We start from the raw sequence: 65,646 nt of genomic DNA, 5'->3' as shown, positions 1-65,646 counted from the left end.
CGTATTTGGCTAAGAGAAATTAAAGGGAGGCGAGTCCCTCTTCTTTAATTAATTATATTAATTTAATAAAATTTAAATTCATTAATAATTTTATACATATTAATAACAACCTTATTATATGTATATAAATATATAGTTATATCCCAATAACATATAATATATAGTTAATTATTGTATCAAAATACCAATATATTAACCATATTAAATGTTTTTTTTTACTCAACCACTACATTGCGCATTTTTAAATATAAATCACATTTATGCTAAACTCACTTATATGAATCTCATTCATATAATTGATATTTTGGTTCATTCAAATATTTAATTTCAATATTATGGTACTTTTAATATAAATTAATATTTTATATTAAATTTAATTATTAAGGATCCTCATTCATATAATAGTATGAATCATATTTCAAATTCATCTCATTTTAACTGTTATATTATAATTATCAAATACCATTATATTTAATTATATCACATATATAATTAATTCTCTATTAATTAGCCCTTAAGGGAGCAATTTATCTACTTGCCCCTGCATTGGAGAAGGAGTGAATTCTGTCTCGTGTAACTGTGTTCTCAGCTCCCTAGTTAGACAAATCCTCGAAATGGTAGGCTTATTGAGTTGGCAATCTGGCCACTTTCACTCATACTAATCAAAGGACCGCCTTTATGAGTAGGAGTTCACAACTCACTCAAGATTCAAGTCATATTACCTATGATCATTCTAGTGAAATGTAAGTCTCTATTATTAACGGCGTTATATAAAGAGACTAGTCATTTCGTGGTCCGGTCTTAAACAAACTCTTTGTATAGGATATCCACGCTCACATGTCTATACATGAATGATTAAGATCAGATCATTTATAGTACTTTACAACACTTGTAATACCTACAAAGCAGGCCATATCCATAGTGTCACAAGGATAAGGTATCCAGCCTTGTCCATATACTACAGACCGTTTAGGTTATTTTTAAACAAGATCCAGTTGTATGTCTCTACTTACTTGTTTAAATAACATAAAATAACGTAAGATCTTAGTTTATTGGATTGAATATATGCTTATAATATAACACTTAATTTATTAACAACAATATGTTTATACAAAGTCATTTCAAGCGCATATGAGGAAAATAACACACATTTCAAACACATTTCACTAATAAAAAAGTCAGGTGAAAAAAAAAAAAGAATGTTTAATTGAAAAAAAAAATGGGTACAAAAATTGTTTACTTTTAGAAAAATATTAGAAGTGCAGTTGTTCCATATCGGAAAAGTTCAAGGAAGTCATGAGTTTCAACCACTATAAAGGAGCCTTTGTCTTTGATTTCAAGTTGTCCCAATTAGAAATAGACATTTTAAGTTTGAGTGTGCAAACTCTAGTAAATTCCCTTTTGTATTTTCTAGCTTGAGAGTGAGACTAAAAGGTGTAAATAGTAAAACAAATTTTCACATCGAAGTTTTTCTTATTTGATTTGGACTTTTTTCAGAATTTTTTTTTGAAATAATGTTTTTTTTAATAAATAATGACAAAAATAGGGTTGGGGAGAAAGTATTCCAAAAATAGGTATTTTGGGAAAGTATTGACAAAACTAGTGTAGTGGAATTGTGTACTCGGATACAACTATTACCATGTTCGGCTATGATTCTCGCTCGTCCCGGTATCACGTAAAAGGAGTTTACAATATAATACCAGTCTATAGACGTTACATCACGCAGCATAAATCGTTGACCGGTCAAGCGAACTCGTGTACCCGGTACACGATTCGCTTTTAATTTTTTTTCTTTTTGTTTTAAAGTTAATTGTTAAACTTAATTATATAAACTTAATCTCTTCATTATTGCTTATAATTGTTTTTATAAATTATTAAAGACTATTATTAAACTTATATTCTTTCATTATTTAACTTAAATATATTTATTTAATATACAATAAAAACATCTTGCATCTCAATATAAAAAAAAATACCATGATATTTAAGAATATTATAATTAGTTCTTTAATTTACAATTTGAAAATGATACATGTGGTATTTTAAAAACGATCCCCCTGCCCTTACTCCTCATGGGGTTGTCTTCGTGTCCCTCTAAATTAGGCTTCACCACTCTGTTGCTGTCATCTACGACGAATACGTCTTTGATCGGGGTGTCAGCAAAACATTGAGTCGTCGTTTTTTTGAAAATAAATACCTTCTACGTTGAACCATATTTGCTGAACATTGAACGCCAATTTGGTAATTTTGTTACACTGGAATGATGTTAACATCGCTATATAAAATTATTCTTGTACAATTAAAAAAAAATTTATCAACAATATTCATATTATATATATGGAAAATGATCTATTTTATATTTTACCATGCAGTAATAGTAAGCGCCGTCAAGGTGAGATAAATCGCCTCCGTGATCATATTGTACCACGGGAAAAGTAGTTCCGTCTGAAACAACCCTGGCCCCAAAATTTGGTTAATTTACTGTTGGTGAATAAGAAATCATTCTACGATTTCAGTGCAATGAAAGTGAAGAGTGAATAATTTACGATGGAAATAGCCAGATGCGCTCTCCTTGGGTCGGTGGACCTTACAATTCATCTTTATTACAATTTGATAATCCTTTGAAAGTTTAATGAAGAGTAGTCTGGAGAGTTGTTGCAAAGGTTAACTCAGCGAGAGAAGAAGACGAAGGTATCCGTTGCTTGTCGCATATAGACCTGAATTATAATATCCTTAAACTACAACTTCCATAATGATTTGATAATCAGCTTGAACTCGTCGATAGCTGCAGAACTTTGCCGAATAAAGTCCAGGGAAGAATACAACCCCTAAATTTGCATTGTTTGCCCGATTGTTTTGTTGCCCGCATCCTGCTTTTGCGGAGATACCTCCTTCTGGATAGTTCGGTGACGGCAATAAAAGGTAGTTTGCCGTCTTTCAATAGTGTTGAAGCAGAGCCCTCTTTAAGAGGGTTTAACAGTCAACCACATGTCTTCACTCATTCAAGACAATAATCAGGTAATCAGACCAGAATCTGTGCTGTATGACGTCCAAATAACCTGACAAAAAAGAAACAAAAGTATACATATAAAAATGTCTTTAAATATTCCATTGCTATATACATATTTACTACTGATTGTGCGTCAGCATGCTCTGAAATATTTTTATCTGTACACGAGCAACATATTCTGCTTGACTATTCAAGAGATAGCCTAAATACACCACTCCATTAAATTATATAAATACGATTATTTATATTCTTACATAAAATGAATAGCGAAATAAATATATAAAATAAAATAACCTACCTGGCACTAAGTGGAACGATGATCTGGGACCTATAGTTGGACTTGTGGTGCTATAATTGGAAATCGATTATAAACCCATACTTGTAATAGTATCAGTGACCCTGCTATTTCCAACGCTTGTGTATTGGAAGCCCGACAAAGTTCTCTGTACAACTATGCAAGACATGCACCACTCCACGAGTACGTACCAGCATGCTCGAAATTAGACAATAATGGGAGGAACATGAGATGCACCAGAGTATTTGACTTATTGGCAAATAAAAATCCTCGAATAAGCTGCAAGATGTATGCTCGTGCGTACCTATGTACGCTGATGTCGTCGACATCAGGAGGTAATTCGGGAAACTGGGACGCCAACCAAGGGATACTCAATCTTGATCCCTTCAGATCCTCTGGTAGAACGCCTAAGAGCTCTTCACAAATGTTCTTCTAGTCATACTGTAGTGAGCCTGTCAGTGGCTGTCCGTCCACTCATAACCCAAATTATACGGCAACATCTTACAGTGTAATCGTACATTCCCCACAGGGCAGGTGAAATGTGTGGGTCTCTGGTCCAGCGCTCAACTAGAGCAGTAATCAGGTGCCAATCAAGCTGGATGAAACCAATCTGTGCAACCCAGAGAAAACCTGCCTCCTGAACATATGGAATAATGCGGTGATCAAATGGGATAGTATGTTGTGTAGTCGCCTCCCTCCTCCGACAACTCAACACTATAGTGGAAGAACTATCCCATACTGTCTGTGAACGATGTGTGTTTTTTTGGTACAATTGTACAGGATTAGAAGGACCAGACTCCATTACCTAAAAAGTTCAAATTATATTACATAATAGAATCCATGACATAAAAGATATATAAAAAGTACATAAAAAAAATACAATTACGTAAAATAAATTTATTACATAAATTCATTGCATAAATTCATTATAAATACATAAAGAATACAAATACATGAAATATACAAGTAAAAAAAAATACACCTAATGACCCGAAGACGACAAAGCACCCAGTGTACGGTGTGGACAAGTGCGTCTGTTATGTCCTTCTCTTTTACAAATTGTACATCGCACTTTTTGGCTTGCTTCTCTCCAATCCATTTCATTATGAATGCGCGTACTTTTTGGCCGACCTTGTTCTCTGAGTAAGTCCACATTTGGACGAACTTCTGTAAATGATAATTCTGGTCAATAATTTGGGTATTGAATTGGATGGAAGCGACCTTCATAACAACGCTTGACATTGGACAATTTGTAGCATTCATCAATAAGTGGTAGCATGGAATCTTGAATGATTGTTACTTATTGCAAGAACATGTCCCTTCTTTCAAGCTTAAAACTTGGGTGTGTTGTAATTTGTAGGGAGAAATCATACTTATGCCAGTTTGTACTTCGAAAGTTTGACTTTCCCTGTCAATAGATGTCACCGTATGTGCCAATGCACGTTTTTCCAACCTCTTCAATTTCTTTAGGGCATATTCTGTATATATGTCCCCACGATCGAGTGCTTCACTGATTTCTTGTCTCTGGCATTCAAAATACAATATTGTGCGATAGAATGGTAGCCTAACCAAAGAAGTAATTGGTAACATTCTAACACCTTTGAAAACGTTGTTCATGCATTCAACTGTATTGCTAGTCATCCACCCATAGCGGTACCCACCGTCATGTGACTGTGTCCATTTTTCTAAGTCAATGTCTGAAAAAATTTGTTTCAATTCTTTCATGCACCGAATGAACTTACACCTTTGGTGTTGATTTTCGGCCATAAACACCAAATTTTTTAGTTGCTTCGATTTGTATTTTGTATTGAAATTACTGGCAACATGGCGAAGACAATATCAGTGGTACGCTCTGGGTTCACTCGAACCAATTTCTTCATTATTAATTGCAGCAAGAATGCCCTTATGTCTGTCAGAAATCAAGCAAATACCCTCTCTTTGGGTAACATATTCACGCAATGCCCACAAGAACCATGACCAACTGGACGAATTCTCACCTTCTACGATAGCAAAAGCAAAGGGAAATATATGTCCGTTTGCATCAATAGATAAGGTTGTTAATAATTTCACCTTATACTTAAGATGACTTCCATCAATCTGGATTTATGGCCTACAATGGTTGAACCCTTCTCTTGCAGGACCAAAAGACAAAAAAAAATCGTCCAAAAATAGTCGTACCTGACACATTAGAGGGAAGGAAAAACCAATCTGTTCATGTTCCTAGATTGTAATGAACAACAACACTCAGTCAATATGGAAGCTCTGAATATGATTTCTCTCAATCGCCAAACACAGCAATTAATGCTTTTCTCTTGGCTTGCCACACCCGTTTATAATTAACATTATAGCCATATTGTTTTTTAATGGCTTCTTGAAGTAGGGTCACAAGTACTCCACGATCAGCTCTAACCAAATTTTGAATTTCGATACTCATGAAATTTGAATCCAAATGTGAATATCCTGTGTCAATTTTGAAAATAAACACGAGTGTTCTCCTTGAAGTTTTGTGATTTCGAACATCCCATGAGTTTTGCGCCGACATGCCCGTAGCCTCCAAGCACAACCTTCAATCCATGATTTACATTTAACATACCAAAGATCCTGATTTGATTCCACTACGACAATTTCGTAGTGTTCTGTCACACAATATTTTTTTACAGCAAGCTGTAAATCTTCTTTGGTATTAAACAATATTCTTTTTTGTATTAAACTACAGTTATCTAATCCTACATTTCTTTCTTCCAAAGTAGACCCTAGTTCACACATTGAATTTGTCATTTCCCAATCTATTTGGGTGAACATTTCCGACGGCACCAACTCAAGATCATGCTCACCACTACTGTCGTTTCCAAATAATTCATCAACTTCAACGTCAATGTCACTATCTCCATCATTTTCAGGTTCAAGAATTACTAAATCTTCAGGACGCATCGACATATTTATTATGTTTTTTCAACTGTTATAGTTAACAAAAGATATGTTAATATATCAACACAACAAACTATATTTTCTAAATTTAACATATAAGATCTAAATATATATATTTAAATCAGACCAAATCTAAGATTTATAAATTACATATTTAAATCAGCCCAAACAAATAAACAAATATAAGATCTAAGATTAAGATCTATAAACATATACATATAAGATCGGCCCAACAAATAGATTTCTAAGTTTAAATCAATCCAAACAAATAAAAAAAATATAAGATCAGCCCAAAAACATACATAAACTAAATCATACATAAACTATACATAAACTAAATCATATATAAACTATACATAAACTAAATCATACATAAACTATACATAAACTAAGTTTAAAATAAACTCAGCCCAAAAACATGCAAAAACATACATATAAATATAGATCGGCCCAACTAGAGAAAGAAATATACCATAGAAACGAGCAAAAATCGGCAACCAAAAAGGTATGAAAATCGAGCAACACGACCACTACAATGGAGAATTCGGTGAGGATCAAATGGAGGACTGAAAATCGAGCAAAATCAAAATTTTAGAAGATTTCGGTGAAATTGAGGCCTCGGTGAGGAAAATCAACGAGATTTTGGAAAGTAGAAAGCATAATAGAGGAAGAAATCGTTGGTCTCGGTGAGGAAGAAGAAGTGGCAGTCTCGGTGAGGAAGAAGAAGGGGCATTTCGGTAAGGAAGAAGAACGGGCGGGCGGAGTTTTTAATGCGAGGAAGTCGTGTACCCGTGTACACGATTAAGGTGTAATCGTGTACCCGGTATACGATTTAAACACCTATTTTTAGGAATACTTTCTCCCCAACCCTATTTTTGTCATTATTTATTAAAAAAACATTATTTTAAAAAAAATCTTTTTCCATATTAATTCTTATGTTTCTAGTTTTATTATTTTTTTTAAAAAAGTTCTATATTATTTTTTTTTCTACTTTTTCCATTAATAGTAGTGAAAGATTTTTTTCCAATAAAAAAAAAAAAAACTAAGAGGACCACTATTAGATTAAGATTGTGAACTATTTAAGAACTCAGTTGATTAAAAAAAAAACTTAATTAACAAAAAACTCAGTCAAATAAAATCCGCATTAAAGAAAAATGACTTACGAAAAATTAAAGTAATAAAAAACGGTTGAAGAACACTGTTTTTAATACACCGTTGAACTTATTTAAATGAGCAAAAAATGAAACTACGAAAATTAACATTAGGAATAAACTACTACGAAGGAAAAGAAAAACATGCAAATAGTTGCAAAAAATGATTTGGGATGAAATTGTGCATTTAGTGATTTGGGATGAAATTGTATCTTAGTGAGGTTGAGGAGTTTTTAGATCTTTCGCTTAAAATTTACTATATTTTCAAGTCGTTTTAAATGTATGTGTAGAATATATTTTCAACTATTTAATTTTAAAAAATAAGTTATTGACAACCACTCAACATAGTTTTTTCACATGTATTTCAATTAGTTTTTATAAAAAAGTATTTAAATAAAAATGGATTTTTAAAAAAATATATATTTTTTTTTTCAAACCAATCCAAATGGACCTTGCTATTAATTTTAGTCTATTTTGCCATATATGTGGCCAACCTTTTTTGTTTGAGAATTATGGGTTTAAATATTTGATATTTTATCTCTTGAACAATCTCCGACCAATTTACATGACACTTAAAATGACCAATGGTATCCTTTTAAAACAATTAAAATAAAATAGTCAAATGTTACTCCTTTTGAAAATGACCAAACAATCCCATGCATAGCAAGAAACTTTTGATATCCGTTCTTTCATTTTCATCAAACTTGAACATCTCTCACAATAAAATCGACAATCCTTAACTCAATTTTTATGACCACATACTTTTCAATTGACCATTGTGAAGTTTCTTATTTTTTTTTTTGGGTACTACAAATTTTGTATTCTTATCATATTCCGTCGTGTTTTCCTATTACATATATTAAAAGATGTTGATTCAACTCTCATGTGCAATACCAAGTCCATTAACATATGAAATTGTCCATGGAAATAAAATTTAAAACTTACTAAGAGGAATAGATCAAACTTGGCACAAATTTAAAATCATTTTTCAGAAGTTTAAAATCATTTAAGTATCACAAAATAGGTAATCTAACTTTTTTCCCCCTATAAATCCATATGGGACATGGACCATGGTTTGATTATTTCCACCTATACCTATTTAATTTCTCTAATAATTACCATCCACCCAAAAGTAGGCCTTTTTTCAATTATATTTCTTTTTTCTCATTTCACAAAAAAATGTTAATTTGGAAAAAAAAAAAAGGTTTTTTTTTTTTTTGAAGATTGGTAAGTTTCAGAGTGTAGAGTTGTTTTGACGTATCAAAAAACCCTCTACAACACACAATCGAAAGGAATAAATTCCATTTCACTGAGAACCAAAAACATTATGTTTTGTTTTTGTTTGTTTGTTTCTCTAAAAACAAGTAAAAGAAAAATTGGTTCTTGGAAGTGATTCTTGGAATGACAATTGCTACTCTTACACTGTGTATTGTCAGTTAAACTTTTACATGTTTCTTTTTGTTTTGTTGTTAAGTTGAAACATGTCTAGAGTAGAAGGTAGCCATGTTACCCCATGCATGGCCAAGAAATTGGCAACAGGGAGAGAGGCCCCAAAATTAGGGCTTCTACTAGTCTAAGATTTTACGACGGTGAATTATACAGAATACTTCTAAATTTTTAGAGGTAGATTTCGTTGAAAGGTCTATTGAGAGGTTTTTTTTAGTTGAAATAAGAAGAAAATTAATGAAAAATGGCTATAAGAATTAGAAGACATACGTGATACTATCTACAACATCAATGAAGTAAATTTACGTGATGGTTGACATATTTAAAAATTTATTATGAAAACGAATTATAAGAGTAATATTTTTAGATGAAGTAAAAGGATAAAAATGATCTTAATTTTTAATATATAAAATTATAAACAATATCATACAATTATCAAAGTTTAGGGACATCAATCATATCATCTAAAAGGTATCGATTGTTCGATCTTCACCTCTTTAAAAATAAAAATAATATCACGTGGGTCTTCTAATTCTTACATATTAATTATCATGTCAAATTACGGTCTTTACTTCAATGGAAAAGATATTTTTGGAACAATTCAAAGTCCAAAGATATTTTTAGAGCAAGTTTAAAGTTCAATAATAAAAATGAAACCTTTTCCAAGTACATGAGTATATATGATTAAAATCTACCCTAAATTTCAGATGTATTTTATATAATTTAACCTCACTTTCCTTCAAAGACATCATTTTGAGAAAAAAATAAAAGGATTTCATAATTTTTATAAGATCATACATAGACTACTCAGTGAATTGTTTTTTTTTTTTTTTTTTTGAAACTAAGATACATAAACCGAAAAAGGCACCATGCTAAATTACAACACCTCACTCCCCTTAAATAATAAGGGAGAGGATAAAAGTTCAAAGACATCTTTCTAGACTAAAGAAGATCAACTAGTAGAGGAAGTTAAAGATGTACGATTATGAATAATTTTGTTCTCCTCTTTAAGGACCTTACAAAAAATACGAATATCTACGAACGTAGTAAGATTAGGAGCCTCTTTCGTGCGTACCTAATACAACTCTGAAATCAAAACCACATGTTCTCTCATTAATTTATATATTACCCTTTAAAAATTTATGTGATCAAGAAAGAGAAAAAGGGAGGGGGAGAGAGAGAGAGATTTTGATCCCTTCTACTGTGGAAGAAAGAAAAGTGGGCATTGTAGGATCACAAAACAGCTTAATATACTGTATGTCTGGGGAAAATTAGACAAAATTTTCTTGGTCTTTTGCTTGTTTTGGGTGTTTTGGGGGAAAAAAAACATTTGCTGCCAACTGGGGTAGATGTGTGGTTAACCTTTTTTTTTTTTTTCTCCTTTCTCTCTCTCCAAGAAATAGTTTTTTATAAGCAACATTTATATATTTGGTCTACATAAGAACATATATATTACTCAAATTTCTTACCTTTTATTACTTGTTAAATTAATAAATTATCAATATTTGAATGAGAAAAAATGGTCACACCTAAAAGTTTTACCTGAAGAACTAAAAGGAGTTGCCAACTCATTTAAGATCTTTTCTTGGAATATGACTGTTGCGGGTGAATTTGAACCTCACACGATAGGCCAAAAATTAGGAATAGATAAAAGAAAATAAATGCTAGATAAAGTTGATTTATCTAGTCGCAACTTATTAAGATTAGGAAAGATTCATCTCATCTTTATCATAAAAGGAAAAGGTAGATTCTATCTCATTCTCCCTATAAATAGATTATTATAACTCAATATGAGGCATATTGAACTTGATCTGGGATCTAGATCCTAAATTAAAACTTCTAACTTCTTCTCTATTCTTCAATTCTCTTACCGACTTAGGTATCAGAGCCATTTTCCTTTGTTTTGCAAGTCCTCTCTTCCCCAAATTATAAATTTACTGTCTGTTGCATACGAAAGTCAGGTAAATTGCTTGGCCAAATTTTGCCATAAATAATAACAATATGTTTGGTGGATGATTTAAATATCTAATCTTATAGTCGATGATATAATAATGATGTCTTAACAATTGAATTATGTTCAAGTTGGCAGTTGATAAGAGAAGAAACAATGTATCAATCACGGTATATATTACACAAATTGAATAAAAAAAACTTAAATCATTAGGTTAATGTAAATTATCTTTTTTTAAAAGCCAATTTAATCATGGTTAATGAAACTCGGGGTCTTAATTAGCTTATGAATATAATGATGTGTTGTGATAACTAAGAGGATAATATTAAGGATTTTTTAGTTAATTAATCTAGAGGTTGATAATCGAACTATCAATCTTATGCAATTGTTCATTCAACTATGTTTGGATTGGTTAATACTAAGAAATTAATTAAGTGTATACCGACTTTGTTATCATGTATCGATTTTAACCCTAAAGATTGGGTTAGACATAGATTGCCTTAAAATCAAATATCATGAGACAAAGAGGAATTCCTAACCCAAAATTCACACTCCACGAGATAGGATGATCAATCTCACTTGAATATTCTTGACATGCAAATCAACACGTGATTTGCAAAATTCAATAAGCTCTCCTAGCTAATCTTGAAGGAAGCACAAAGACCAATTTTAATTTATCATAAAGACTATCTAACACGGCCTAAGGGCAAAGCTTAATATAGTATCCCAGTGAAATCCTAATCCCACATTATTAATCATAGTAGAAATAACAAAATTACCTCTACTTAATATGTCATAAAATAGATAAAATTGGAAAATACTAAAATTACATCAAAACTATTAAATGAAGTATAAGTAATAAGTTGATGCCTAGGACGATTCATTTCATTATCACTATAGACAAAATAGTTATGCAAGGAATTTGAACTTACAAAACTCTAAGTTCTTTTACCATCTTCACCCACTATATGGATCTTATTAATTTTTGTTCTCAAAATAGTTTACATATTCAAACTAAACATTTTATAGTCCATCTATTTTCTTTTTTAACAAACATCCAACTTATGAGTTTAGTTGTGGAATGAAGTATATTTCAACTCTAAATGGAGAAAAATAAACATAATTAAACAACAAGATGTAGGTTTTTTAACCCCCATATATTTAACCAATTAAACTTATTGTGGTATATGACCCTAATGATAAAAAAATTTGACTAGCCAATATTTCCACAAGAAGCTATCTTTTTCAAAATAATAATAAACAATAATAGTAACCATATCAAACATTTTCTTTTAGAACATTGAATACTAACTTTTCTTTTTTAGATTCATCATTTTTTGAAAAAAAAAAATGTAGAGTTACCATATAGGTGTTTGAATATAGCCACCAAAGAGTGAGAAACATTTATAATACTACTATAGTAAGTATATCTTCCACTCGTTTTTCACATGTAAGGTTACTTAATATATTAATTTATTTCATAAATCTCGGATTATTCTTAAATGTCAAATTTATGACAAGTAATGAATAGAAATAGTATGAAAAAAAATCATACGATGATACTACTAAAACTTTTCTAAAGTCTACAAAGTAAGACCATGAAAATAATTCTTAAAAAACAAAATGTTAATAATTAAATTTATCATAACTCATTAGCATTCGGATTAGTAACACAAAGAAGTGAGAAAAAAAAGTATTACAACAATTTTATTTGTTGAAGATCCAAACAGATAAGAAACTCCACAAACTTTATAAGATAAATGAAAAAAAGAAATAAATTTATATTAAAAAATGTGCTTCCAAGGTATTAAGAAGACCCATTCTTTTATTTGGGAAGATATCATCACATAGACTGCCACGTGGTGTAAAAAAATCCAATCTGTTTAGTAATTATGATGCATCTTCTATAGTTCTTGACTCGAAGACTTTTCTCTAGTCATTGTACTTCTTTACTCTTTTGTATCTGAGCTTTTCTCTAATTCATCTTGTGTTAAGCTATCCTTTTTTTTTTTTAATGAATGCATCACTTTTGAATCGGGATATTATTAATATGCTATGAATGTGTCAATTTAATTGAAATATCCTGGTGTGTGATCCCTTATTTTTTTTTGTATATTGTTAAAAAAAAAAAAAGTATAAAACTATTAACCCATTTGAGAGCCTTCATTATTCAAATGATTTGATTACTTTATTAATTGAATGCATCAATTTGGTGATGAAAAAAAAAAAAAAAAAAGCTTAGGATGCTCATGGCATTTATTCTACTAAGATCCAACAAAGTTGCCATTAAAATTTGTCGAATTATAGGTGATATGACTAAGACCAAATTGGCATCCTAAGCACTCCCAAGATTACGCAAAGCTAAATTAATTATATCCCTTTCTCCAAAATACAATTTACACTTAGATAAACCGTCTGATCTTACGAATATGATATCAAAATTGTTGCATTTTGGTTTAATTTGGATTTGATTTATTAATCAAAAGATACCTATATATATTCCTATTATATAAAATATATATAGGGTTTGAAGGACCTTAACAAAGAAAAAAGCAAGCTGTTAAAATATGCCAAATTAGAGTTAGAGGTGAGAAGGGGTCAACTTATATATATGGTTCATAACATGTATATTCATGAGGCAGTTACAAATATAGTAATTAGATCTAAAATATTAGTAGATATCACAATGTAAAAAAATTTACAAATATAACAAAATTTAGATACAACTCTCAGATTCAAATCAGTAATTAACTATATCGTTGGCAAGAGTCTATTGCTAAAAGAAGTCTATTAGCGATAGAATATGCCATTGACAGATTTTTCTATATTTTTAAATTTTTAAAAATGTTATACAGATAATTATTAGTACTAAAACTGCTACCCATTGTAATTATCTTATATTCGTTCTAGTTAAATCTTTGTGTAAATAATAAATTTGCATTTTATTTTAGAAGTACCCTATATTTTACAATATTATCCATCAAATTTCATAGATATTTCAAAATTATCTTTTCACTAGAAATTCGATAGAGTTTTAGATGAAAATTGAGATCTATATTATGTGACAATCTAAATATTTGTTCTAGGTCACCATCACATTATTCCAAATCTCAATTTCTATTTGAAATTCTAACTATTCCTATGTAGTTTGCAAGTATTTTTGTGAAAGGTCACTGGTAAATAATATTGCAATTGACTGAAAGTATCGAGGTAATTTAACCAAATAAATTTATGTTCTTAAAATTTGGGATTGTATCATTTAAAACCTCAAACAAATCATTGTTACAACTAAAACTAAACTTTCATAAATGAATTAATTTAGACCCTCCATTTTAAGATTACATTTAAAACCATTAATGTCTCTATTTTTTAAAATCAAAATAAGTGGTTATTCATCTTCTCTCTTTTCTCTCAACTTATTTTAGAACTCTTCATACTCATTGTTGGATCTTTTGTCCCAATATATTATTAAAAGAAACTAAGTACAATACTCAATTATAAACTACCAATAAATGATCTAAATTGGCTCACCCTAAAAATTTAGGGGTTAAATTAATACGATCATTCATATGAGATTTTAATTGATATCACCTCCCAATATAGATTAATTTTTTCCTCTAATTTTTGTTAATGTACTAGTTTTAAGAACATCAAGTGCAATATGGTCATTTTGGGAGATTTGGATTGGATGATGGGGTCTTGAAACATATCATGTTATTCCCTTGAATTTTACATTTCAAGCTTTTTGGCTGTCTCCATCTTAACCTACTGTCCACCTCCTTTCAGCAAAAGAAAGTACCATTATCAAAATTTCTCTCTCTTAACAATTTCAATTGAAGAATAATAACTCTAAGAAAGAGAAAACAAAATTCAATTAATTGTCCTCTTCAAACTTATTTTTGGGGTTAAAACCAAACAACAGAACTTATTCACAAACCAAAACTACCCAAAAAGAAAATGAAGCAAAGATTTTTAAAATAAAATCAGCTGTTTCACACAGTCCTTTCTGGGATTTCTTGTTTATAGCTTAAAAACAATGTAGGGAAACCCCAAAAGAGGTGAAGTCTTCTCATTTCCCATCATCAATCTCATCAAAATAATAATAATAATAATAAATAAATAAAAATTAATCCCTTTTCTCTCTCCCTTCCCTTAGGCTCTTTCTTACACACACTTCAAGAATACAAATTTAATAATTCCAATCAAATAAATCAAATCTTGTGTCTTAGATTTTCTTCTTTTTGTCCACTGTCCTTCTTTTCATGACAGACAATAACCATCAAAAGTAATAATCTCAATTCTCAAACCATTTTAATATAACCAAAATCTATCCCATCCATCTCCCCTCTCCCCCTCTCAATATTTATTTCCCCACCCCCACCTTCCATGGAAGAAGAAGAAAATAAGAAAAAACCCTAGCTACCCCCGAAAGAAAAAAAATCCAAACTTTCCTTTCCCTTCTACAAATTTAAGTACTCTTCCATTTCCAAGATCCAAAATGGATTCAATACTCCCTGAATTTGAAGGTTTCAACAACAACAACAATCAACAACAATTTGGATTAGTAGTTTCCAATACTACTCTTCAAAATTTAGTTGTTGGTTCTTCGTCGTCGTCGACTTCGAGTCGTTACGAGAATCAAAAACGACGAGATTGGAACACATTTTGTCAATACCTTAAAAATCATAGACCCCCACTTGCTCTTTCAAGATGTAGTGGAGCTCATGTTCTTGAATTCCTTCGTTATTTAGATCAATTTGGTAAAACCAAAGTTCATACACCAATCTGCCCTTTTTACGGTCACCCTAATCCTCCTGCCCCTTGCCCTTGTCCTTTACGTCAAGCTTGGGGCAGCCTTGATGCTCTTATTGGTAGACTTCGGGCAGCCTTTGAAGAGAATGGTGGGATGCCCGAAGCTAACCCTTTTGGTGCCCGAGCTGTACGGCTTTATCTTAGAGAAGTTCGTGATTTACAATCTAAAGCAAGAGGAATTAGCTATGAGAAGAAGAAAAGAAAGCGTCCTCAACAGCAACAACAACAAATTTCTCAATCAATTAATGGAGCTAATTGAAAAATTAAGGAAAAAAATTTCCACTTTATGATCAAGGAAGGCAATTAGAGGGTACCCTTTTCTTCTTTAATTTTATTTTGATCTTCTATGTTTTTTCTTTTTAAAATCAATTCTAGGGTTTTAGTTCAAATTTAACTAAATTTTTTCCCTCATAAAGAGGGAAATTATGATGGTTTAATTTGAGGGTTTTTTTTTTTTTTTTTTTTTTTTTTTTTTTTTTTTTTTTTAATTGTTTTTAGGTGTAGACCCAACTTTCTGATTACAATATTTTAGATCATCAAATATGATATCATTTTCTTGGAGTTTTTCATGTGGGTTATTTTTATTTTTATTTTTTTTTTTTGGGTATTGTACTTATAATATGACTAATAATATATCAAGTTTAGAGATTTGTGTATTTTTAAGTCAAATCCATATAATATATCACTGTGTTAATGTTTGATTCTTTTTCTTTTTTTGGAATTGTGCACTTATGACTAATATAATGCAAGCTTAATCATCTCTGATTCGTTTCATTGGGATTTTCATAATGGGGTATTTTTTTTTTTGTTTGTTTTTGGAATTGTGTACTTATGATCTGATGACTAATATTCAAATTTAGAGATTTTCTGTATTTTTTAGTCCAATCCTCTATAGAATATGATCATTTGAGTGTTTTGTGTACTTATTACTATGCAAATTTAATCATCAATCTCATCTCTTTCTTGGGATTTTCATGTGGGTTTTCTTTTTTGGAATTGTGTACTTATGATCTGACTAATATATGCAAATTTAGAGAGTTTCTGTATTTTTAAGTCAAATCGATAGCATATGATCATGTGTGTATATTTGAGTTTTTTTTTTGGAATTGTGTACTTATGATATGACTAATATATGCAAATTTAGAGAATTTGTGTATTTTTAAGTCAAATATTCCATAGAATATGATCATGTGTGTATATTATTTCAGTTTTTTTTTTATATACATATATATAGTTTAGTTTTGTATATTGGTTGATCAATTGTCTTTTCTATATGTCTGTGTTTTTCTGTTTGGAACTTCAAAAGGGCAAAAACAGCCATTGGGATTATATCATAAATTGTTATGCTTTTGATGCAAAACAGTGTTGGTGAGACCAGCAGTGAACTGTTAGTGGGTACTGCAATTTTTACTTTCCCAAAAACAAATTAATTTTTTTTTAAAAAAAAAAAAACTTGATGGAACATATACAATGTACTTGGGTTTCAACTTTGCAATGCTCATATAAAATTTTACAGATTATTTGCAGATTTTGTTTCCTTTCTTACCCCCACTTTTCTCAACATTATTATTTCCCCCCTCCATTTCTTTAATTTTTTTTTCTTGATGGCCATTTCTTTAATTTTTTTTTCTTGATGGTTCTTCAGCTTCCAAACTGTTAAAATTGAAATAACTCTATAAAAACATTTATGTATAATTTTTTTAAAAGGGTCTTTTTTTTTAATTTCTTATTGGTTAGATAAATTCCTATGATATAAAATATTTGAAGCTTTCATTCTTTTTATCAATGATTGAAGAAGATTAATCTAACCAGTAGTTAGGTAGATTTATATGTCAATTTTAGGGTTAGGGTTGAGTAAAAGACATGTTTGGTAAGAGTTTGTATTTCTTTCTCTCTCATAGTTAAGTGATAAATTGTTTTAAATGACAAAACTACAATATTTTCAAAGATAGCAAAATAGAGGGATGTTTGGGACAAAAAGTTGATTATTATGTTTGGGATAAATCGTTGAGTTATAATAGTTTGTGTTTGAAATGTAGATTATTTTAGTTTTGGTCATAATAGTATGTATTTGAGGTATAAATTATTTTAATTTGAGAAGAAAATAGTAAACACTGTAGGAAAAAAAAATGATGAATGTAAAATAGTAAAAATTGTAGTAAATAGTAAATACCGTAGCAAATTGAGGTTTTGAAATAGTGTTGTCTGTAGTTAATTAGGAACTACAAAATGCTATTTATTGTAGTAAGATGTGATTATTATAGTTTTAGGATAATTCTTGTCACAAACACACCCTGAGAGACTATTGATAGACTGACATTTTGCTATGTTTACAAAAAAAAAATTTGTTCTTTTTTCTATATTTGATAAAACAGTCTTAGTTAATTGAGATATATTTAGAGTTTTTTTTTTTTTTTTTTTCTTTTTGGCTGCTGTCATGTCATTTGGTAATTGAAGAGCTAACCATGGAAAAGATAAGTGGTAAAATTGTAATTTTTCCATATTGATTTGGCTACTATAATTAGTAGAGTGTGATGTCATTGTTGAAAAACTTTCACTGTTTTCACTTATTTACTTGTAAAGTTGCAGCTGCAAGTTTCCTTCTTTGTCATGTCAGTGTCTCCCATGTCCAGGAAGATGAGTGAAGTATGCTGCAACTTAGAACATTGAAAGAAAAAGTAAAGAAGTGGAAGATGGGGGAAAGGGGGGAAGGGGAAAAAAAGAAGAGCAAAAGTATGTATGAGAGAAAACCCTTTGGCATTCAATACTGATCATGTGACAAGATCGTCTGTATGATCAGACATGTTGAAGTATGATTATAATTAAATTTACTATAATCCATAAACTTTGGTCATGTTTACTTGTTCCGTAATTAGAATTATTATAATCGTAATAAATTATTTTTATTATTGTTCATAATTCATAAAATATTATTCATTAGTTTTCTGTGAGATCCACTTTTCATCTCAGATTGATTTATTACTTGGAAAGTGAACGTGGTCTTAAGTTTTTGGATTGATTAATGATTTAACATTAATATCAGGGTAGAAGATTAAATACCTACAACGTCATTTTTTCTTTTATTTAATACATAAATTTCAAAACTCAAAAGGTAAAGGGTCGTTGTTCAAGTATTAATATAATCAAATTTACCATAAGCTACTATCCTGATAGATGATTGTAACTTGTATCTTGTGCAGTTAACTATGACTAGATTAGTAAACTTCTAGATCAAACTTTTGCCAACTTAAACATTGTTCATTTGGTTAAGACATTCTTCATTTGTTTTAAGAGTTAGATGTGTTTTGTCCTTACCTTCCATTTGTTGAACTTTAAGAAAGTTATATTTTTGTGTTTGTGAGATTCTAGTGTCTTGTGTAATGTATATTCTCTTTCTATAGGGAAAAAAAGTCAATTGTGTTGAGCTTGGGGATTCAAGCTAATAGTACTCAAGTAGAATAATATGAGGGGATTGTATAAAATGTATCAAATGATTGTGATTAAATTCATTCTATGACCAAATAACTTAAACTTTTTATTAAAGATTTTATATTGGAAAAATTAAGAGACTTCACACTCTATAATACAGATGAACTACTCATTCTCAATTAGTTTTTAGGTGAGATTTTATGTTATCTAATACTTTTGTGTCAAATATTGATATTGATGATTTAATAAATAATTAGGATTTTTCTTGTTCAATTATCTTGTGATAAACGGACAAGGTCAAAATTAACCTCTGATGGGATTCTTAGAATTGAACTTTAACCTAAAAATTTGAATTTTGAGGCGTCGACAAAATAAATCAATATGAATATGAATGAGTGAGTGAATAAAAAAATTAAGTTCAATCATAAATTTAGGCGAATTTAGTCCCTATAGTTTTGAAAGTTAGAGTTTAATCTCATTTGAAAAACGTAACCCTATTGTTTTTTCTTGTTCCTATTGTTTACTAAAACCCTCTCTATGAATATTTTATTAAATCATAGGGACTAGACTTTTCCAAAAGAAATTTGCGTACAAATAACTCAAAATTAAGTAAAAGAGAAGGCCCAAAATCAACCATAAAAAGGGAAAAAAATATATTTTTTATAAAATCGAACATATAATCATATCGCTCAAAAGTTTTTTTTTTTTTTTTTTTTTTTAATGCAAGTAATAATAAGTAGAAATTTTACCTCGATCACAATTCACAAATTCTTTATAGGTTAAATTATAATCTTAGTTCTTGAACCGGCAATTTCATGTCAAATAGGTGAGATCTATGAATTTTAAAAATCCTCAAATTTTCAATTTTTTGATTCAAGTCGTGACATATTCAAAGTTAAAATGAAACAAAATTAAAAATTTTAAAAGTGTTTAAATATTTTACTTTTTATAATTAGTTAAAATGTTTATCAATTATATTATATTTACATAATAACATTTTGTCGCTTATCTTTTTATACTTCGTTGATTTTTTTGTGATTAAATAAAAATATCGATTCATTGTTGTATATCGATTATAATGTATCACTGAAAATTTAGTACAAATATAAAATCAACTTATTGATTGAATATATGGCTAAATGAAAATTTTTCTTCCAATCACTTCCATCACTTCAAACTCTCTCCCATTTCACTTCTAAAAGAATGAATTTAATGAAAATAAATAATAAATATGAGAAGATGTGCATTAAGAGGGTTGAGGACCACTCCATTTGAAGAAGTTTGAGGGAAAAAGGTCCTCCATTTAGGATCTCTGCACCCTCTATTAATGGATGGATATCAATACATTCACTATTATTTTCCCACAAAAAAACAAGCCTTTAGAGGGACAAGAGGGGATGGTGGATGATATAAATTTTTGGTGCTATTCTTTGATTAGAGACATAACAAATCAAAATGGACTTTTAAAATTTTGTAAGTTTAAAAAGTCTTACCTCAATGTAAATTTATTTATCTAAATGAGTATAGTTTTACCGGCGTAAAATTTGTATTATTAACCTTAAAGTGAAAGATTTGATTCTCTTTATAATGCTCGAATTTATAGAAGCACGTGAATGAACGGAGATCACATCTAAATAAGAGAGATCTTGAGGATATGGAAGTATGGTTAGCAAAGACTTAAAATAAAATTGAAAGTTACTACATACACCAACGAAGTGCACCTTCCTTTTCGTTGGCTCAATCATCGAAACTCCAAAATTAAGTGTGCTTAACTTGGAGCATTCTATGTTGGGTGACCTTCTTGGAAAACATGTTGAAAGTACTCATGTTAGTCTATTGGGACAGTCGGTTTAAAACAAGTAAGGATGATGTTAAGATTGCAGGAAATGCAGGGAATGTTGGAGCCATTGAGTGTCAAATTCGAACTTTGAATCTTGGTTTCAATTTATTTCGACAGTAATTATTTTTTTAAGTTCATGTTCATCGAGTTTTTTCTCTCTCGTAATATGAGAAATTTATTTTAGTACTATTCTTTTTAAATTAAAAAAAAAACTATGAGTTTACATATTAAGTAATATACTATCAATAATGTATGTCCGATCCATTTACTAACCATTTCATTTTATATTTTATTTTTGCAGATTAAGTTTGTTGGCCTTTTTTTTCTTTTGCTATGTTCGTTTAGTTTTGCTATCTATTTTTTAAATTAATGTTTTCAAAATTTAAATCAAATTTTGAAAAATTTAATGCAGTTGTTTTTTAAATTTGGTTAAATTTTGAATGAAAAGGTAAAAAAAAAAAAACAAAACCCAATCTGGTAAAAAAAAATCATCTTTAATGAAGAAGTTATTATATGGGCTCAAACAATATATCAATAATGTGCACTAAAATTGCCCACATAAAAGAAAAAAAATTGGGTGCTCCCCTAGATGCACCCATTTTAGTACATCCAAAGTATTGTCTAATAAAATATTGTCATGTGTTATTATTTTTTTTTTTAAAAGAAATTTTTTTTCTAGCTCTCTTTTTGTGTGGTTAATAAGTTGAGAGTATAAACTTAAGTGTAATCTAAGTTACACCTAATCATTGTTTTACATAAAACTGAAAAGATAATGACACTTTCGTAATTTAATTAACAATTGAAATAAATATCTGTGTGGACAATGTACTATTGTACTTGGGTACCATATTAATGCCTATTTTAAAAAATAAATAAAAAGAAGAAAAAAAAAAAGAAAAAAATTGGCAAGTCTCATCAAAATCTTTGCTTTTTGATTAGACCCTTCAGCTTATGAAAATAGAATTATAAATTATGTCACATGATTAATGCTTAAAACATTAGATTTAAGTATAGTTTAAGTTGGTAGGAAACTACTCAATGTGATAAGAAAGGAGTGATTGAATAGTTGCATGGGATGCTTCTTTCACATATCACATGTGTAATTTATACATATATATAAATGAAAAGCTAACAATATATGAATTATTGCACTTTACTCCAAAACATTAATCATCATTTACTAGCAACCAAATCACATGCCAGTTTCCTATCTTGATATGATTGATCAAAACCTTTCTTATAGTATTTCTTCGGCATAAATCAACGATAATTGTTTTTAGGGTAATTATCTATTGATACCGATAGATCGTAATAGATGTCTATTCTGGTTTATCAAGTGACATTTTTTTATATTTGCAAATAAGTTGACTCATCTTCTTTTATTTGAAAATAGTCGTAGTTTTTATCGAGTTCTCTTTTTTTTCTTCTTTTTTTTTTTTCATTTCACTTTTATGTAAAAACATTGTGTCGGTGAAAATAGTATGCATGATATGAAGGAAAATCTAATTTCATGATCAAATTTAATAGGTCGAAAAGCTAAAATAGTTTATTCGACCAACGATCATCCCTTGGCCCCAAGATGATTTGAAACCAGAAGGGATCATGAATTTATGGGTAAAGAACAAAGTTTGGTAGTTTCTTTATCATCTCTATTATTTGATTGAACATTTTCTACCAGCCGTAAAAAAATTGATGGGCCAAGTTAATTTGTAATTGAACTTATAATTAGTTGTTTTTTTCTTTTTTTTTTTTTTTTTTTTTTGAGAAAATAATTTAATCAAAAGTTGTATTACAACCTATTGGTCCTATACCTATTTTTGCCTTTTAAAATAATTTATTAAACCTTTATCCAAATTCATATTGGTTAACATCAATATCTACGTCATTAAAACAAAATATTATATCAAGTGAGTTCATCTATCATGTCTATATATTATTTGCCACGTTAAAAGTTTTAACCAATGTCGAAAACATCATGTTTTTTAAAAAAACTTATTTTGTTTTTAAAATCTAGTTTAGAAATTAAATGTATTCTAAATGAAGGTGAAAATTTTTCGAAAAAATTGGGCCAAAACCTGCATAATTTTCAAAATACAAAAGTGAAATTAAAATGATTAGTCCAGTTTGATAATTCATTTTCTTCTTTAAATGATATGTTCTCTCACAATTTTAGTAAGCTTCTCAAAGTGTTTAAAACAAATTTTAGAAACAAAGTCAAGTTTTTAAAAATAGTTTTTTTTCTTTTTTCCGTTTTCAAAATTTAGCTTTGACGTATTTAAAGGTTGGTAATAATATTAATGCAAGAAAATAATTATGAGTTGAAATAATATTTATAAACTTAATTTTCATGAAATATATAGAAAACCATAAATAATATGACTATCAAATGGTATTAGATAAATATAGGGTTCAGTCTCAAAGCCAAAGGATAATGGGAAAAGGAATTCATGAATGTTTTAAAAATTATGAGATCCCTCCATCTTTTCAATGTGAGATCATCAACAATGTTTTTCTAAAGATAGTGTCTCTTATTTGATTTGTTTAATTTTAGACCGAATACTTGTTTTGGCTTCATAAACTCTATTACTATATTAGAGAAACATAAAGTTTTATTCCAAAATTAATTGACATTGAAAAGAGTAATCTATATATGTTTCAATGATTGGTAAAGTCCCACCATTTTTTCAATACGGAATTCTCAACGAACCGAGCTAAATCATACCATAGAGGTCCAAAATAAACAAAAAGACATGGAAGGGAGGTTATGCAAAGTGGGTGAGTGTATATAGTTTCTTCAAATTCCATGATTTTAGTCACTAAATTTCAATTCAATTTCAAAGTAATTGGACAAGGTGGATATGCTTCCATTGAATTAATAATCATGTCTTTCAAGGATGGATCACAATCAAACTTCCATCAACAACAGTGTCATCTTTTTGTTTAATAGTCACCAATTTATCTGATTAGGGAGCAACTGGGACACCCATTAGGACATACCTTATAAGCAACCCTAAACTATTTGTCACCCTCACAAAATGGCTTTCCCTTACCCTTCATTTATACCAACTCCAACTTAATTTCCCCTATACCAAAAAAAAATGAATATACATAAAAAAGAAAACCCCCACTCTTCGTAGTCAAAGATTGCCCATCATTCAAATTTGGATCAAATGTTTGGTATTTAATTTCTCAAATGGGTATATATGAAGATAAGAATCTTATTGCTAAATTTATTATTTTTTGGATTATTTGGTATTACTCGTAAGGCATATAGCTCAACTAGTTGAAGATTTCAATTTCTATCTTCCACAAATAGTTGAACTTTAACTTGAGGATTCTAAATGGAGAGACGATCTTTATAAGATATATGAGTTGTTAGCTCACATAAACAATTATTTTTGGTCAAAAAAATTATAAAAGGGATCCAACTCAAGAATGGTGGTGAACATGAAGACATCATCTTAAGAAAACATGTTGAACATATTTTTTTAGCCGTCTATAGAAAATTCTTTTTTTGGGCGATGATATTTGTAACAATTTTAGTTATGTCTAATCTAAGTTAACATTATAGGTAACTCGTATAGTAACTAATAATCTCATCAATCTGTAATTGGGTTTAGACTTGAGCTTTTCTTATGTTGTTATACAAATACCAGTTGCCACATGTCACTTCGAGAGGGCCAAAGAGATCATCAAGGGAAGGACAAGATGACGAGATAGAGTATATACACCTAATTGATGCTTAGTACTACTCAAACTCGTCACAATCTCATTAAATCTTTTTCTAAATAGTACAACGAGATTCATAAATATAGTTACACAAAGATTAACTTATTAATTACTAAAAATACCTCAAGTTAACATTATTTTAAGCATCGAAATATGTTTGGCAAAATGTCTTGTGAGTGAGAGTATCTTTGCTTAGCTATTGTTAGGAGAAGTTAGTTTATTCTTGTGAGTGTCATTAATAAAGTTGTTTTTTCCTTTTCCCCTTAGAGAAGTAGGAGGCTAAACAGTAATTCCTAATTATTCACAACACAACATCCTTAACATTTACAATACCTTGAATCACAATATTCTTAAAAAGCCATTTTAAAGAAGGATAATAAGGTACCAACAAGGCCTTTTACTCTCTCTCTCTCTTTTAGGCTTTTCCATAGGCCATGGAATCTAACCATTTTCTTTTTCTTTTTGTGATGGAGGAGAAGCTGATACCCTTTGGGCCATATTAAAGTCATTCTACCCCTATTAATATATCTGTCAACAATCAAGACTTTTTTTTTTCTTTTTTCTTTTTTTTTTTTTTTAATTTCAGACTGTTAGGATTTAATTTAAGGAAACTGTTACATGTACCATAATCTATGACACATGTTCTCAAATGTACCTTTGGAGAAAACTTTTTATTTTGATGGTCTAATTGTTCTTCATTCTTATTTTATATCTATATCATTTTTCTAATACTCGAGTTGTTTAGAATTATGTTCTCCACCCTTTTGGTCCTTCAAGGGGGAGAGAGATGAAAGATAATTTAGGGCCTGTTTGGGGTTCAATATTCTACGTTTGACCTACTGATATACCATCTTCCCTTTTCACTTCTTTTAATATGTGTACAGTGACTCTCATTTAACAACTCTCTCAACTTCTTCCCCCCTCCCCCACTTCCTACGTCTTCTCCCTTCTCATATCCGATCGTCACTCTCATCACTCTCTCCTCTCTTCCTATGACCCACTTACATTTTTATTTCTTTACTATTTTATTGAGTCTATTTCATTATACTTCGGACATAATTTTTTTTCCACTATATCCATTTTATTAAGAAACCATGGTATACCAATCTAGTTCCATGCATCCATATTTTACCTTCAAGTTACATACATTGTTTTTTCCTCCAGTGTCTTGTGATAGAGTACATTAATAATTTATTATCTATAAATTATGTCATTCAAGTTCTCATTTTTATTTGTTTAGTATATCAATTATTTATCTATATAATGTCTATTAAAAAATCACAATATTTTGGATTAAATTCTTGTACACAATTTCTTTTTTTTAAAAAAAAAAAAAAAAAAAAACTCTTCATATACAACATCAATATTCAAAATCTACTATTCAAAAGCTCATTATAAAACCTCAATAGAAAACTCATGTGTGAATATATATGAGAAAAACCTCAACGAAATTCCTAAAATCAAACTGAAGCAAAAAAATGTCTCATTAAAATATTTAACTGACAATTTATAACCATTTAGTTCCCAGTAATTTTTAAAAATTAAATTTATAAATACTATTTTCACTCGTTTATTTCTATGTTTTATTTTATTTTTTATTTTCCTTACTTTTGAATTTTTGAAGACTCTTTTCAAAATTCAAGTCATGATTGAAAATTATATATATANATATATATATAGTATTAAAAAGTGGAAAAATGTTTTAGAAAAAAAAGTTGATACATCCATCCCTAGCTTAGAGTTAAATTTTGTATTTTTAAATGTTGGTACTTCGTTGACTATTTACAATTAATCTTAAATTTTGACTGACTTTTTTTTAAACAATAAAAATAAAAATTATTTAAAAAACAATAATTGAATACAAAAAACCGAATTGATATAATAATTGAATTATAAGATAAAAAAAATAGTGTTCATATAGACAAATTATTTTAGAGTACAAAAAATTGAACCAAGTAGCATTGATATAGGAACTCTGCACACCAAAATACAGATATATGAACTCATATATAGCAACTCTATACCCAAACACAGACATCATAACTTCAGATATCTTATATTATCTCAATCAGCCTCTTTTTAAAGAGAGAGAGAAGAGATAAATTTTTTAAATATTATTTTTCTAGTTTAAAATGTATTATCATTCTTTAAAAGAGTGATTTTTTAAAAATAGAAAAAGAAGGAAAATTATTTACACAAAATAATAAATTGTAATCATTTTACTATCAGTTTCTATCACGGATAGATTTCTATCAGCATTTTTTTTTTTACTATTTCTATAAATAATTTGATATTTTTTCTATTTGTGAAAATTTTTCTTATTTAAAATAATAGTAAATTTACTTCGAGCACAAATACACATATTTTTTAAAATTCAAAGATTGAAAATGTAATTTTTCTTTAAATGTATTATTAATAACTAATATAAGCATAATTTTTTTTTTTTAATGTAGTTAAGGCATATTAACCTCTCTTAAAACTCAATCTTCTCTTTCTAAGACTTATCATTTTCATTTTATAGCATTATAAGAATAAGAGAACAATCAATAAAAATTAAAGATTTAGAGTACCAACTTCGTTGTAGCGTCGATGAAATAACATTTGCTTCCAAAGTTTTTTAAGGTAATTAAAGCATAATTCAACTAATAACATATCAGTGATAAAAAATATATATATGAGGTTTAAGGTTTTTTTTTTTTTTTTTTTTTTTGTTGTTGGGTAAAGGATACATTCAAATTTTTTTTCCACGAGATACAAGGGTGTGTTTCCAAATTCCATAACAACTAAAAGACCTCATCTTATAAAAACTTAATTATTTTGGCTCACGTTTGATTATAACCATTTAGGCTCCATTTGATGATTATTTCATTTTTTTATTTTTTATTTTAGAAAAATAAACCTATTTTCTCTCAATTTTATACCATCATTGTCATTTTTTTTAAGTATAATGGTCGAATTCCTAGCTAAATTCCAAAAACAAAAACACAATTTTAAAAGCTACTTTTTTAGTTTTCAAAATTTGGATTGATTTTTTAAACTATTGGTAAAAATAGATAACAAAGGAAGAAATTTAGAGGTGAAGATAATGTCTTACAATATTGTCATATTTTTTAAATATAATAGTCAAATTCCTAGCTAAATTCCAAAAATAAAAACACAATTTTAAAAACTACTTTTTTTAGTTTTCAAAATTTGGGTTGGTTTTTTAAACTATTGGTAAAAATAGATAACAAAGAAAGAATTTTAGAGGTGAAAATAATGTCTATAGGTAATTTTCTAAAACAAAAAACAAAAAACAAAAAAAACAAAATAATTATCTCAGTGGGCCTTAACTTTTAGTTTTTTACTTTTCAAAAATTAGGCTCATTTTCTTATAACTTATCTACCATGATTTTCATTTTTTCTAACTAAACACTTGAAATTCTAAGCCATACTCCAACAAAAAAAGAAGAATTACTTTTATAAGCCTCGTTTGTTTACCATTTCGTTTTTTTTTTTTTTTTTAATGGAGCCTATTTCCTTTTTATTTTTTACAATGATTTGCATCTTTCTTAAGTACAATAATTGAATTTTAGCCAAAATCCAAAAACAAAAGTAAGTTTTTAAAAGCTACTTTTTTTTAGTTTTTAAAATTTAGCTTGGTTTTTTAAACTGTTGGTGAAGAAATAGATAACAAAGAAATAAATTTGGAGGTGAAAATAGTGTCTATAAGCTTAATTTCAAAAATCAAAAATAAAAAATGAAATAGTTACCAAACGAGATCTTAGTTTTCAAAATGTACATAAAATGTTTATCAAATAGGATCTATATTAAATGTATTAAATAATACATAGTTCCATCATAAAAATCAATTGCAATGAGATGAATAGTTCATCTACTTTATTTAAGATTGTGAGGTCTCTTGATTATTCCAATGTGGGATCTTCAATTTGACATGTCCGTTGAAGAAGTTGTCTCCTTCATCTCACCATTTTTTGTTCAGATCCTCAATTTTGGATCAAATGCCCATTATTTGTGCTTTATAGGCTCCGATGTCATATATTAGATAACATGAAATTCTTTTCCAAACCAATCGACAATGGGAAGAGCAACTCATTGATCTTATTAAGATTGTGAAATCCCTTTGATTTTTTCAATGTAAGATCCTGATCAATATGCTCCCTTTAGATGGTGTCTATTTGAGTTGACCATTATAGATTTATATTCCAATTTTGAGTTTTTTTTATCAAATGCTCGTTTGAGTTTTATAGACTCTTATCACATTACTTAACATGGAATTTTATCTCAAATTAATTGATAATAAGAAAAGTAATTCGTTTATCTTATTAAGATCACAAAGTCCCTTTTAAAATTTTTTGAATGTGGTTCTTCGACATGCCCTTCAAGAGAAGGGTCACATGAGAAAATAAAGAGGCTACAACAATTTGACTGCTAGATCAGACTTTCATCTGTTACCATGCATTAAACCACTTTGTCCAATTGTCAAACACATCCAACCATCTGTCAAAATGGTGAAGATGACTTTCTACATATCAAAGCTAAGCTATCTATAAAATCATAACTCTGATTCTGGTGGACAAAATTTCTTTTCTAATTTTCTGTATTTTATAAGTATATTATGTTTCAATTTCTTTAATTACTATATTCTTCATCTCTCTTATATAAATATTTGAATTCTTAACTAAATTATAAAAATAAAAATTTGTTTAATAATTGTTGAATATAGAGAGACTTCACAATTTTATCAGATATATGAGATATTGTTCTCACTAATATTCAATTAGTTTTGAGATAAAATCTCATGTTTTTTAAATAATAACCATTCAAATCACGTTTGATAATCATTTGGACCCCGTTTGGTAACCATTTTGTTTTTTTTTTGTTGTTTTTGAAAAATAAGCTTATTTTCTCTCCATTTCTTACAATGATTTGCATATTTCTTAAGTACAATAGTTAAATTCTTAGTCAAACTCAAAAAACAAAAACAAGTTTTTAAAATTTAAGGCCTTATTTGGTAATCATTTCGCTTTTGGTTTTTGTTTTTGAAAATTAAGTCTATAAACACTATTTCCATCTCCAAATTTCTTTATTTGTTATCTACTTTTTACCAATGGTTTACAAATCCATGCCAAAATTTAAAAACTAAAAAAAAGTAGTTTTTAAAAATTTGTTTTTGTTTTTAAAATTTGGCTTGTAAAAAGTAGATTACAAATGAAGAAATTTGAAGGAAGAATTAGTATCTATAGGCTTAATTTTCAAAAACAAAAATAAAAAACGAAATGAACACCAAACGGGGTATTGGTTTTTCATTTTTGATTTTTGACAATTAAGCCTATAGACATACTCTTTCACTTATTAGTTGCAATATTTGTTATCTAACTTTTAAGAGTGTTTTTTAGAATCCAAGCCAAAAATTAAGAATTTAAATGTTTACATATTTAAGATGAAAAACATTATTAATAAATTGTGAGAAAACAAGCAATTTTTTCAAAAAAACAAATAGTTATCATTCAAGACTTTAGGCACTTGGTTATAATCATTTCACTTTTAGTTTTTTATTTTGAAATTTATGTTTGTTTGCTCATAATTTCTTACTTATGGTTTTCATATTTCATATGTAAACACATTTGAATTCCTAACCAATTTCTAAAAACAAAAAATAAGTTTATGAAAATTACTTGAATTTTTTTAGTTTTAAAATTTTTGGTTTTGATTTTGAAAATACTGGTAAAATATAGACAAAAAAAAACATATAAACCAATAGATGAAATTAGTGTTAATAGGTGTAAATTTTCAAAAACAAAATGGTTACCAAGCATGATAGCTTTAGCTTTTTTGTTTTAAAAATTAAGTTTATGAATATTAGATAACATGGAGTTTCATCTCACAAACAATTGGCAATGATAAGAATAGCTCGTGTTTCTTATAAATAATGTGAGGTCCCTTGATAGTTTCAATCTAGGATAATCAACATGTCCCCTGAAGATGGAGACTCTTTGGGTTCACCATAGTTAGACCGGATCCATTTTTTTCTTATAAACCTATTACTTGTTTGGGCTTCATTGGCTCTGAAATCATATTAGATAACATGGAATTTTATCTCATAACCAATTAGTAATGAGAAGGAGTAGCTCATGTCTCCTATAAAAATTGTGAGATTCTTGGATTTTTCAATTGTTGGATCCTCCATAAATAAACTCTACTTCCAAATATAATTGATTTCTTTATTTAATTATTCCCATTCTCTTTTATTTTAAAAAATCAAACCAAATTTTGTAAACTAAAAAATGTAGTTTTTTTCTTTTTCTTTTTTAATAAAAAAACAACGCTACACAACCAACAAACTAACAACAGTCACAATCCTCGTGAAGAAAGGAGAACATCTAATCAGGGAAGCAAGAGTTCCAACTGGCCTCATGTAGTTCTTGAATAGAAGAAGAAGATAGGGCACAAAAACAAATAAAACAGCTCATGCGAGCAAGTGAGTAACAAAATTACATGAACAATTGCACTTTACAAAAGAAATGACACCCATACAATGAGCAAGCTCCATCGTAGCATCAACCACATTCTTAATTTCTAAGAGATCAACTAACGACTTATTGAGTATACTAATAATATTGACTGGATTCGATTCCTCAATAAAGGGCTAACACGACTCCCCTTTCAACAATAACCTTGATTTAATTGGTTCACATTCTAGTGTTTTGAATGGTCATCCATGATCAAAATGTTTGTAATCAGGGAAGATAGAAGATCCTCGACAGTCACAAACCACTCAACCCAAACCTTTAGTCCTTTTTCTCCTTGCTTCAAAATGCATCAATTGTCAAGCTTCCAAAAACCATCCAGGGGAGGGGACCACATGTTCTGTCTCATACGACTCCTCAATCTCACTAATGTAGGAAACACATTAGCTCCCCAAGACTGGAGATCAAAGAGTTATCAATCATATTCAGCACATAGCTAGTGAACTTCAAACTTCATGCAATGGGCTCCTAAGTTGAGCAGGTGGTTTATATAATTCCACAGATTCCACAATACACAAAAGGCTTTAGGAAGATCAACCCCCCTAAGCTTGTTTTCGATCCAAACACAACAATTCTTTCCTAACCACTCTTCCCTAGAAACAACAAATGAGTCAAGTAAATTGGCGAAGAAAGTACACCACACTTTTCGAGAGAACTTACACAACTATATGACATGACCAGTTGTCTTTTCTAGATTCTTGCAAAATAGACAAATGGTGTTAGAATCAATCCATTTTCTTAATATTAGCACGATTATAGATTGTGTCATTGACGATTCTCCATGCGTAAATCTTGGTTCTTGGGATTGCCTTAATATTATTTTAGAATGACTTTCAAATAGGATTTTTTTCTATAGGATGAGGAAGAGATCCCATTTTGTGAGAAATTTAGTATGGTAGCAAGGACTCATGACTGTAAAAAACCTTTTTCTTTTTAATCTAAGCTCCATATAATTTTATCTTTATTGTGTTGATTCCCTTAAAGGGTATTAAGAATGTCCTTAACATCAGCAATTAGAAAGTTGACTCTAACAACCGAAACCTTTCAAGTTCCAACTTCTCTGATCATCCAACAAATCTTTCACTCTTTTAACAAAAGAGATTGTTTTCTAATAGGTGAGCTTCAACCAAAGTTTTTCTTTTGAGTTTTTGCAAGATGATAACACATTATTACTTATGAAACAAAGCTCAAAGATTATACCTAGTTTTTTTTTATGGTCACAAATTGAATGAGGATTGGAAGGATTGATATTCTTTTCAAAGTAGACAAAACCAAGATGATGTCAATATTTGACATTTCATGATTACAAAATTGCTTTGTAAGGGAGACTGTCCAAGTGAATTCTAAGAAAATTAACATCATTTTCTTCTTGTGACTTTAAAATTGTTTTACAAAGCTTTGATTTGGATTTGAGAATGGAACTTTCGAAAGAAGGAGAGGATGATATAAATCGTTCAAGGCATCAAATTATTATTTATATTTCATTAAATAATTTTGGTGTAATTTTAGTATTTTTCAATTTTATCTTTTTTTAAATATTTTAAGTAAGGATACTTTTGTCATTGTATTATGAACTATGATGTGGCAATAGGATTTTCTTTGGGAGGCTATTAAAGTTTTGCCTTTAGGTTGTTTTGATAAGTTTTACCATGAATCAAATTTGGCCTCTGTGCTTTTTGAAGGATGTGTGAACACCTGATGCGGACGCTGATTGTAGCCCAATTTTTAATTTTCTTTTCAGAGGACGACATGCTTTATAGAAAATTTAAGAGGAATTAATGGGAAAAAACACTTACCCTTGAAGACCAAAAACTTTACTAAATTCCTCTTCGATCCAAACTCGAATTCTCCTGGGAATACGAACACCTAAAAGTTATAGCAACCAAAAGGCCAACTCCAGAACCACCACAATGAAAACCAAGGTATTCTCTGAGGGTAAGAATCTTTAAGAGTTTAATGGGTTTCATTCTTAATTTTGGCATGAAGAGAGCTTTTGTTGAGAGGAATAGTTGTAGAAAAGAATCTATTTCTTTTGCTTGGAGAGTTCTATCTTACGTACTACTAAGAAGAATGGAAGGTGAAGATGCCAAAAGAAGATCTCAACTCCTGCCCATCCATGCCCGTAGTAGAGAGAGAGAAGGGGAAGGGAGTTAACTCCCTCATTTACAAATAATTTAAAACTTAAAACTAATTTTTCAATTTTAAATTAATTTAATATAAAAACATATATACATATATATAATAACTACCTTACTATGTTAAATCATATGTCATATCTAATATAATATATAACCTATAGTTTATATTATATCACATATAATACAACTTATAGTATAATATTCTCTCATTTAACCTACAGTATTTAATATGAATCATATCACATTAAATTTAACCTATAATTTTTAAACATGAATTACATTCATACAATTAATATTTGAATCATATTCAGATATGTATTCTCCTCTCATTTAACTTTATAATATAATGTATCATATACATTACATTAATTATATCATATATAATTAATTCTTTCAATTAATTTGAACTATTCAAATTAATCCAAAATTAATTCGATTCTCATTAATCTCAATTAAGCTACCGAGGAGACCTTATAGACTTATAGATTGAAGCTTCAATGGTATTTGATCAATTAATTAAACTCTTTAATTAAATTAACCAACTTTCGTTAACTACTGGTCACTCAACTAAAGAACGATAGTTGCACTCTTCGCACTATAAATATATTTTTGTGTCAATTGGATATAATCAATCAACAATACGTTGACTCTTCACAATTGCTCGTAAATACAATTAAACCAAAATTACCATTTTGTTCCTATAGTTACATCTAACTCCTTAAGTACCACTGATCCCTTTAATGAACAATAAGTTATACTCCAACTATAACTGAACCCCTCTCGGCCCAAGAGAGAGTGTAGCGCCACATTGTTCAAACACTGGAATCAGCCCTTAAGAGAGTAATTTCTCTACTTACTTTAACTACAAAGAAGGGGTGAATTCCTTCTTGTGAAGTTACGTTCCCAGCTCCACAATTAGACGAATCCCCAAAATGGTAGGCATACTGAGTTGGTGATATAGGCCACTTTCATCCATGTAGACCAAAGGATCATCTTCATAGGCAGGAGTTCACAACTCACTTAGGATTCAAGTCAAGTCACCTATGGTTATCCTGATGAAATGTAAGTCTCTTCTATCAATAGTGTTATATAGAGACACTATTCATTTTGTGGTCCAGTCTTATACAAACTCTTCATATAAAACACCCTCGCTTACATGTCTCCACATGTGATCAAGATCAGATCATTTGTAACACTTTACAACAATTGTAACAACTACAAAGCGGGGTTGTATTTGTAATGTCACCAGGATAAGATACCTATGATCCACCTGTATGTCTCCATATATATGTTTAAGTTACAGAAGATAACCTTGGATCTTAATTTATTGGTTTTGTGGGTTAATGCTACTAAAAGTCAAATAAAATACTTCTTATTTTATTAGATAAATAAATTATTTGTACAGTATAATTACAAACTACAAGACTCATGAGATCTAGGGTATCAACCCCACACACTTTCAAATTTAGCCAGGAGAGCCTCTTGAATTTTGCTATTTATATGTTAAGTTGCATGCTTTAGCATTTAGGTGAGATTGATCAACTTGCTTGTGGAGTGTTCAAACCTTGAGTAGAGAAGCAGTACTCCTTTTTATCTCTTAGTTTTTGATCAAAAGGTAATTCAAATCTAATCCTTTCCTTTGGACTGACATGAAATAGATTTTGGAGTCTTAGAATTTGATATTTGGGATTAACAAAAGGTTTTCTAATTTTTAAATTGCTACGATTTTCATATCAAATCCACATCCATTGTTAAATGTGGACACTATTCTCCACTTTCCATCTATGCCCCTTCAAAAAGAGTTCCCTACCTCAAAGAATGCTTCTTCCAAGTTTAGGAGGGGTTAATTCAAAAGGGGGTCTTCAGGAAATCGCTGCCTTCAAAATACCTTCCTTTTAAAGTTCCTAGCAAAATTCTCTAGCTATGCTTTACAAGCATAGACTAGTTGAACAACCTAATATCTCTTAACCTCAATCTCATTCCCCTATAACACTTTCTTTTACGAGGATTCTTTCAGCTAACTCATTGGACTATCTTCCTTTCCTTAGTCGAGCCCTATCAAAAATAGGCACAATAACAATTGATCTCCTTATCAATTTTGAAGGAAAGACGAAAGCCACTAATGGTATGCGTGACCATATGAGGATGCTTAGACCATCGACTTTATGAACACTTATTTTCTTCTCAGAAAAACTTGTTTTCGTCTTTAAAATTTAACTAAGAATAAAATGTTTTTTTTTTTTAAATAAGATGATAATCCAGATAAGAAAATTAGGAAAAACAATGAGCATAAATTTTAAACATTTAAAACTAGAAACCAAGTTAATCAGTACATTTTGTACTTTTCAAAACTTGCCTTAAATCTTCAAAACATACTTGAAAAGTAGATTTAACAAAATAAAAGAAATTGATCTATAAAAGTAGTATTCTCATAAGCATACTTTCCAAAAAAAAAAACAAAAACAAAAACAAATCGTACTCAAATGAAGGATCAAACTATCATTTCGATCTTTATACTTTCAGATCATGTCCAATTTTAGTCCATATATTTTTGGATCATGTCCAATTTTAAATTTAACTCATACTTCTAGTTCATTCATTTGTTGATTTTTTCAACCAGAAAAAAAAAACCATTAGCCTTTCTACTTTAAACTTTAAGAAGATTTTCACAAAGTTAAGTATTATTATGTAATCACTTTTGATAAAAAATTAATTTGAAAAGACTAAATTTAATATTTATTAAAAATATAAAGAATAAAGTTGAACATAGTACAAAACTAAATGACATTTAAACCTAAAGGGAACTTATATCCATGCTTTATATGCAAATTTAATTTAAGCACAGGGGATTGTAGGAATAATTAATTCTAAATTGGTTACAATCATCTATCCAAGAAAAGGTTTGTGGTTAGAGAATTATCGTTAAATTATATAGAATATATTTGAACACTATAGTTAGATTTAAATTATACTCTCATCATTCAAAAATTTAACTCAAAATCAAATTGGTATCGAGAGGAGTAACTCATCTGATATATTTTAAAGATTTTGATGTCCTTCCATTTTAATGTGGGATTCTCAACATGTCCCTTCAAAATTGTCTCGTTGGATTCACCATTTTTGGGTTGGATCCTTTTTTTCTTCATTTTTTCTACTAAGTATTTGTTTGAGTTTTATGAGCTCTGATACTATATTCGATATAGATAGAGTTTCATTTTAGAATCAATTGATAAAGAAAGGAGTATTTCTATTGGGAATGCAACCAAAGTGTTCCACATTGGCTAGATAAGAGGAGGAACATGGATATATAAGTGGAGTCAACTATATCTATTAGTATGAGACCTTTGACGTAGTGGACAATATCATACTATTATAATGATATTGGAATGGGGCAATATGGGCACATGAAAGACAAGGCAAGAAAGAGAGATTCATCGACATGTAACAAAAAAGAAGCATTTTATGGTGGAGTGCGTCCAAGCACTATAAAAATAGTCTATGGCATTTTTTTAAAAAAAAATTAATTGATAATAGAAGGAGTATCTCTGGTATGTTTTAAAGGTTATAAATCTCTTTTTATCTTTCCAATGTGGATTCCGATTAAGACTAAATCTAATTAAGTCCAATTGGTTAAGTTATATATATAAACCCTTGATAAAGAAGTCAAGACTCAGTTTTGTCCATCATCCCAGCATATGTTCTGCTGAACTTAATAAAAGTCTTGCAATTTTTTATGCATGATGAGTTGTGTCAATTTCCATCATCATTTTAATTGAAAAAACTGTGTAAGTACATGTTATTTCAGAACAAATTCAAAGTTCCAATGTTAATATGAAACTTTTTAAACTATAAAACATAATTGAAACCTATCTCAAAGGTCAATAATATTTTGTATAATTTAACTGAATAATTATCCATATAACCAATACTAGCTAACTCGAATCTAAAGTGAAATAAAGATATTCAACCATACATAGTACAACAATGTCACACATGATATGTGTCTATAATTTTAAGAACAATCAGAAAATAAAGAGATAAACAAAGAAAGACATAACATACTGTTTGGTAACTCAATTCGACGAAATGCCACTTACTTCTGGAAGGAAATATGCCTATGGAATGATACTTTTATTAATATGGAGTTAAGTAATTATAATGGCATACTTATCCTAATAGATAACAAGGACAATGACACACGAATAACTTAACTCAATAGATGAACACTTAGGTTTCTCCTAAATGTGAGACATTCTCCCAAGGAAACTTTAGGCCTTCTAAGTATGTGAATATTAGTTAGCAATCACTTAGGTTCCCCTTAAGTGTGAGAATACTTCTCAATTGTAATCTTCCCACCTTGTTGTAAAGATCTCTTCACTTGATGAACTGAGGCTCCCCCTAAGTTAGAGAATCCCTTCTCAAGCAATAAAAAACTCTTGGACTCACCCTAAGATCAAGAACAACCTTCTTAACAAATTCCACTTCAACAAACATTGCTTCACGAACAACAAATTTTCATAATCTCTCCTCTCACATTCGGTCGTCACAAAACTCTTCAAACACTAAAGTTGCTCAATCAAAATCGGCAACCCTAAGAAGACAACAATTTCTCCTTAAAAAGATTCAATGGGAAAAAGAAACTTGGTCCATTCAATTATCGGTAGAAACATAGATAAGGAAAGAATTCTCGAGAGCAAAGAATCGTAGGAAAAGAAATAAGGAAAAAATATTTTTGTAGAAACGGCAGCTCAAGAGATATCCTACAAGACATTTCCAGAGACAACAACCATGAGCAAGCACTAAACACCCTTAAACAAATATAATCAATTCCAAACTCTAACATAAAGTTTGTACAATTTTTTTTTAATCTATAGACTTTCCAACCATAATGTACTAATTCAACTAGTTTACTTTTTTAGGACAAAAAAAAATATGGGACATAAAAATTTGGACCACTAACTTCAAGGAAATGAGTACATCCCAAATCTTGGTAAGTTATGCTCATGTTTGCAATAACTCAACTAGTTAGTCACAACATTATATCATCCACCAAAATGTAACATGTTTGATTCTCCATTTCCAAATGTTATTTAACTAAAATAGAAGAGACAATGATGATAATAATAATAATAAGGAAAATCTAGTCATGTTATTTGATTTAAGTTGCAATTTGAGTCTCTAAGTTTTGAAACTCAACAATTTTACCTTTGAGGTATGTTTTTGGTAGCACCGACATTTTCCAATCACAACACTTTCGATTCTCCGGTTCAATACATAAAGTTTTCATTTGAGTCTTTTTTTTTAAAAAAAAAAAAAAAAAAAAAAAAAAACAATCTCAACGTTTAGTAAATTGATCCAAACACGCACAAATCCAGTGGGAGAGTATTATTGATGAAAGAGCATTGTCAGGAAAGTTATGTGTGAATGAACAGTAAAAGTTGAGAGAGTAATTAATCTTATAAGGGGGAGAGTGAGTTAGTAGTATTACACCTACGAAAGACAGAGACAGGAAAAAGAGTATCTTATGATGTTTAGTATATATCCAGGGCAAAATTGTCCACCCACCAAAAAAAAAAAAATTGCAATTGTAAACAATCAACTCATACAGAAAGAAAGGTTGCTAAATCTAACCTCTTCTTGTCTCCAAAAATTCAACTCACTGTGCATTTCTTCCCCCACAAAAACACACCAAATTTCAGAAACTTCAAATCTTTCTTTCTTTCTTTCTCTCTCTCACTGACTATACAGTTTGGATGAGAAAGGAATAGAAAAACAATCCCATCAACCAGGAAAAAAACTTAGTTGTTCTACCTTTTTTAGAAAAACCCCAAACCAATATCCTTTCAAACTCTTCTCAATTCCAAAACAAAATCTCTCCTTTGAAAAAAAAAAAAAATCCCAAATCCCACCATTAGAGAGAAAGTCCAAGAAAGATAACAGCCTTCTTGTGTAGTCTTCTCAAATCTTGTTCCCTATCTCATCAAAAATCCATCTTTTTATTTACCCTTTTCGTTTTTTTAATTTGTTGCTTTCCTTGTTGGTTACAATCCCAATATCCACAGGCCTATAAGAAGGAGGAGGAAAACAAATTGGAAGAAGAAGAAGAAACCCTAGAGAAGAACCTTTGAGTTTGAGGTGAGATTTTTATGGCAAAAACCTAAATTGTTACATCAATTTTGCCATTATTGTCATAATATTGGTGAAACAATTGGGATTTACTTTCTATTTTTTTGTAATTTTTCTCTCCTGAATTCTTGAAAACCAAACACATAATATCTTTGAGAGAATTCCTTTTTTCTGTTCAAATATTAGCAGCTAGCGAAGAAACAGTCCTCTCTTCAACAAACAAAACCAAAAAAAGAAAAAAGAAAAAGAGAAATTAGGGATGGACTTCTCAAGTAGTAGCAGCCATAACATCATCATCAACAACAATAACAACAGCATCAACCACCACCAACAACAAGCTGCAACAACCTCCTCTTCCAGCAGTAGATATGAGAATCAAAAACGTCGCGATTGGAAAACTTTCGGTCAATATCTCAACAATCATCGACCCCCGCTTGCCCTCTCTCGATGCAGTGGAGCTCATGTCCTCGAATTCCTCAGGTAGATAATAAAATTGCTCTCTCTATCTGCCTGTAGACATAGCTACCACACGGTTAATTATAAACTACTTAAATCTCTGTATCGTTCTATATTTTCTTTGCTAGTCTATTTCGTTTTTTCTCATAAATTATGCAGTAATTGTCTTTCTTTAATTGATAATATAAAAAGTTAGAACGTAAAATTTTGTGTCGAGTTCGACAGGTATCTAGATCAATTTGGAAAGACGAAAGTGCACACGGCTATTTGCCCTTTCTACGGGCTACCAAACCCTCCGGCGCCGTGCCCGTGTCCTCTAAGGCAGGCATGGGGGAGCCTCGACGCGTTGGTTGGACGACTTCGAGCGGCTTTTGAAGAGAATGGTGGGAAACCAGAAGCCAATCCATTTGGGGCTAGAGCTGTGAGATTGTATCTTCGTGAGGTTCGTGATTTGCAATCAAAAGCAAGAGGAATTAGCTATGAGAAGAAAAGAAAGCGCCCACCTTCTTCTCAATTGCCTTTAACTCACCACACATCTCATGGTGAACCTTCATGATCATCATTACAAAAAAAAAAAAAAAAAAAAAGAGCAAAATTTTCAAAAAGAAAAGAAATTCCCCAATTGGGTATTGCTCTAAACCTTTTTTTAAATCATGGGTTTTGTTTAAAATCTTTTATTTTATATGTTTTTTTTTTTTTTACCTTGAATAAGTTAAGGGTTTTCTCTCTCTCTACTTCTGCTAGGGTTTGGAAAATTTGAAGCAATTTTTATTTTTTTTTTCCTCTTTTATTTTTGGCTTTGATGAATAAATTTTTCTGAAAAAGTTTCTAAGAAGACTGTGTAAAGGTGTAGATCTCTGCTTTTGATGCAAATACTAGCAGTGTTACTATTTGTAAATTTGTACTCTCCAGTAATATTCAATGTAATATGCTTAAAATTAAACACCATGGTTTAATATTTCCTACATTTCTCTTTCTTCCTGTCTCTATTCATTTTCTTTTTAACTCCAAATTTTGCTATATATATATTTTTTAATTTTATTTCAATGTTGTGTTATTTTTTCAGTCCACAAAGTTGCTGCAGATGCAGTTCACATGTTAAATTAGTACAAAATGTGCCTGATTTCACTGTCTTGAGGAGAAAAAAAATAATAAAGGGTTATAGAAATTTGATCAATCCTGTCCAAATGTTGTTGTGAGATTCAAAGTTCTTATTTTTATTAATCCTCTTTGATTAAATTCTTCTGACTTTCCCTTTTCAAAGGCCCTTGCATCAAATGAATGAAAAAAAAGAAAAACCTAACCGACGAGCAGGCATCAAGAATTCAAACGGCTGACCTTTTAGTCGAGAATGGAAAGTTACATGTATGTGTTTGTAGGTGACTTTAAAGTTGGTTAGTAATTAGAATTTTGAAGTTTTATCTTGTTTATTGAAATTTAATGTCAGCTAGAAACTTGCTTGTCTCTATGTCATTAGTTTCTGTGCTCTGAAATTTGTAAGATAATGAATTAAAAATTAGAGAAATCACAACGTGATTAGAGTTGAATGCCTTTCAACCATGGAAGAGAACTTTTGGGCAGTTGGTTTCTGTTGATAAGACAGTATAGAGAAAAACAAAATAGAGTAACCAAGAAGAGTGGTTTCATTAGGGCTCACGTTGTTGTCCAATGTGTTATAAATATCCTCGTATTTGGTCAAGAGTACATGTTTTCGAGTTAAATTAATTAGATCACATTTGATAATTATTTAAGTTCGTTTCGCAACTATTTAGTTTTTAATTTTATGTATATAATTTGGATTTTGGAAATTTTGGTATATACATATTTTATGTATATACGTTTGGTAACCATTTTAATTTTAATGATTAGTCATTTCATCTCGAAATCTCTTGTTTTGTTATCTACTTTTGACCAATGTTTTTACAATCAAGTCAAAATTTAAAAATTAAAAGAAATTGTGTTAAAAACTTTTTTGTTTTTGAAATTTGGTAAAGAATCCAACTCTTACACTTGAGAAAAATGCAAAATATGGGAACAAATAGGAAGAGATAGATTTCATTTTCAAAAACAAAAAACCAAAATGATTACCAAACAGGACTTTAGCTTCCCTTTTTTTTTTTTTTTTGAAAATAAAGTTTATAAACTTTCATCTCTATATTTCTTGTTTTGTTATCTCTAATTTTTTTTACCAATGTTTTTAAAAATCAAGCCAAGTTTTAGAAACTAAAAACAATAAACTTGTTTTTGGAGTTTGGCTAAAAATTCAAGTTTTTTACTTAAGAAATATTAAAATCATTGTAAAAAATGAGAGGAAATAAGGTTAATTTACAATAACAAAAAACAAATGGCTATCAAACGAAGTCTTTAGTTTTTTATTTTTTATTTTTGAAAATTGAGTTTATTTCTCCTCAATTTCTTATCAAGTTTGCATTTTTCTTAAATATAAGAGTTAAATTCTTAGCAAAATTCCAAAAAGAAAAACGAGTTTTTAAAAACCTTTTTTTTTTCAAATATATTTGGTTTTGGAAACCATTGATAAAAAAGTAGATAACATAATAAGAAATTTAGGGGTGAAAGTGGTGTTCATAGACTTAATTTAAAAAAACAAACTAAAAAATAAAAATCAAATGGTTATCAAATAAGATATTAGTCTTTTCATTACTTTTTCTAATTTACTTTTCTTAACAAAGCAAGAATTGAGTGTGATGTAATTAATCGTGGTGTAAATGTAACTTGAGTGTAGCTCTATTGGTTAATCCTCGAAAAAGAAAAATAATTAATAGTCAAAAAGAAAAATAATTAATAGTAAAAAAGACTTGACTGGGGATGTAAATATCTATAAATAAATCTTTGACATGACTAGTGAGGAAGGTGAAATACCTAAAGACAATAATGAGATTTCAATAAACTATATCATGACAGGAAAAAAGATGGAATAGAACTGATGTAATTATTGACAACATTTTTGCGTATAATGTTGCTTTTGATATTATGTCTAAAAATGAGGATCCTAAACCAAAAGTTGTTGAAGAATGCCAATATAGAAAAGATTGGCTTCAGTGGAAAGAAGCAATCAAGGCAGAATTAAACTCACATTCAAAACGTCAGGTTTTTTTTACCAGTAGTCCGAACACTAGAAGGTGTTAAACATGTAGGATACAAAATTGGTATTTGTGAGGAAAAGAAATGAAAATAATGAGCTCACAAAATATAAAGCAAGACTAGTAGCACAAGGTTTTTCACAAAGATCTGGTATTGATTTTGAGGAGACGTATTCTCTAGTGGTAGATGCAATTACATTAAGATATTTAATTGAGTTAACTATGTATAAAAGTCTAGATATGCATCTTATGGATGTAGTAATAGTATATTTGTATGGATCTCTTGATAATGATATTTATATGAGAATCCCAGAAGGATTAAAGGTATCTGAAACGAGGAATGATATTCAATAAAGTTACAGAGATCACTATATAGATTGAAACAATCAGGACGGATGTGGTACAATCACCTGAGTGGATATTTATTGAAAGAAGGATATCAAAATAATCCAATAAGTCCGTATATTTTTATAAAGAAATCACAATAAGGATTTGCTATTATAACTGTATATGTTGATGACTTGAATATAATTGAAACTCCTAAAGAGTTTTCAAAGGCAATAGAATATTTTAAGAAAGAATTTGAGATGAAAGATCTTGGAAAAACAAAATTTTACCTTGGTTTGCAAATTGAGCATTTAGCAGATGGAATATTTATTCTTCAGTCAACTTATACAAAAAACAATTTGAAAAGACTTTATATGGACAAAGTTCATCCATTAAATATTCTAATAGAAGCTCGTTCATTGGATATAAAAAAAAAAAATATTTCAACCTCAAGAAAATAATGAAGAACTTTTTGGTCCTGAAGTACCATATCTTAATACAATTGGTGCACTTGTGTATCTTGCTAATAATACAAGACCAGATATTTCATTTTTAGTAAATTTATTAGCAAAATATAGTTTTTTTCCAACAAAAAAATATTGGAATGGAATTAAGCATATACTCCGTTATCTCAAAGGAACAATCAAATTTTGATCTAGTTGGTTATGCAGATTCTGGATATTTATCTAATCCACACAAAGTTAGATCTCAAACACGTTATCTGTTCACATGTGGAGGAACTGCTATATCATGACGATCGGTAAAACAGACCATAATGGCCACTTCCTCAAATCATGTTAAAATTCTTGCAATTCATGAGACTAGTTGAGAATATGTATGGTTAAGGTCAATGAGTCAGCATATTCGTGAAACATGTGACTTGTCTTCTAATAAAAATATTTCAACAATATTATACGAAGACAACACAGCTTGCATAGCCCAAATCAAATGAAGATATATTAAAAGAGATAGAACAAAGCATATATCATTGAAGCTTTTCTACACTCATGATCTTGGAGAAAATGGCGATATCACTCTCAACAAATTTGTTCAAATAATAACCTGGCAAACTTATTTACAAAGCCATTACCAACGGCAACTTTTGAAAAATTGATGCACAATATTGAAATGCGGCGACTCAGAGATCTTAAGTGATGTTTTTATGAGGGAAAGTAAATATATTGTATTCTTTTAGGAATATATATTTTATGAAATATGTACTTTTTTTCCTTCATTAAGGTCTTTTCCCATTGGATTTTTCCTAGTAAGGTTTTAACGAGGCATATTTTATATATATATATAAGCATCTAAGGGAGAGTATTACGAATATTATAATAATAAATAGATGTTCATTTCTTAGTGTACCAAAAGCCACGTGTCACCTTTAATGTTGTCCATGTGCCTTGTAATTATTCATGTTTGGTGTCCATGTAAGCCCACATCCTACTTGTCACTTTGCCTATAAATAGTGACATCTAGTGAATCTTAATATTTCACACCCATTAGTAAGAAATCTACTTCCAATTCCACTAAATTTTCTATTATCCAATTTTATAATTTTAGTTTTTTATTTTAAATTATATTGTTTATTATTATTATTATATTATATTTTCTTCATATCTATGTTCCCGTTGTGCTCCTCAATTTCACAACAAGATAATTTTTTTTCTATATGAAATTTATGAATTATTGATATGCAGTAATTATGACTTTACGTTGGCAAAAAGTCAATTTTATGTAAAGCTTTATTTTAATGAAATAAATGAGTTTTAAGAAGTTGTTTAAATTGCTTTTTTAATTATTGGATGGATAGGGTAAAAATTGCAACATATGGATTCAATTTGATGAAATTGAAATTTCAAATTCCACATAGAAAGATGGGAGACTTCACAATTTTTAAAAATCTTAAATCATCAAGGGGTCATGTGCCTCGATATGTCCAAATGAATGGATGTTCAAGAAGCCTCGAGTTGAAAAGTTTCTCATAGATTGGTTTACTATGGTTCTCAATAAGCATGTCCAAGTAGGAGAAAGAAAGTTGATGACATCCTGACACTCGAATGGCATCCAGAATCATCAATGGGACTTTATAGTTCTGTGTTGTCACAATACTTATCTCAGTTATCTCGAATAATGCTTATCGGGCTCTATCGGTCATTACAATGTTTATCGAAACAAATCAGGCAAGTACCGTGTCAATCGAAAACTATCGAGTCCTACTAATGCTTCTGGATGTCATCCCGAGTTTTGAGATGTCATCACTTTCTTTGTCCTACTTGGGCATTCTTATTGAGAACCATCATAAACCGACCCATGGACAACTTTCCAACTCAAGGCTTTCTAGACATCTTGACATATCGAGGTATGAACCCTCCCGTGTCCAGGCAGAATCAAAACTACATACCAGGTGTATACCGAAATCTCTGACACGCCCATGATGTCTGACACTATCCATGTGATCTCATTCCCACTGGAAGATGTCCATGACACTTATCTTGCAAGAGTGAAGAGACTATCCCTACTTGTTTTGAGATGGACCCCCATGTTATGTAATCAAAAATATATTTGGCTATTCACCACATTGTTAATTAGTTTTTAAATGGAACCTCATATTTATCTAATATGACATAGAGAGCTTCATGAATTCCATATGAGTACTCAGCCAAAAAAAATAAAGGATCTGAACCAAGAATAATGACCCTACAAAGACACCATGTTGAGGGGCATGTTAAGGTTTTCACGCAATTAGAAAGAAGGGAAAGAAAACCTCACAATCTAGATACATAAGCTACTCATCCCACTGCCATTGATTTTTTTAGATGAAACTTGTTGATATACCTAAATTTAGATAGGAAAAATGCAGTCGACATTTATGTGACACCTATGGTAAAATTATATCACAAAAAAAAAAAAAAAAAAGAACGAACGTGGCTTGTAAAAGAGAATACCTACACATATGTGTAGTGCTTGCCACACACACTTTGACGTTTGAATTTGAGAGTAAAAAACCATGAAAACTAGAGAGTTTGAAAGTAGAATTCAAATTACTTCTTTATGAATTACAAAAATATAAATATATTGAAAAAAGAATACATTACATCATAATTTTAATCATGCATAGCCATCTGCTGATTAAACTAGTTTAAGAAAGTTAATGCATATATTTTTTTAATAAAAATAGAATAATTGGTAGAAAATACTCTTGAACTATTTTGTTTCAAAAATACCTCTTAATTCTTAAAAGTTTCAATAATACATTTAAAATTCTCAAAATAAAAGGTTTCAAAATACTCTTGCTCTTAGTCATGGATGACAGAAATCATTGATACTTTGTTTCAAAAATTTTAATAACACTCTTAAACTTTATAAATAATGAATAAAATACTCTTACGGTTAGTATATGGATAGAAACCGTTAATACCTTTTTAAAAAATACTCTGAATTTCAAATATTACATTAATACTCAACTATATAAAAAAATAATAATAATAAAGATGCTCTTATCAACATAATTAACTTTTTTGAAATTATATTGAGTTAGAAAAGAACTAATTGAAACCAATTTCAATTGAAAACAACTCAGGTACCCTTATATTTTTTTCGGATTGATGCTCTCATTTTTTCTTCAATTGGTCCAATTCATACATCAATTTTCTCTACAATCATACAGTGTAAAAAAACATAAAAGTTAAAAGCATAAAGTCCCACAAAATTACACAAATTCTCTGAATCAAAATCTCCCCTCAAAATTCAATGAAACAATGGATCTCCAAATATAAAAAGAAAGAACAAAGGAATATCATCTTCTATCATGAGGAATCTTCTTAACCGATTACAACAAATAAACTAATTTTAACATAAAAAGGGATCAACAAAGTCTTCATCACAACAATTTTTTAGTGCACATACTTTCTTTTTTATCCCTCCTACCAACGACTATCCTCAAAAGTATATCTAAAATTTTCAATATGCTTCTTTGTGTTGTATATTAAATTCAAAAGATGTATTAACACACATTAAACTACTAACTAACATTATTAAAATTCTAAGGACTCTTGGTAGTTCCATAATCATGTGGTCTTCTTTCTTGATTTAGCACATATATACCTTAATTGAAGGGTGTGGTTTTAGAGATTGGATAATAGAAGAAGGGGAGTGAGAGGAATATTGAAAAAGGTAGGGACAAATAGAATAGTATCAAGTCATATATTGAAGGAGAGCAGAGTAAATGATTTTTTAAAACTTTTTTTTAGAAAAGGTTTAAGAATATTATTGAAATTTTTGAAATTTTACAAGTATTTTGAAGTAAAGTATTAACGATTTCAATCTAAAACTAGCTGTAAGGATATTTTTTTTAATATTTTTCTAAATTTAATAATATTATTAAAACTTTTGAAATTTCGAGGGTACTTTTAAAACAATGTACAAAATTCATTATATTTTTGTAATTTAATCCTAAAATTATTGCATATTAAATCTTTTGAACACAATCAACTTTTTAAATATTTTTAATCATTTTTGAAATATAAATATAATTTAATTATAAATGAACTCTCAATATATATGAACATAACTCAATTGACACCAAAGAAATTCCATATTCAACTTTATTTTTTTATTTTATTTTATTTTTTTGGAAAAATAGGTGTTAGAAAGAATTCCTTATAAATAGTAAATGAAACTAAAAACTTTGGCACATGTGGCTCAAGTGGATTGGTCATATCTTACAAGATTTAATCTATTTATTTATTATTATTATTGCTATTATTATTATATATCAGCCGCCAGCATAGTTACATATAGTCACTGTCTCCAATTTATTCTATAATTACAATATAATTACTCTCTCTCTACCATTCTACTCAATTTAGTTTGTTTTTCCTAACATAGTTACTCTCCCTCATTAAATTTTGTTATATTTTAGTCCTTAAAATTTCGCTATATCTATTTTAGTTTTTTAACTTTTAAGATGTAATCATTTTAATTCATATTTTACGTTTTTCTAAAATAAATTAATGACATAATTTTGTGTATGTATACTAACATGTTATCATATTAAATATATTTGAATTGTTTTCGTGGTTTCTCTTTTATATATTTATTGATTTAAAATTATCAAATGCATTGTAAACGATCCCTCGAATAATTTTAACTAAATTAGTCCACGAATAAAAGTTGATACATTATTCTTAAGGGAAGGGTCACCCAATGTCCTTGACAAACTAAGTTTTTAACAACCCACCATCAAGAACAAATTAGGACATATGATCATGGCAAAGGATTAAACTTGGCCAATTTTTCAACAAAAAAAAATTAGCAATTTTAAATATGCTACATACAAGATTTCTGGATAGTAATTGGTATCTTTATTTATCTAATTACACTCATATTGGGAACACAAATGTCCCTTCTTACATATTATTTCTCATTTGTGTATATCATTTTAGTTGTGAAGTACATAACCCATTGATTCTAAGTAGAGATGTCTATCGGGCGGGGCGGGTATGTCATTCTCCCTCCTCATCCCCGCTCTCCATTTCATTCCCCATTCCCGTGAAATTCTCCATGGGGATCGGGGTAGGGATTCCCCACGAGGAATTCGTGGGGATCGGATTCCTCACGAGAAATTTTTTCAGGTTACTTTTTTTTTTTTTTTGTAAAAAGCTAATTAATTTAAATCACTAATGTGAGCAAATTTTAATTAAATAATTAACTTTATCACTAAATTGTTTATTATGGTTAGTTTTATATGACAATTTGAATTTAAAGATAAATTACTCAAATTTTGGCCTAAAAAAGCTAATTAATTTCTTTAATAGAAAGAAATAAATATAAATAAAATTATTTACATATATAATCTAATTTTAAACATTCAATTTAAACATATTCATTATGTTTCCTAATAAATAATCAAGATTGAAATTTAAATGTAAGATTTATATAATAATAATAACAACATAACATTAGATAATCATACTAAATAAATATGAAAAAACTAATTGGGGTGGGGACAGGGAACGGGACGGGGTCAGGGCCGGGGCAGGAACGGAGAATGCATTCTCCGTCCCCGTTTAGCTCACGGAAAATTATTTTTTCCACTCCCTCCCCCATTCCCCCGCCTAATCGCGAGGAAATTGGATCAAATATTAATTCCACATTGTCTCTTTTCTTTCCTTTTTTTTTGGGGGTCTCATTTTCAATTACTGAGAAATTGGTATTTAAAAAAATTTGTAGCCTCCTTGAGTTAAAATATTGTGTAAATTATAGAACTATATAGACCCCACTTCCTAAAATAAAATAATAACAATAATAAGTTCAATTATTTTGTTGTGGGAAAAAACAAATCTTCCTTCAAGATTAAAACAAGACAATACAATAAATTATTCAAATTTTTATTGATATATTCATATTTTTATCAATATTTCTATGTATTCATAAATTTGATATCGACATGAAAAGTAAATCGACCTTTTCATTATATCTAACAAGATAAGCAACAAAATTCTACATACCTCGATGTCAATAATTTATCAATACTTCCAGCAATACTTCCTCCACTTATTTTCTCCTAGTAAAGTTCACTCCTCTAGCCCCATTTACCTAAACCAAAATGTAAGTATAGATTTAAAAGTAAATTTCCAATCAAGTAATTACCTTCTGTCATTTTTTTTTTTTTTTCTTCATTTCAATCCCTTCCAAGTGACAAATGAAAGTAAGTAGATTTTGAATATTTTGCAAAAGGGTCCACAAAAGGAAAAAAGAAGAGGAAATGGAGTAAAAAGTTGGCAATAAATGGAGGAATCAGAAGTGGAGTGTGTCCCTTTCAAAAAGGATAGATTACTGTCCCTCTTCTCTCATGTCATCTACAGTTACACAAAGCTTTCAAAGTAAATGTATAATAAAAATCTTTCAGTGGAACTGTCACTTGTCAATTGCTCCATTCATATAATTTAACTCTCTATTAACACAACTATAACTTTAATGCCATTACATATCATTTACTTTTCACCTCCATTATTTACTTTGTCTTAAAAATATGTTTTGGTCTTGTTGTGCGTATCGTTTTAATTCTTGTACTTACATTTGAAAAAATTTAGATCTAAACTTTAATTTTGACATATAACAATTTAGGCCACGTTTACATCAGTTGAAAAGTAATCCATTAATGATAATATAAAAAGTGGCCTTACTTGATTACTTTTGTTATTGTTTATCTTCTTTCTCTAATCCTAATGAGATATGGGACCTACTTTGAAATTTGTAATCAAATCGTATAATCTAATTGAGAAATAAAAAGTGTTCAATCTGATTGCAATTAAAAATTACGTAGGACCCACCATTTTTACTGTTACCTGGAAATTATGAATTTGCCATTTTTATCGTTACCTTTACCATTATTGTTAAAGTCAAGCAGTAATGATAATAGTAAAATGTGATAGATTCATAATTTTGGTAAACGCGGTAAAAAAAACAATTCAATTGTGTTTGCGATTTAGGCCTATTACGTTTTATTCATCAATGGAATCTGAAGTCTCATTCCGATTACACCAATTTTTATTACGATTTGGTAAATATGGCCTTAGTCTTTGGAAATACTTTCATACTTATAAATTTAGAATGTAAAATCTTAGTCTTTTTTACTTTCAAACTTCGTAACAATTTAGTCCTTAAATTTTATCATGTGATAGTTGTAATTCTTTTACTTTCTAATTTACAAGTTAATTCCTATGATGAAATAACTAATCAAGTTTTATTCTTTATGTAACTAACTTATTTTTTATATCAAAGTAAGGTTAACTCAATGGTAATTTTGTTTGGCCAAGGACTAAATTGTTTTGAAAATACATGGACTAAGTTGTTATAAATTTTAAAAAGTTGGATTTAGATTCAGTTTAGAATTATTATAGTTTTTAAAATAATTATGAATAGTTACACTTTTAAAAAATTACCTATAAAATAGAAGTAAATAAGTGTTTGATATATTTCAAACTCAAATGTTAAAATATATTATAGAATAAGAATAAAATAGAATTTTTAATTAGTTAGAGGAGGTTCGAGATTTTTTTAGGAAGTTAATCTCAAAAGTTACTTTAAAAACCAGCCAAAAGGGTTAAAATTTTCACATAATCTGAATTCATTAGAAGAATAAGTGTTTTTCAAAAAATCATTTTTATTTAAATTTTTTAATAAAAATTGTTTAAAATACACTAAAAAATTATTTGGAGTGGTTCTCGAATACTTCAATTTTTTTTTTCAAAATGACTCATTTTCAAAATTAAACACTTGAAAAGTTAAACCAAACATATTCTAAGTTGCTACACAAAACACAATTACTCCAAAGTTAATCTTTTAATCTTTCCTATTTGGAACCTTTGTGGTATTAACCAATAAGTTAGAATTCAAGTCTTTTTCGTAACATTTTATGTTGAGCCTAAACAAATAGTTTTAAATCTTTCACTAGAATTAGAAGGTGAAGATCCATGATACATAAGTAAAATTAATATATAATAATTAGTATGTGATATATTTCAGGTATAATCGTTGAACCAAATGTTAAGACGGCAAATAAAGTTTTGACATTTTAGCTAGAGAAGATATGTCTATAATTTGAGGCAATTATCCCCATTAGTATGAAGTTTTTTTAGTGAAACAAAAAATAAAACTATGAAGACGTTGTTCAACGAAAATAATTATGAAGATATTTGGAGGATCGTTGTCCCTAATACCAAACTTATGTAAGTTTAAACAAAAAAAAAAAAAAGACGAAGAAGAACAATATCATGCCGAGATTCTTCTGCTAACCTTCATAATTAAGACTAGTCACTTTTCATTATTTTTCAAGAGGAATATTTGGATGCATCCCACTCTAATAACATACACACACAAAAAAAAAAAGTAAAATAAAATATTTCAAATAAGAAGTAAGAAGAATTTGTCATGTGATGAATCACTAAATTATGATTTTGGACAATTGGGATGGATGTACAAAAATAGATGTAGCTTAGAATATACTTATATATAATATATAACAAAGAGGGTGAGGTTTTTAAATTTCAAATATTTTATAATTAATTTTTAATCTCATTCGGAAATAATTTATGGTGAAATGGTAGATATACTTTTGGTGTATGAGAGCATATATGTGGTGAGTGTTTGAGTTCATACTCTCTTCTTTGTAATCGTATTTTTGGAATATTAAGTAAAATATTTTCGATATGTTTACCCATAGATGTATAGGCTTAGTCCGAACTACGTAAATTCTCTATTAATCGATATTATAGAACTTATGTCACGTCCTTATAGATGTATAGGCTTAATCTAAGCCAGTAAGTTCTTTGTTAAACCGATATTATATAACTTATGCCATCTCTCTAGATGTATAGGCTTAGTCCAAACCAGGTAAGTTTTATATTAACTGATGTTATAGGACTATAGAAAAATCCAAAAATAAGCATAAATAAAAGAGAGATTTTGTTTTATTTTAAATGCCCCATTTGGAGAGGCCAATTTTGATAAGTCATAAGTTGAAGTGTGTGTGGATGAATATTAAAAGCTTCTGTGCCAATGCATGCCTTCTTACTGATATCTACGTACACTTCCCATTAAAGCTCAACACCTTTTAGACTTCTTCCATCAAAATACATATCATAAGATCCTAAATTTTGCCTCATTCTCACAATATTACCATATATTGTAGATACCCCTTTTGTTTTTTGTCATGTATTATTCTTCATACACTTGCACTATATTTTCATTTGATATGTCTCTCTCACTTTCACAATCCTTTTCTTTTTTATCTTTAATTTGTTACTTTGAGGATGATGACTAGTGTTTGGAAATTAGTTGATTTTCTTGTCTTTCATAAATATGTGAAAAGCTAATGTTATTTTTGAGCTAGTTGAAATCCATTGAGATAGACTTATTATTTTAACTATTTCTATTTTGATAATTTTTTTCAAAGAAAAAATATTGTGAAAAATTAAGATGACTCATCACACAGATCACAAATTTTAAATAGGATGTCCAAACACTTACTACGGTAACAAAATAATAACAAACGATAAATCAAGTAAAAACATACGGAGATTGGGATTAGTAACCAGCTACGTGATAAACCACCTATGTCTTGAGTTAGTGTGTCTGAGAAAGATAATTCACTAATATTAAAAAGTCAAACATAGTACTTATTTGTAAGGTAATGGTGTTTACAATGATACAAGTTGAGCCTAACTTATTAATCACCTAGGCTCTTCCTAGATGTGAGACTCCTTCTCAATATATAGAACTTATGTTCCTTCCTAAGTTTGCGAATATTAATGAAGCACACTTCAGCTTTTCTCAATGTATGAGACTCTCTCTCTTTTGACTTTATCTTTCTATCTAAAGACCTTTCACTATAATAACTTAGGCTCCCGCTATGTTAGAGAACTTCTCATGTAATAGAATCTTAGTCTCCCCTAAGATTGAGAATATCCTTTCTCAATAATGAAATCTTAGGCTCCCCTAAGACCGAGAAAACTTCAACAATGATTTTACACAACAAATAGTTGATTAAAGATAGCATTGAATTGAACTTGCAATAAAACGACCACACCACAGCCAAAAGAACTTCGAATCGATAGATTAAAAGCAGCAATCCTAGCAATGTAAAGACTTGCAAATAAATAGGCACAATGAAAAAGAAAAACAACTCCAATCGAATTTTGTAGATCATTAAAAAAAGGAAAGAATCCAAGAAAGATAATTCTGTAGAATTTTCCAAATAAGGAGAAAATAAACGGCAGGAATCACACCTTGTGTAACATTTTCTATGACAACTTCTATAACAATACCAAATCATTTACGAAACCAAAAATCATCAAATTTAAACAAATATTCAACCAATAGCAAAACTCTAACATGTCGATATGATGTCATAATAGGGATCTTATGGTTAAGACATGTAATTTCGTAGTTTAAATAAATTTAAGAATTCAACCCAACACTTTTTTTTATTGGATAAAGAGATGTATTTTCAATTTTAGATCTGGTTGAAAAAATCTAGCATGAGATTTTAGACTCAAATTAATTATAGCCACAATAGAAGTGTTATGAAATTCATAGCTGTCATCATTATGTTTAGAGATTGAAACCTAAATTTTTCATAAAGTCAATTCACATACATGTATCTCTATATTTTTTTTTATCATAAAGAAAGATTGATGGGTTTCTTTTATATATAGTTCGAAAATGGAGATAGAGATCATTCGAACCATCAACCTTAATAATAGTAATTGAAATCTTATCCATAAGATATATGCTTGGATTAAAAAGATTGATTTAATTTATTTTATTACAAAAATATGTCATGTATAAATATATAAATTAAAAAAAAAAAAAAAGGAGCAATGATTAGGTGAAGTCCTTTATATTTCCAACTTCTTTATCATACAAAAAAAGTTACGAAAAATTTATTTTTTTTAAAAAAACAAAAATTGACAAATTTATATTTGGTGCGCATAAGATAGATGCAGTCCGACTATACCTAAATATTTTTTATTAAAAAATGAACCAAATTTTAAAAAGATAATTATTAATTCGACTTGAATATAATGTAATGGTTAAGTTAATTGTAAGCTTTTAGGGAAAGGTGGAAGCATCAAATCTTTATCTTATATTTTTAAATTTTATATACTAAATATGTCTTCAATTAATATATTTATTATTATTGCATTGTTGTTATTATTTTGACAAAGGACATTAAATATAATTTGTTACTATCGTATAAAAAGAAGTACTTCGAAAATAGTTCTCATAACAAACTATTGTGTTCTTTACTTTTCCACATGGATACTGTTGGATGACTCTTGGACACTTCATATGATTTCTATGAGAGAAATGGTTGGCTTGCTTTTTAGATTGGTCAACTTCTATTGAATAAAAAATGGAGAAAATATTAATTTATATCTCGAAACTTTGGTCATATCAATTTAAATAATTTTGAACTAAGAATTGTATCAATTTAAATCTTGAAATTTTGTAATTTTGTTTTGATAAAGATCCTATAAGATTTATAATTTTATCAATTAAATTCTTAAACTTTCGTAAGTGAATCAATTTAGACTCTCAAAATCAATATTTCTTTTAAAAATTGTCTAATCATCAATTCTAATTGTCCATTTTATTAACTGGCTTTATGAAAATGTCTACACACATATAATAATTGAATTCATGGCAATTTTCAAATGTAATCTTAATAGTGAGTCTAACTTGATTCACTTAAAATAATTTTGAAGTTTAATTAAAACAATGATAGTATATGTTTTACATGATATTTTTTAAACTAAGTCTTAAAGAAAGTGTTAAGTGATACATTTACAAAAATTTAGAGCTTAAATTGATACAAAATTACTAATTCATGGTTTGAATTGATACAACCCCCAATGTTTAGTTTAGAGGTGTAAATTGATATTTTTTCCTAAAAAAAATTGTATGATTTTCTTTTTATTACATGAAACTATTTTCAAAATTACACCCAAATATATGTTAAACATAAAGTAGGTCGATGGAAGAAGTAGAGATTAACCCGAATTATAAAAATATAAACCAAGCTTCTATTTTTCTTTATTTTAGTACAATAGGTGTAGGAGGATTTAAACCACATACTTTGTGATTACTAACAAATTCGTATGTCAATTGAACTATAGTCGGTTTAGCCAAAACTTCTATTTCAATTGTCCAACGATTGATTTTAACGTAAACATCTTTATAAAGTGCAACTCAAAAAGATTGAAAAATATACAAACTAACCAATATTATCATGAAATATAATGAGAACATAGACAACATAACTAACATATTTTTATTATACGAATATATACAAAAAATACATAGGTATATTTTGAAGTTGCATATTTTTTTATGCAACAACCAAGCTTTTTATAATACTTTGTTATCATATATTTTGCAGTGGTTCTAGGAAAAGTAACTCATTTAATCTTTTATATTTATATATTTATATAGAAACATTTAGGTTTGTAAAATCTAATAATTGAACATGAATCAATCATTGTGTAACAAATTTAATTTGATAAAAAAAAAAAAAGGAATAATTTAATAATGGGAGAGGATGAGTTATGAATTAAGAAGAAAGGTGGAGGGGCCCTTTTGTAATCTCATGTTCTATTCAAACCTACAGTTTCTTCAAAAGAGACATGACATGTCCTATCCTCTAGATTTGTGGAATATTATTACATCCCATCTATATATATATTATGTCCAAAACATTATATCAATCTCATTAACACCTTTCTTTAATTTAATTAACCCAATTTTAATTAATTAAACATTAAGTACATCTCTACAAAACCATGCTCCATATATATGTTTTACTTTTAAGCTCTTCCAATGTGAAGGGTTTGACGTTTGAGTACTCTAGAGGATATGGTTAGCACCAAGAATTGAAAGATACGTCGACATATTAGGGTTCGATATCGATATCTTCGATATCTTTTATAAATGTTCATAAAATATTAAAAAAAATATCTATTTGGTCTAATATGATAGAAATACTAAATAAAAATATTTATAGTTTAGGTTGAGAGTAAAAACAACATAATTATTGATCTTAAAATTTTTATAAATTTTTTAAAATACCAAAATATATCAATATCAACATTTTATCAATATATTTATAAAATTGAAATGTTGATATTGATATCAATATCGATAGTTTAATTCTTCGTTATCACCAATTATCTTATAATCGGTTTGATTCACAAGGTTACCTTTATCGAACAGATTTCATGTTTTGTTTAATAATGTTTAAATTATGCAAGGTCTTTTAAAATGTGTATATATTTAATCCTTATACTTTAATGGTGGATAAATTATCTTTGAAGTTTAAATGGTATGCCTCTCAATTTTTAGTTTGGTGTTCAATATGCCCCTAGAGTATTAATATATATATATATATAAATAATTAATGAGACCCTAAGTCCTGATTTAGTAATTATTTCGTTTTTCTTATTTTTGGTTTTTGAAGATTATATCTATTTCCTCCTCATTTCTTATAATGATTTGTATATTTCTCAAGTACAATAGTTGAATTCTTAGCCAAATTACAAACACAATAACAAGTTTTTGAAAACTAAAAACTACTTTTATTAGTTTTCAAATTTTGGCTTGGTTTTTTAAACCATTGGTAAAAAGTAGATAACAAGTAAAGAAATTTGGAAGTGAAAAACAAAAAACGAAAAAGTTATCAAACAGTGCCTAAATTTTTCAAATTTGGGTCTAGTTATGTCCTTAAAATTTTGAATGTTAACTAAGTCAAAGCTTACTAATACTTAATATTAAATGTTTAAAACTAATTATTATACACTCTTTAATGTTCACACACTAAATAGACACACAATCAAAAGTTCAAAAACTAAACTTATAATGTGTGTGATAAAACTTAATAAATAGATGTTTTTCAACATGAGCATAGTTCAATTAGCATAAACTTGTTAGGGTTGGTGCTCTAAATCTTGTGGTTTTCGTAGTTTATAAATTGTATATACGAATTATTTATTTAATAAAATAAGAAGTTATTTTGTTTGACATTTAAATTGCATTATTAACTTAATCCAATTATTTTATGTAACTTGAACAGTATGTGGTAGACATACAGGTCGATCATGTTTAAGTAATAACCTAAATGGTCTATCATATATGGATATGGTTAGGTGTCTTACCCTGATGACACTACCACTTTGTAAATATTACAAGATTTATAAGTGTTACAAACGATGTGATCCAAATCGTTCATGTAGAGACACGCGAGTGGAGGTATCCTATACAAAGAGTTTATATAAGACCGGACCACAAAATGATTAATTTAACTAAAGAGATTAACATTTCATAGGATGACCATAAGTAACTCGACCTCAATCCTAAGCGAGTTATGAACTCTTGTCTATGAAGGTGGTATTTTGATTTGTATAGGTGACAGTGGCTCGTATTGTCAACTTAATAAGTTTACCATTTTGGAGATTTGTCCAAGTAGAGAGTTGGGAACATATCTACACAAGATGGAATTCGCTCATTCTCGTCTTTGAGGTTAAGTAGATGAATTGCTCCCTTAAGGGCTGATTTTGGATCTTGAACAATAAAACCTCAGCCTTACGTTACTCCAAGAGAGATTTAGTTTATCGGTGGTACTTAAAGAGTAAGAGATAAGTACAAGGGTAAAATCGTATTCTGACCCAACTGTAATTACGAGAAATTTGTGAATGGTTGACTTACTGATAATGGTTATATCCATAGATTATATAAATATATTTACAGTACAAAGAGTGTAGTTATGGGTCTTTAGTAGAGCGACTCACAGTTAATGAATGCTGGTTAATTTAATTAAAAAGTTTAATTAATCAATCTCGTATCATTAGAGCTTCTAATCTGTAGGTTCATCAGGTTCTCTTGCTAGCTTACTAAGGGTAATGATCATTTAGTTTTGGAGTAATTTGAATCATTCAAATTAAATAAAGGAATGTAAATTAATTGTATAAGATACAATTAATTTAATGTATATGGATACGTATAATATAAAGTTAATTTTGAATGAGAATCAAAATTAAACTTTATAATATAAGAGAGATATTTATATTTAGATGAAATTCAAATATTAATTATATGAATAATATTCATATAAAACTATAGGTTAAAGTTAATAGATTCATATTAAAGTTAATATGAATAAAAAAAATATTTGAAAATTCAAGATTAATATTCAAATGTTTTTCTTATGTTTTAAATTTTCAAAGTTTTTTTCATTTTCTTTTAAAACTTGAATTTTCACCAACAATCTCCCACTTGAAAATTTAAAATATAAGAAAAACATTTTCCATTGAGCAATATCAATCTATACAATACTGTGTATAAAAAAAGGTGTCTTACGAGTTGAACCTTTACATAGCGTTGATGATTTAGAATATACTAGATTAACTCTTGGTTTTGAACTCTATCTTTAACAACATCACACACATAGCATCATTAGGGTGTAGTTCAAAAGCCTGTGCTTTAAGGTCTAGCATGTGTATCCTAGTTTATTGAACGCTTTAGAGAGCTTTCCAAGAACTCCATAGGAAGTGACCCCCACTTCCACATTCATATAGGTGAGTTTATCAGGAGTACACTTGTAGCTAGGTACCCTACTTGACATCAAGTATAGATCTCATTAAGAACTAAGTCCAATCTTTCTTACGTATCAGGGTATCATGCTCAGACTCTAGGTCATAGGAAGGGAACTCTGTATTTACTTTAGCATGATTCACTTCATATCACTTGTGATCAGTTACTAGTTGTTGAACCTGTTTCTTGGGATCTTCAATCTACAGGTTGGTTTTCCTCACAGTGATTCATCTCTCTATAGGCATGAGACCCATCCTTTTCGAGGCTTTGAAAACCTTTTCTCTGTCAGTCCTTTCGTCAAAGGATCTTCCAAGTTTTCATCAGTCCGTAATGATCCACTTTAACTGCACTGGTGAGGAACTCTCTAATGGTACTGTACTTACAACGTATTCGTCGTCTCTTTTTGTTGTAGTAACGATTCTGAACTTTTGCGATTGCGGCAGTACTATCGCAATGGATCAATATGGTTGGTACCATCTTTTTCTATAGGAGAATCTCTGATAGCAAACTTCTAAGTCAACCTGTTTCTTCTCTAGTTGTTACTAGTGCTATCATTTCTGACTCCATTTTCGATTGGACTATAATAGTCTTTTTCCTGGATTTCCAAGAGACAGTTCCACCTGTTATATTGAAAATATAGTCACTTGTAGTCTTTGAATCGTCCGAGAGGGAGTTTCAATCAATATCACTGAACCCTTCCAGGACAGCAAGAAACTTCTGATAATGTAATCTTAGGTTTTGGGTTTTCTTTAAGTACCAGATAACCCTTTCTATAGCATTCTAATGCTCTATAATAGGTATGCTTGTAAACCTACAAAGTAATCCTACAACGTAAGCTATATCAGGCCTAGTGCAGTCAGTAGCATACCTGAGACTGCCTATGATGCTCGCATACTCAGTTTGATTAACATTGTCACCAATGTTCTTGAACAACTTAACACAAGGGTCATAAAGAATACATGTTGGTTTACATTCTTAGTAATTATATTTCTTTAGAATCTTTTCTACATAGTGAGATTGATCTAAAGAAATTCCCTTTTCAGACCTATTCACTTTTATGCCTAAGATTACACTTGCTTCTCCTAAGTCTTTCATATCAAAGTTTGCACTCAACAAAGATTTTACATAATTTATGACATGCAAGTTCGACCCATAGATTAAAAAATCATCTACATATAGATACAGAATAGTGCAAAGATTATTTTCAAGTTTGTAGTAGATGCATTTTTCACTTTTATTGACCTTGAAACTTTTAGATAAGATAGGTTATCGAACTTTTCATGCCATTGTTTAGGAGCTTTTTTCAGACCATATAGAGATTTATCTAGCTTACAAACCTTATTCTCTTGACCATGGACTATAAAGCCCTTAAGTTGTTCCATATAAATCACTTCTTCAAGTTCACCATTTAGGAAAGCAGTCCTTACGTCCATCTAATGTACTACAAGGTTATAAAGGGTAGCGAGAGAAAACAAAACAAGGATTGAGGTAATTCAAGTGATAAGGGAGAAAGTATCAAAGAAGTCTATGTTTTCTCTTTGTCTAAAGCCCTTTTCCACTAACTTGGCTTTAAACTTGTCAACTGTTTCATCAGGTCTAATCTTCTTCCTTAAGATCCATTTGCACCCTATTGCCTTGCAACTTTAGGTAGGTCTACTAAGTGCCAAGTCTTATTTGACTCAAGAGAATCCATCTCATCATTTATCAGTTCTTGCCATAAGTTGGCAAATACAGAGGACAAGGAAGCTTTTAGGTCTTTGGGATCTTTTTTTACATTATAGTTATGGAAGTCATCCTCAAAATCCTTGACGATTCTAGTTCTTTTGCTTATTATGGGTTCTAGGTCGACTTCCTCTATAGAGGTAGGATTTCTAACTAAGGTTAGACTACTAAATCCCGAGCCCCCACTATTTCTTTATTTAAAGGGAAATCTATTCTCAAAGAAGTTAGCATCATTTGATTCAATGATCACTTAGTTTACTAGGTCATAAAACTTATAGGTTTTACTATTTATGGCATAATCTATAAAGACACACCATAGACTCGATTAGCTAGCTTTTTTCTTTTAGGGTCTGGAATTCTTACAAAAGCTAGAACCCTCGAGTCCTAAGGTATGACAAGTTTGGTTTCTTATTCTTGAGGACTCCGTAAGGTGAAGTTGTATTTTTAGAATTTGGTATTCTATTTAGAACATAACACACGGTAAGAATGATTTCACCTCACCAATAAGACGCAGCTCCTAAATTGAGTAAAATAACAACTATTAGCTTAGCTAAAGTTCTATTTTTTCTTTTGACTTTTTCAATCATTTCGGGAGAGTAAGGTGCAGTCCTTTCGTGTATTATTCCACGTGAGTTGAAGAACTCAATAAAGTTTTCTGAGTCGTACTCAGTTCCCCTATCACTACAAAGTCTTTTAACCTTTCTGTTAAACTGATTTTCTACTTCAGTTACAAAAAATTTGAAAGCATCAATCACATCGTTTTTGTTTTTCAGCAAGTATACAAAGGAAAAATCAAAGCAATCATCAATAAAAGTAATAAAATACCTTTTATTGTTCCTAGTCAGGGTGCCATCAAATTCACATAAGTCAGATGAATTGAATCTAAAGGCTCAGATTCCCTAAGTATAGATTTATGCAGAGTCACAGTTATTTTAGTCTGACTACAATACTCACATGTATCAAAATCATTCATGGATAACTTAGGTATCATTTCCAACCTAATCATGTTACTAATTAATCTCTTATTAACATGAAAAAGTTTAGCATGTCAAACATTCAAAGAACATAGTATATAAACAAAAGATTTCATTTTATTTATATATAGGTTTGATTTGAACATGTCCTCAGTTGCATAGCCCTTTCCTACGAATACATATTCTTAGTAAGGGTATATAAATCTACTCCTATAGTTTGAGTAAATTTGCCCTTGTTGAGGAGATAGCTCGAGACCAAGTTCTTTCCTATCTTAGGAGTGTATAGGACATTCTTCAAGGTGAGAGTCTTCCCAGATGTGAACGTCAATGCCACCTTGCTAGTTCCAGCAACTTTCGTTGAGTGGTGATCCCCCAACAGGATGTTCTTATCCTTAGTTTCAAGATAAGTTTTAAATAGACTAAGGTCATGATAGACATGGCATGTAACGCCAGTGTCTATCCACTATCCCCTCAGAACCATCGATCAAATTTACTTTTGTGATCATGGAAACTAATGGTTCTTTTGTCAGATTTACCTGACCAACAGGATGACGCATGTTCCTACAGTTCCTAGCTATATGTCCATGTTTATTACAGTTAAAGCAAAGGAATTGTACCATTCCTCCCAGGGGGGTTTATGCTTCTTCTAATTATTCTGGTTGCTAGAACCATGGTTCTGACCTTTCCTCTTGGTTTCCTTGTGTTGGGGTTGATGCCCTAAATCATGTAGGGTCCTATAGTTTGTAAACATTATTGAACAAACTCATTGTGTATTTAATAAAATATATGATATTTTATTCATTGTTTATAAAATATATGATATTTTAGTTGTATTAACCACAAACCAATAAACTAACATTCAAGGTTATCTTTGTAACTTAAACATGTATGTAGAGATATACGGGTGGATCATGTGTAAGTGATAACCTAAATAGTTTGTAGTAGATGGATAAAGCTGGGTACCTTATCCTGGTACACTACGAGTATGGCCTACTTTGTAGGTGTTACAATTGTTGTAAAGTGCTACAAATGATTTGATCCGGATCCTTCATGTATAAACATATGAGCGGAGATATTCTATACAAAAGAGTTTGTAAAAGACCGAACCACAAATTTTTTAGTTTCATCATATAACATCGTTCATAATAGAGACTTACATTTCACCAACATGACCATAGGTAACATAACTTGAATCCTGAGTGAGTTGTGAACTCCTGCCTATGAGGACGTTCCTTTGATTTGTATGGGTGAGAATGGCCAAATCGCCAACTCAACAAGCCTACCATTTTGGGTTTTCGTCTGACTAGGGAGTTGGGAACACAGCTATACAAGATGGAATTCACTCCTTCCCCGAGGCAGGGGTAAGTAGATAAATTGCTCCCTTAAGGGCTGATTTTGGGTCTTAAACAATGTGACATCACACCCTTTCCTGGCCTAGAGGGATTTAGTCATAGTTGAACTATGATCTATTGTTCATTAGAGGAATCAGTAGTACTTAAGGAGTTAGATGTAACTACAGGGCAAAACGGTAATTTGATTTAGTTGTAATTACGAGCAATTCGTGAAGGGTCATTGTACTGTTGATTGTTATATCCAATGGACACGAAATATATTTGTAGTACGAAGAATGTAGTTGTCGGTCTTTAGTGGAGTGCCTGAAAATTAACGGGTGGTGAATAATTTAATTAAAAAGTTTAATTAATTATTCATGTATCGTTGGAGCTTCAATCTACAGGTCCATAAGGTCCCCTTGGTAGTTCAATAGGATTATTTGAGAATCGGTTTTTGGATTAATTTGAATTGTTCAAATTAATAGAGGGATTTAATTTATATAGATATAATTAAGTTGATTCAATTATATGTGATATAATTGTTATAATGTATTTGATACATTATAGCTTAATGAGAGGAAATAAATATTTGAATGAGATTCAAATATAGTTTCTATGAATTGGATTCATAGTTGTTAAATTTAATATAAATATGATTTATATTAAATGTCATATAAGAGAGAAAATAAACTATAACTTATATTGTATGTGATACAATATTAAAACTATACGTTATGTGTTATATTTGATATAACATATAATTTAATATATCTATCTATCTATCTATATATATATATATATATAATATGATAAGTTAGTTATTATATTTATATTAATTATTATTTTAATAATAAGGGATGGAGTTACCATTCCCTTCCTCTTCTTTTCTCTTCACCCACGTAAGTGGGTAGTGGTTAATTTTGGTACGTTGAAAAAGAAAAGGTTTCTTTTTCTTGCAAGAGATTGTCGATTTTGACAATGAGAAAATAACAGAAGAGTTCTATGTGTTTTTGAGTTTTTGAGAATATTCTCATTCCCTCCTCCTTACCATTAAGTTTTTCCTCAAATCCAAAATAGCTAGAGTCTAACACTCCTGAATTCTCACCCTAAGAATACAAAGGAAACCTTTGTGGTCGTGTTCGAACTTGTTCGAGTTTTTTCTTGGAGAAAGTCTTCAAGTGATTCTTGTACTGTTCGAGGGAAATATTGAAGAAAGGTCTTCAAAGGTGAGGTTTCTAAAACCTTTTCATTAGCATGCTGTAATGTATAAATAAATGCATATCTTGTTTATTGTTTACTGTAAAATTTATATTCAATGAAAAATAGTTTTTGATCGATCCGCTTCCGCTCGAAATTCTCTTCTCACAGGGTTCTTTCACCTTCAACTTTTGGTCAGGCTTTATCACAATAGAGATGGATTTTCAAAGAACGATGGTCACCTCCTCTCTTTGGTCCTATTTTTGGGCTTCCTCCTCAATCCTCAAGTGGTGATTAGACTCTCGAAGGAAAACTCCTTCATCTTGTGCCTCAAGGTTTTCTTAAAATCCTTCCACGAGGGAGATAGTTTTTCAATAATAACAGTAATTTGGAATTGATCGTTTAGGGGCATACCTTCACTTATTATTTCGTGGGCTATCTTCTGCAGTTTTTGGGACTGATCCTCCATAGATTTTTCATCCGTCATTTAAAACTTAAGGTAACCGCTGACAACATACTTTTTCAACCCGATCTCCTCAATATTGTACTTCTTCTGCAAGGTGTCCCAAACTTCCTTTGACGTCTTCAATGAGTTGTAGTAATCATAAAAATCATCAGTCAAACCATTTAATAAGAAGTTTTTACATAGAAGATCTTTTTCTTTCCTATTAGCAGCTTCTTTGATTTGTTGTTCAGTAGGATCTTCTATTGGAATAGTTAGCTTCTCCATAGTGCAAACATAGGCAACCTTTTTTACTTGAGAAATAACAGCATCTTCTACTTCCACTGTTTGAAATTCGCTCCTTCGAATGAGAATGGACGATTGAGGTCGGAGGTCAAAATTTCGTTTTGATTTGAAAGGGCTATCACAATAGCGACAGATGTATCGTCTTAAAATTGTTGGAACTAACTACCCTTCGACGGACAGGATTTGATGGTAGCGAACAGTCCCGAATGGCAGTCGTCAAGTAAATGTAACTTGCAAGATAGAAACTCGTTAC

General features: G+C 29.5%; 2 protein-coding genes across 5 annotated transcripts; both read left to right on the top strand.

Moving 5' to 3' along the window:
- Window positions 1-14,983: 14,983 nt before the first annotated feature.
- On the top strand, window positions 14,984-19,013 carry LOC120077668 (protein LIGHT-DEPENDENT SHORT HYPOCOTYLS 3-like). 3 transcript variants are annotated; one of them, XM_039031622.1, is made up of 2 exons: window positions 14,984-15,903; window positions 18,995-19,013. In XM_039031622.1, exon 1 carries the CDS (start codon window positions 15,280-15,282, stop codon window positions 15,850-15,852), a length of 573 nt encoding a protein of 190 aa, XP_038887550.1. In that variant the 5' UTR covers window positions 14,984-15,279; the 3' UTR covers window positions 15,853-15,903; window positions 18,995-19,013. The 3 variants fall into 3 exon arrangements, with proteins under 3 accessions (XP_038887550.1, XP_038887548.1, XP_038887549.1); XM_039031620.1 differs by lacking the exon at window positions 18,995-19,013 and adding an exon at window positions 18,183-18,366; XM_039031621.1 differs by lacking the exon at window positions 18,995-19,013 and adding an exon at window positions 18,211-18,324.
- Window positions 19,014-38,817: 19,804 nt separating this feature from the next.
- LOC120078205 (protein LIGHT-DEPENDENT SHORT HYPOCOTYLS 3-like) lies at window positions 38,818-40,784 on the top strand. Of its 2 annotated transcripts, none has more exons than XM_039032431.1 (3): window positions 38,818-39,394; window positions 39,575-39,865; window positions 40,067-40,784. In XM_039032431.1, the coding sequence occupies exons 2-3, from the start codon at window positions 39,645-39,647 to the stop codon at window positions 40,395-40,397; spliced, it is 552 nt and encodes a 183-aa protein (XP_038888359.1). In that variant the 5' UTR covers window positions 38,818-39,394; window positions 39,575-39,644; the 3' UTR covers window positions 40,398-40,784. The 2 variants fall into 2 exon arrangements, with proteins under 2 accessions (XP_038888359.1, XP_038888358.1); XM_039032430.1 differs by having other exon boundaries at window positions 39,572-39,865.
- The last annotated feature ends 24,862 nt before the right edge of the window (window positions 40,785-65,646 follow it).

Source organism: Benincasa hispida, chromosome 5 (assembly GCF_009727055.1).
Source record: "Benincasa hispida cultivar B227 chromosome 5, ASM972705v1, whole genome shotgun sequence".
NCBI classification, from domain to species: Eukaryota; Viridiplantae; Streptophyta; class Magnoliopsida; order Cucurbitales; family Cucurbitaceae; genus Benincasa; species Benincasa hispida.
Note: the sequence above shows the minus strand (reverse complement) of the source record. Positions and strands in the feature narration are given on the sequence as shown.

What these genes read in the sequence shown, in the direction of transcription:
- LOC120077668 (XM_039031622.1), top strand. Translation starts at nt 15,280, where the DNA reads ATGGATTCAATACTCCCTGAATTTGAAGGTTTCAACAACAACAACAAT.
- LOC120078205 (XM_039032431.1), top strand. Translation starts at nt 39,645, where the DNA reads ATGGACTTCTCAAGTAGTAGCAGCCATAACATCATCATCAACAACAAT. An exon ending in CATGTCCTCGAATTCCTCAG is followed by an intron (nt 39,866 to 40,066) that starts GTAGATAATAAA and finishes CGAGTTCGACAG; the next exon opens with GTATCTAGATCAATTTGGAA.